The following is a 72,089-nucleotide window of genomic DNA, read 5'->3' as shown; positions in this document are numbered from 1 at the left end:
TTGTGTTAATTCACTTAAGATAATGCCCTCCAGCTGCATCCATGTTGCTGCAAAGGATATGATTCTATTCTTTTTTATGGCTGCATAGTATTCCATGGTATATATATACCACGTTTTCTTTATCCAATCCACTGTAGATGAGCATGTAGGTTGCTTCCATGCTTTTGCTATTCTGAATAGTGCTGTAATCAACATACAAGTTCATGTGTCTTTTCAGTAGAAAGATTTGTTTTCTTTTGAATATATACCCAGTAATGAGATTGATGAGTTGAATGGTAGTTCTGTTTTAAGTTCTTTGAGAAATATCCAAACTGCTGTCCACAGTGGCTGGACTAATTTACAATACCACTAACATCGTGTAAGTATTCCCTTTTCTCCACTGCCTCACTAGCATCTGTTGTTTTTTGACGTTTTCAATTATAGCCATTCTGACAGGTGTGAGACGGTATCTCATTGTGGTTTTGATTTGCATTTCCCTGCATGATTAGTGCTCTGGAGAATTTTTTTCATATGCTTGTTGGCTGCTTGTATGTTTTCTTTTGAGAAGTGTCTGTTCATGTCTTTTGTCCATTTTTAAATGGGGTTATTTGGTTTTTGTTTGTTCAATTATTTAAGTTCCTTTTAGAGTCTCAGTATTACACCTCTGTCAGCTGCATAGTTTGCATGTATTTTCTCTCACTCTGTAGGTTGTCTGTTTACTCTTTTGATAGTTTCATTTGTTATGCAGAAGATCTTTATTTTAATTAGATACCACTTGTCAATTTTTGTTTTTGTTGCAGTTGCTTTTGAGGACTTAGTCATAAATTATTTCCCAAGGTTGATGTCCAGAATGGTGTTTCCCAGGTTTTCTTCTAAGATTCCTATAGGCTCTTTTTGGGTTCCATATGAATTTTAAAATAGTTATTTTTAGTTCTGTGAAAAATGATAGTAGTTTGATAGGAATAGTGTTGAATCTGTATATTGCTTCACGTAGTATGGACATTTTAAGAATATTGATTCTTGAGCATAGATTGTTTTCCATTCGTTTGTGTCATCTATGATTTCTTTTAAAGTTTTATGTTTTAAAGTTTTTCTTCTAGAGATCTTTTACCTCCTTGGTTAGATGTATTCCTAGGTATTTTATTTTTTGTGCGCAGCTATTGTGAATGGGGTTATGCTCTTTATTTGGCTCTCAGGTTGGATGTTATTGGTGTATAGAAATGCTATAGATTTTTGTACATTGATTTTGTATCCTGCAACTTTACTAAAGATTTTATCAGTTCCAGGAGGCTTTTGGCAGAGTCTTTAGGGTTTTCTAGGTATAGAATCATATTGCAAGTGAAAAATAAATAGTTTGACTTATTCTTTTCCTATTTGAATGCCTTTTATTTCTTTCTCTTGCCTGATTGCTCTGGCTAGGACTTCCAGTACTATATTGAATAGAAGTGGTGAGAGTGGGCATGCTTGTCTTGTTCCAGTTCTGAAAGAAGATGTTTCCAGTTTTTGCATGTTCAGTATGATGTTGGTTCTGGGTTTGTCATAGGTGGTTCTTATCATTTCGAGGTATATGCCATCAATGCCTAGTTTCTTGAGGTGTTTTTTTTTTTTATCATGAAGGAATATTGGATTTTATCAAATATTTTTCTGCATCTATTGAGATGATAATGTGGGGTTTGTTTTTAATTCTGTTTATATGGTGAATAATATTTATTGATTTATTGATTTGCATATGTTGAACCAACCTTGCATCCCAGTAATAAAGCATACTGATCATGGTGAATTAGCTTTTTGATGTGCTGCTGGATTCAGTTTGCTAGTATTTTGTTGAGGCTTTTTGTATCTATTTTCATTAGGGACATGGCCTGTAGTTTTCTTTTTTCATTGTGTCCTGGTTTTGGTGTTCTTATGGGTTATTCTGCCATATCAAGTGATATGATTTGGCTGTGTCACCACCCAAATCTCATCTTGAATTACAGCTCCCATAATTCCCATATGTTGTGGGAGGGACCCAGTGGGAGATAATTGAATCGTGGAGGCAGCTTCTCCCATACTGTTCACTTGGTAGTAAGTCTCACGAGATCAGATCATTTTATAAGGGGAAATCCCTTGTGCTTGGCTCTCATTTACTCTCTTGCCCTCCACCATGTAAGATGTGCTGTGACTGTGAGGCCTCACCAGCCACATGGAACTGTGAGTTCATTAAACTTCTTTTTATTTATAAATTACCCACTCTCAGCTATGTCTTTATAAGCAGTGTGAAAATGGACTAATATGCCCAGTTAGCCTCGAGACAAAACACCTCCTTTGGTTTCTGCAACAACAAAGCCCCATATACCAGACACCCATGAGCTTAATAGAGTTTTCTTAGGGGGATGGTCCCAGAGAGGGAGATGCAGTCCTCACTGTCCCTTGTCATCTTGCCAGCTCGCTTTCTCCTTGCTAACCAGCCCTGCACCTCACTTTAACCGTGTAGGATTTCCCTGACAGGTCTACATTCTTCCTCATCAGTTATGCAGAGTGGCCCCTTCTGCCTCTAGAAGCTTGTTAGTGGGTATGGGAGAGGCTCACCTTCCATGCTAGGCGTGCATCACAGGAGGTGTCCCAAGGAAAACAATTCTCCCCCTAAGAAAGAGTCTGGTCCTGTTATTTACGTTGTCACATTTTAGTCTTCCCTGGCATATCATTAATATTTAATTTGTCAGAAGAGTTTTACATCTAAACACAGTTTGAAAGCCATTGCACTTACCAAGTTTTCCTGCGACTCTAACATGTTATGAATTTGGTTAATGCATTATCAGTAATTATTCAAGATAAACTGTTGCTTTCATCCAATTAAAGTATTCACCAGTATTGATTTTTTTTAATTGTAAAATATTTGAGACACATGGAAGTATGAACCAGTGGTTTTCAAACTGCAGGCAGCATTGTTAAAGAAAAACAAAATAAAATAGAATGAAAAATATCAGAGTGCTTCAGTTTAATAACTGTAAATATTTTTTCATGAAATTTGTTTTCATTCACTGTGCGTGTATGTGTATGTGTGCGTGTGTGTGTGTGTGCGCGCGCGCGCTTGGTGGCAATGTGAAATAGCTTCTTTCTGTGGATCACCGCACAGTTTGAAAAAAATTTGAAAGTTTAAAAAAAAAGTTTGAAAGTCACTGCACAGGCAATACAATAGTAAACATCTGAACATTCCAAACTCAATTATGTACCATCCAGTTCCACCTAGCTTGATACCCCTCAGTCCTATAACACCATGCTGTATTCAGGAGAAATGAATTTTTTGTTGTTGTTGCTGAGGTTTATTTTTTGTTTTTAAGTTAAAACATTACAGATAGAATTAAAACTGAGACATCATCATGTACCTGTTCTTGATTCTGTTCCCTTTCTTGTTACCCAGAGCTTGCATCAGAGTTTGGCGTCTCTCATTCCTATGCACATTTTTATGCTATTACCACCAGTTAAGCACATGGAATTATCCTGTTCCCTTCTTGCTGTTATTTATACTAGATGGATTCAAAGAATATCATTCTATAACTTTTAATTTTCTTTCAACATTATAATTTTGAGATTTCCCTTTATGTGTGTGGTTCAGTTCAGTTTTTTTCACTGCCATATAAATATAATTAAAATTATTTACTCATTTTATTATTGAGGGATATTTCATTTACTGTTATGAAATATATTGCAATGAACATTGTCGTATATTTTCTTGTCCATAAGTGACAAAACTGTTAGAAAAGTGTTTTATAAGCCAGAAAGGATGAAGGAGAATTAAAGGGAGAGCCACACCATATTCCTATTTACAATGTCAATTTTTCCAAATTAATAAATTAGATCCCTACCTCATATTTTTTTTTTTAAAATCAATTATAAGGTACATTAAAGGTCTAAGTGTGGGCCGGGCACAGTGGCTCATTTCTGTAACCCCAGCACTTTGGGAGGCTGAGGCAGGCGGATCACCTGAGGTCAGGAGTTCAAGACCAGCCTGGCCAACATGGTGAAACCCCATCTCTACTAAAAATACAAAAATTAGCTGGGCGTGGTAGTGTGCACCTGTAGTCTCAGCTACTCAGGAGGCTGAGGCAGGAGAATCGCTTGAACCTGGGAGGTAGAGGTTGCAGTAAGCCGAGATCATGCCACTGCACCTTAGCCTGGATGACAGAGTGAGACTCTATCTCCAAAAAAAAAAAAAAAAAAATCTAAGCATAGAAAATAAAATGTTAAAAATAAAATGCAGAACAATATTTTTATGATATTAAATTTCTTAATTAAGCTAAAGGAAAACACAAATAATAAATGAAAAATGAACACTTCCTACTGTATTAACAAATCATGACGTCCCTCCCCACAAAACTTCCTTTTTTTACTAGCCAAAAGCCCACTGTTAAGTACAATTTTCTTCCTTATCTCTTATTTGTTGGATGAGTACATCTACTCTTACACATTGACTGATGTTGGTCCCTTTTTGCAAAATGATCAAGTCCCACCGACATTTCCATTTGGAAATTTCATCTAACCCTTAAGGCTCAGATGAATCATGGCTTCTCCAGTTTCACATATGTGACTATGAAGACTTCCTTCCCTGGCTTTTTAAAGGAGCTTGTTTAACTTTTTCTTTTGAAGTATACCATTCAGCTTTTAAAAATAAATTCACACTTGTTTCAAAGGCTGAACATACAGTTGGAAGAAAAATATCTACCTTAGAGCTTGAGCGTGTTAGGTATTGTCCTCTAAAATTTCATGTCCACTCTGAACCTCAACATTTGAACTTATTTGTAAATAGGTTATTTGCAGATGTAATTGGTTTAAGATTGAGATGAGATCATACTGGACGAGGGCGGGCCCCAAATCCAATGACTGATGTTCTTAGAAGAGGAGGAGAGGACACACAGAGTCACTGAGAAGAGGGCTACGGGAAGATGGTGGCTGAGATTGGTGTGATGCAGTTATACAATCCGACAAATGCCAAGGGTCTCCAGGAGCCCCCAGAAACTAGGAAGAGGCCAGGTGTGGTGACTCACACCTGTAATCCCAGCACTTTGGGAGGCCGAGGGAAGAGGATGGTTTGAGCCCATGAGCTCAAGACCAGCCTGGGCAAGATGGTAAGTCCTTGTCTCTACAAAAATAAAAAAAAAATTAAAAAGTTAGCTAGGTGTGGTGGCTTGTGCCTGTAGCCCCAGTTACTCAGGAGGTTGAGGTGGGACGATCAGTTGAGCCCAGGAGTTAGAAGGTGCAGTGAGTTATGATCACATAAGTGCACTGAAGCCTGGGTGACAGAAAGAGACCCTGTCTCTAAAGAAGAAGAAGGAGAAGGAGAAGAAGGAGGAGGAGGAGGAGGAGGAGGAGGAGAAGGAGAAGGAGAAGAAGAAGAGGAAGAAGAAGAAGAAGAAGAAGAAGAAGAAGAAGAAGAAGAAGAAGAAGAAGAAGAAGAAGAAGAAGGAGGAGGAGGAGGAGGAGGAGGAGGAGGAGGAGGAGGAGGAGGAGGAGGAGGAGGAGGAGGAGGAGGAAGGAAGAGTCAAGAAAGAGTCTTTCTTCAGAGTCACTGGAGAGAGCATGGCCCTGTTGAGACCTTGATTTTGGACTTCCAGACCTCCAGCCCTGTAAGAGAATACATTTCTGTTGTTCTAATCCACAGTTTGTGGTAATTTGTTATCGTGGGTCATTTATTAAAAAGTAATATACAGTTATAGGTCTGTATGCTAGTCAGGCTATTATACTTTAGAGTACCTTCGGGTGACCGGAAGCACATCTTCATTTCATTTGTTACCGTGGCTTGTGTCATATGCCTTGATTGACACCTAGCCACAGCTGATTGTATCAAGGATCAGGGCATAGCTAAAAACAATGAAGAGGAGCATGAGGGAGGCCAACCACCTTTGAGGTGACTTGAGACCAATTTAGTCCAATGGGGGCACCCTATATTGGAAGGTGGCAGTACAGTGCAATCCAATCTTATTTCTTTAAAATGTCTAAATACTAGATAAACCCTGAAAAGTTTAATCACTTAGCTTTGATCATTATTCTAATAGTGCTGCAATACCTTGTTAGTTCTTATGCACCAAACACAGACACATTGGAACAGAGAATATTTGCGCAGTGATCGGGTGCACAAAAAATGTCCCCCGTCACTTCACCTCCCCATAGGTCCTATTAATAAAACTTCATCACTGGTGGACATTTTTTCTCATCTTTCTTTACATTTCCAAGAACATGAAGAATAATAACTCTTAATGTAATCTCTAAACAGTTTATCCTTGAAAGCTATATTACTTTCATGGATCACCTTCTCTGGAAAGCACTCTGAACCCCCTAGGCAATGTTAGTTTCTTCCTTAGGTATCCCTGTTACAGTACAAAGCATACTGTATAGACCATTTGGGTTCACATTTCTGTCACCCCAACAGACTATGAATCCCTTTGGAATAGTGTTAGACACTCCTTTGTCTGAGGACCACTGTACCCCTATATATCTGTTATCACAGTGATCACTTGCATTGGAACTACTTACTGATTAGCTTTCCTCTCTAATAATGAGTGAGCAGCTTCAGGAAAGTGGTTTTGTTTGTTTCATTCTTGTACCTCCAGCACTAGTATAGTATTTGGTAGACACACAATAGGTGATCAATTAATTGTATTCAATAAGAGCTCTAGAAGAGTTTAGTGGTAACAAATATTACCATTATGGAACATCTGCATGGCTAAGTACCTAAATCATAACATTTAATTCTCTCAATAACCCCATAATCCTACAGGTGAAGAAATGGAAACTCAGAGAAGTTGTGGTGCCTGTTCAAGATCACTCAGCTGGTAGGTTGGGAAGCAGGATTCATCTCCTTCCTAAGCCTGCTCTTCGTCTATGTCAATGTGCTGCTCTCTGGCCTGAGAATTCTTAACTTTCAGAAATCAAGCAACATTAACATATGGACATTACTACCATGATCTACTAACTCACTCACCTAAATTTTAGATTCGCATTTTAGGATTGCGATAAAACAGTGGTTCACACGTGGAAACAATTTTGCCTCCAGGCAATATTTAACAATATCTGGAAACATTTTTGGTGGTCACAATTTGGTGGGGGGAATGCTATTGGCTGGTAGAGAATAGGGATGCCGCTAAACATCTTAAAATGCACAGGACAGCTCCTTGCAACAAAGAATTGTCCAGCCCAAAATATCAACAGTCCTGAGGTTGAGTAAATATCCTCTTTACTATGTAAGGATAGAATGAGTACTTGTACTTTAAAATACTTCACTGTCTTGGTAAACATATTTTCCTTTTCCAATACAGGGAATGAGTATAAGTATCTCTGATTTATAAAGGAGAAGATGAAGAATAGAAACAGTGATTTGTTTACGACGGAGAAGAGAGTCTGCCATAAAGTCTTATTGGACCAGGATGGCCTACACCTTCTCTTCTGGCTTTGCCATCACTAAAACTGGCTTTTCTGGGATCGAGGTCTTTGTTCCTTAGTCTGAAATCCAAATACAGGAGGCAGAAAAAGTGAGAAAAGTGATTTAGGAAAGAGTGGTTCGTGGAGAGGGCCCCTAATTTTCTGGATAAAGGCAGTAGCTGTACTTAGAATCACAGAATTAAAACCAAGAGAGGCCTCAGAGACCATTTAGCCCCCACCATCCCACTCCTAATTGTACAATGGCAGGAAGTGAGGTCTGAGAACTGGAACTATGTGCTCAATATCACCTAGTGAGTGGCATCCTGGATGGAGCTGAGGGCTCCTGACTTTATCAGTTTAGTGCCTTTTTCTCCATCCCGCTTTGTCATTCGGCTACACTAGGATAACGGAAGACAGAGTTCTTGTAATTTCAGAGAAATCCTCAGCTTTTCCTTCTGCAAACCTGGGATGACACTCTCACAGGAAATGGAGAATAATTGTGCTCCAAACAAGACTGCTAGGATTTAGGTATCAAGGGTATTAGGTACTCAATCAGAATGGGATGCCCTCTTGGCCTGGGACTCACTTAAAAATAGAAGTCAGTGTTTCGACAGAGATCCTTGCTGCATTATGAACTGACAGAAAGAAAGGTCTTGATCCTAACACAGTGATACAGGGGAGGATTAGTAGAAGTGAATTCAATTGCAGCTAAGGGGTTGGTACAGCTCATGTCCCAGTTGCATTCTGTCTTACCAAGGAAGCTGAAGTGACAGATCCTAAGATTTGGCCAAGCCTTGTGATCTAATTGGAAGTGTGAGTAGAATTGGACAGATAAGAATGCGGCTGGCCAGGCATGGTGGCTCACGCCTGTAATCCCAGCGTGATTTGGGAGGCCGAGGCGGGTGGATCATTTAAGGTCAGGAGTTCGAGACCAGCCTAGCCAACATGGTGAAACCTCATCTCTACTAAAAATATAAAAAAATCAGCTGGGTGTGGTGGTGCGTGCCTGTAATCCCAGCTACTCAGGAGGCTGAGGCACAAGAGCCGCTTGAACCCAAGAGGCGGAGGTTGCAGTGAGCCGAGATCGTGCCAATGCACTCCAGACTGAGTGATAGAGCAATACTCAGTCTCAAAAAAAAAAAAAAAAAAGAAAGAAAGAAAGAAAGAAAAATAAAAAAAAAGAAACAACCAACCTGGAGACCACTTCCCCATGGGAAGCCGTTGTAGGCACAGACTTCCCCAGGGTAAGAATAATGGACTCTTTCTAATATCAGGCAATATGACCAAAAGCTAATTCTCAAAAACTCAATTTGTCAAAATTCAATTCATCAAATGACCAATTTATTAAACGTGTTACAGTTTAAAAGCTTCAATGTGACTGTTCTAAAAGCTTTGGCAGAAATGTTCATTTTTGGCTACTGATTACATAATAAGATTTTCTAATTATGAACTAATCTAAAATTGTTCTGCCCTTTGAGTGACTGGGAAGCAAATTTTAAAATTCTGAAAAGTGGACCAAAGAAAAATCGCTATAAAACATTTTCTTCACATAAAATACTATTTTTCTATAATTCAAACTTCTGTATTTCAGATGTAATAAGTACTTTGTTACTTCTGATTTCTTTCTGATGCTTTTGAATGCATTTTTCTATTTTCAAAAGCTTTCCAGGATTTTAGGTATGCTTTTGCAAATCCCTCAAATCAGCCTTGCGTATATTCCTAGCAATTAAAAATTTAAAGATAAACTAAACGAAAAAATGCTAAGGAAATCAGTATAAACTAAAAACATGTTGCTAAAATGTTGATTTTTTTCATTTTTAATGAGGAACAATTTGGTTGTGTTGACTTGTCAGTAGTTTGCTGAGGAATTAGACATAAAATATTAAAGCCATTCAAATGTGGAGAAAGGGAATAAGAATTCTCAAATAAGGCGGGCGGATCACGAGGTCAGGAGATCGAGACCATCCTGGCTAACATGGTGAAACCCCGTCTCTACTAAAAATGCAAAAAATTAGCCGGGCGAAGCGGCGGGCGCCTGTAGTCCCAGCTACTCCTACTCGGGAGGCTGAGGCAGGAGAATGGCGTGAACCCGGGAGGCGGAGCTTGCAGTGAGCCGAGATCGCGCCACTGCACTCCAGCCTGGGCGACTAAGGGAGACTCTGTCTCAAAAAAAAAAAAAAAAAAAAAGAATTCTCAAATAAAATACTGTGGTAAGTTATATGCTTGTACCTCAAATTTCACTATAAATATAAACATGTGAAGGAAGAATTAAAAATTCTAGAAATTCTAAAAGATTTGTGAAAACAACAAAAAGACATTAAAAGAGATTTCTGAGTAAAGTTAAAAAATGATATTAACTGAAAAATGTGTTTATAAAGTGATAAAATTTTGGTTTCTGATAATGAAATAATTAATATTTAGAAAGTTATATTTCATGATTGGTAATAAAAATAAAACATTCTTAAAGATGTTAAGTAATCATTTTTAAAGTGGTTCTAAGAGCACGTTTGATAAATAAGGAAGTAGGTAAATTTAGCAAATTATACGGTCAACTGTCTTCGTCAAATTGGTGAACCAGTGAATTGAATCTCAGTGCACTGGCTTTTGGCGAGTTGTGTCTAAGCTGGGTGCACACAAAAATAGATATTTGCAGTTGTGGGAACAGAAAATGGAAGCTGTGCCCTAGTGGCCTGGAATTTCTCTGTGCAGTAGGAAAGCAACGTCATCTGCTGTAAGAAAGGGCAGGTCAGTTGGTACAGGGCCCACGGAGCTGGGAAAGGTCTAGAGGGCTGTTGTGGAGTGTGGGCCACGCAGCTGACCAAGGACATATGGTAACATGGCTGAGTGGTGCTGAGGCCCAGCTGAGGTCTGTGAACACCAAACCATTGTGATGTGGATGCTGGTCAGTCCTCTCTTCTGACCCACTTTTTATCTTCCTTCAAGTTTCTGTCCAATTGCCATCCTGAGCACCCTGGATGAAACAGCATCTGTCATCTCTTCCCACTTCCTCATCCAGCTTGTTTTTTTTCTCTCTTTTTCTTTTTCACTGTGCGAATCTTATCTGTTTATTTGTTTGTCTCTCCTCACTAGAATGTAAGCTCCATGAAATCAAGAACTGTGTGTTTTTTCCTCTGCTGTATTCCCAGTGCCTAGAAGGGTGTAAGACACTGAGAATGTGTTCAATAAATATTTGTTGAGTGAATGAACACATGTGTGGGTAGCATAAAAGGAAGTCTGTGATAAGGTCCTGGCCCATCTCTTTCACCTACTCTGGTTTTCTTCTACTGGTTCCTGTTCTCCAGTTATACTGAAGTAGCCACTAATTGTTTCTTGAAAATAAATAAATAAATAAATAAAACCCTGTTATTTCTTACCTGCCACTTATTGTATGTGTGTGTGTTTTTTTTAGATGAGTTCTCACTCTGTCACCGAGACTGGAGTGCAGTGGCATGATGGCTCACTGCAGCTATGATCATTGAACTTCAGGGCTTAAGCAATCCTCCTACTTCAATTTCCCAAGAAGCTGGCACTACAAATGTGTGTCATCATGCCCAGTTTATTTTTAAATTTTTTTGTAGAGATGGAGTCTTACTCTGCTGCCCAGGCTGGTCTTGAAGTCCTGGGTTCAAGCCATCTTCCCACCTTAGCCTCCCAAAGTGTTGGGATTACAGGTGTGAACCACTGCGTCAGGTCCTTACCCTGTATTTTAAAGTTTACTGCTCCTCTGCCTAGAAACTCCTTCTTGCTTTGCTCATGCTGTTGATTGCTGCTTGTCACTGAATCACCCTCTGGAGCCTCTTCCCTGTCTCCAGGAATAGCTGATCACTGTGTGGCCACATTGCTTCATACATCTCTGGCTGGTGCTTCCATGATCACCCTGGAACGTAAGTATCTATTCACACAACTCTGTCTGCACTATGCTATGTGCTTTCTTACATCAAAATTGTACCTTGATCATCTTTATTTCCCCAGCACTGTCATAAGGCCTCAGTAAAGATGTGTTGAGTAAATGAGTCTATGACCAGGAGACAGGTTGAGTTTATTTGTCCATTGGGATATTCAGAAGCAGATACTCCGGAACTCAACCATCTGTAGCCCAGCCAGGCCCCAGGGATGACAGATTACACAGATGGCACATGATAACCACCTGGGGCTCACCTTGCTGAGGTGAACTGAGCTGAAACGCATGTGAGCCACACCTTCTCTTCTTGTACTAAGCCTAAACTATAGATAAGAAAAATGCCCTGTGAGCATTTCCTGGGGCTCGAGTCTTATCTTAATATTCACAAAGCTAGAGCAGGGACCCAAAGGAATGCGAGGACTGAATTCGGCCATGGTGTCATGATTCCATCTCTTTGAACTCCTCCTGAATCCTAATAGTGGGGTGGGGGTGCATTCCCAAGAGGAAGAAGGAAACAGATGTATGAGGCAATCAAACCAGGGAAGCCGTATAAAAATAGCGCTCACTATATGTAGCAGAGGTACATTAGAATGTCTTTATTCTTAGCTTCACCAACTACTAGTACCTGGAAAGGAGTGAATCCTTGGCCCTGGTTGGTTCTCTTCCACAGGGAAGGTGGGAATGGGAGGGAGGTAAAGCCTTGAGCTCCTCCTAAACGTGAGTTGCTGCTACTACCGTGGTCCTTGGTTCCTGGTTACCTTCTCCCAGGTAGGGACAGTAATACATAACCAGAGTGAGGACACAGAAGGTATGTCAGGATGTCTCAACCTCCTTTATAGACGGTGTTAAAATAACCTGTGCATTAAGGGGACGGGGGTGAGATTGATCTAATTAATAATCTGTTGGATGGAAGCAAAGGAAAGAATCAAGGGAAATGCAAATGTAGTTTCTGCCATTGCCTCAGTAACTTAGGAGATGAATCTATTTCTAAAGACAGAATTAGAAAAAACTCATTCTACATCCTCCCTTGGCTTTGGTCACTTCTCTTTTGAGAACTTGGATTCTATGAGTTTCTGGATATACAGCCTCTCTAATTTTCTTCTTGGGCTTCACCATCTGAGAGCAGGATGCTTCTGTGAAAATGCATGGAAATAATTACAGAAAAACGTCTCCAAGAGGCATTGGCCAAACAGAAAAAATGACAGGATGCCTTTGGGTGTAAATCTAGAAAGGACACATGTGAACTGTAAATGACACCTCCATACAGTTTATGGCTGTTTGACACTTTGGGAGCTTAGGTGGTCATCTCTGTAATTTTCATCAGATTGAATGCACTTTGAAATGGAACCAACATTGTTAGCGCAGTTTGGGAGCTGCTGTCTATTTTTTCCCCACTTGAACACCAGCCTCACCAAAGAAAGTTTAAATTTTAGATACATTCACTCCCTGAGCAAAACTCCCATGGAAAATGATGCTTGGGAGGACATGCAAATGTGCCAGTGACCTACATACAGAGCCTATAAGCCCATCAGATTGCTTCTGCCACTTGAAACCTGGGGAAAAATGGAAAAATAAAATTGCATTTTGTGTGGCGTGCTCCAAAAAGCACTAAGATTTTTTTCCAGGGTTGATTTAGAAAAGATGACTTATTAGGGGTATTTTCCTTTGTCTTTGTGACATTGCCAAATGACACATTTAAACTAGATGTGGTTATTCATGCAGTAATTAAACTGTGAAATTATTATATTTGATGCTTTATTTTAGGGTTTTAAAACTTCATGATTCTCTCACAACCCACAGCAGCAGTAGCTTATAAAAAACAAAACAAAACAAAACAAAACAAAATATAGGTTATGGGATTCCATAGCCAGGTAAATACGGCACATGCATAATGTACTACTGCCACTTTCCTTGTGGCTGGACATACAGAAGGTATTTGCAGAGGTTAGTTTGGGACTAATAAAATTCATTGGGCTAAGGGAGTTGTGGGGTGGGGTGGGAGCCTGTTTTCTGGAGGTCTGCACTGGGAGGAGGCACACTTTGGAAATGTGGGCTTCATTTCTCTGGCAGCACCGGTACTTGTCTTTCCTTGGCTGATTGTACCCTCATTCTTACATATTCAAGCATGCTTGGAAACTGTTCCTCAAAATAGAGATAGTACAATTGGATGTGGCCCCTGGACTGCATTTCTTGGATGTGTGAGTGTGTTTGATGTTTGTCAAGAGGCTCAAAGGAACCTAAAAGACTTGGAAGACTTCCAAGCACATCAGGGCTGGCAGAAAGTCCAAGCGATGGAGATTTTGTGCCATGAAGGAAATCAAGGCATAGAAAATGAGTGGTCTATGATCGCAGGCACAGAAAGAACAGGAATGAGCAAAGAGTTATTATGTGACACAGGACATTTTCAGATTCAAGCAATTAAAATGTACTTCATACTAGCTCAGGACAAAACGTAAGTGGGTGGTGGTAGTGGGAGAGAGGGTGTATTCAGAGGTATTTGGTAAGTACAGGGATAGGCCTGTGAAAACAAAGAGAGGGGCTCAAGAATCACTTTCATCTCCTCTTTCTCTGCTTTGTCTGACTTGTCTTTATTTTCAATTAGCTCTCTCCCTGTGGCTGAGAAAATGGTCAGCAGTCATATGTCTATACTCCTCGAATTCTCAATCCACCTGTAATAAGAAGAACTAGCCAATTGTTTCCCGCCAATTTCCTGGATTGGCTCATTCGGGGTTGTGTTGTTGCGGGGATGCCGTGCAAGATGTCTTCTCTTGGTCAGGTGTCCACTCTGTGCTGGGGAGGAGAGAGGAGGGCACTTGTTTGGCATCCCCACCAGAATTACTGGAAGTTCAAAGGGAATCCCCCAAGGGAAAACGATTCGGTGAGCAGAATACAGGATTGAGAAACCTACTGGGCAGACAGTAATAGAAGTCATCATTAGCCACCTGCCTTTGACCCTGGCTTCCTCAATCAGTTACCTTATAGCTCAGGTCAGCAATCTCTTCTACCATGGTGGCAGGATTATCTTTTGTCTCAGGGCTAAAGAAAGGCACGGCCAGGCTCTGGAACAACATCGGAGAGTAAAGAATTGTAGAGACAAATGCAGAACTCACTGTGTCCACTTCGCTGAAGAGAAGGCAAACCCAGAAAGTGACATTTATAAGGCTACCAAGCTAGCAGTAAGTTGCAGCACTGGAACTAGAACCTTTATGAATTTTACAGGAAAAGGTAACAGAAGAAAGCCATTTTCAAGAGAGGTTAGTGGGCTGTCATGGTGAGGCTTCACAGCATCGTCTTCCTGGTGGCAGGGTCTGGTCCTGTCTCCTTGATGTCTTAGACTGGACCAGCAGGAGTTTTGTGGGGATATGCCTCTGACCAGGTGCAGACTGGCTCCAGAATCTGACAAGGGGGATACCAGGTGGCAGGCTGAATCCCACTCAGGCACGTGGGGGGCAACCAGAGGGAAGTTTTGGCTTGGTGAAGTCCTAGTACCGGAAGCACGTGCCAGGGTCACGGGGACCTGGCTGGGTCAGATTCCTCTATGGGTGCCAGGTCAGATTCTCATTGGCTCAGAATTGGCTAGGGCTGAACTTCTACACTAGAGACAAACAGGTGGAAATGATGGAGGATCAAAAGGCCTCTGAGATAGTAGCATCAAGATAGGAACAGAGGACAAAAGAAGAAGGACAGAATCAAAGGGTGTCACCTTGCTGGGGGCTGCATCTATGCTTTTCTCTAATGCTGTGCCCTACGGAAGTTAGAATGCTGTGTCCTTCCTGCTTTGTCACTAGAGTACCTGCTTAAGGTCACCTGAAGCAGGCAATGACTAAGGTCTCCACATCTCAAGGGCTGGATTAGAACCCCTGGGTTGGCTTCCCAGGCCCCACAGAAACTTCCCTTTCCTGAAGCTGTGTTCAGAAGGCTTAACCTGCACGTTAAGTAGATTCGGCTATTTAAAACTCCCGTGACTGCTGTAGGCATGTATCTTATTCTTCAATTTCCTCTTGGAAGCTTTGTACTTCTGGAATCTAGCTTCTCTGCCTCCTTCCCACATTGTTTTGAGTCAACCACATTTCATTGTCCTTAATTAACCTGGAGGTATTAATGCTGAGGACACAGATGAGAAAAGCTGTTGTTTCTGAAATTAAATTTTACTTTCTTCTCCCCTTCTAGGAAAGGTTAGGGCAACCAAGAATATATAGGTCATGTTTCCAATTTTAAAACACCGATGATGCTATTTTTTCCTCCTGTACTAATAAAAATAGATATGAACAGGGGAAGCTGAGCTGTCTGTAGGAAGCCAGCAGTCCCCAACATGGCTGCTGCAATCACCAGTTGTTAACCACCAACAGGACTAGGTCACGTGGCATGACAGGGTATGCCAAGCAGCCAGGGAGGGTCTTTATGCAGCAGAGTCACTAGGTGGCACTATCAATAAGGAAGGATAAAAAGTGTTCCTTGCCACCAGATCTGTGCAAAGAAAGACAATTAAGGAGTTAATAGGTGTGAAAAATAAAACTTGTGGTCTTATCCCATAAAATAGAGCAATATCAGTGGTTCTGAGCTTTTGAATTCCTGGAGAGTAGATGCTTGAAGGTGGTCAAAATAAGGATGGGTATTGGAGGTGGAGGGAACAAAATTTGCAAAGACTTCTATGTAGAACAGTGCTTTATTTGTGAATCTTAAGCACCTGTAGTTCAATGTGCCGTGGCTTCAGCTTCCTATGCGACTGGAGGAACATGTGAGTTTGGAGATGGAGAGAGTGATATAAACAAGAGTAGTCTTGGAATATTCTCCTAAGAATTTTATCGAGAGAGATTGGGAGGTGGTTGATGCAGGAGAGTGACATCTACAGGTTAGGATGTTATAGCTGCAGGTGAGAAACGATCAGGGCTGAGCTAACACCCTAACACAGAAGATGAAATGGAGCGTTTGAGAGGTTTTAGACAGGAACATCTAATGGATAGGACCATCAGTGGAAAGGTGACTGTAAATGCCTCCCTCCCTGAAAACACCCTAAAAGCATCCTTAGTGTTCCTTTAACCCTCTAATATGCCACCAATAATCCAAGAATAGAACCTTCATGTGGAGGAGATTTTCAAGATGTTTGACCCAATGCAGTGACTCATTGACCCAATTTCTGCTGTAGAGAACATTTAGACTCTTGAAGCAAGTCAATGGATTGTGGAAGAGTGCAAATGGTAGGAATTATAACTTCCTCCCCAGTGCTAACAGTAGCTGATACTGTCAGCATCCTGTCTGTATCCCACCAGACCTTGCATCGTCAGGGCATGCCAGCTACTCCAGTGTGGCAGGCTGGAGTGCTAAGGAATTAACCACCTCCTGGACAGTCTTCAACTAATGGCCAATAGGAGTTACCACATAATACTCCCTCTGGAGACCCCTTCCCAAAGGAGGATAATATTGAAGCACCTGTTTCCCAGAATTCTCCAGCAATATTACTCTTTAGATACCTACAGTGTTAACTGGCTTCATAATATCCTTTGGCTTGGTTCCATCCCTTCCTTGTCACACTTTTCTACTCACCCATCAGGGTTTGGTGGGACCATCTCTCATTCTGCTTGCACTTTAATCCTTCTTTGTTTCAGGCATACCCAAAGTAAAATCTTATTTTATTAGTCCTAGCTCTAATTTCTAGGAAGCATGTACATGGAAAGATATTCCAGGCCAGCCTGTTTTGCTAGAAGCAGCAGCAGTATCACCAGGTGACTCACTAGAAATGCAAATTTTCAAGCCCACCCCCAGAGCAACCAATCAGAAACTATGAGGGTGGAGCCGGTGACCCACGATTTACCTGCTCTGGGTGATTCTGACTCAAGAACTCTGAGAATCACTACCCTAGGGAATTCTGGTTTAGAGAAGGTTAAGGGCACATTTCCAGAACTTTCAAATGTTCCTCATTCTTTTAGTTGCCTTCTTTTGGATGTATCCTAGTTCTCTAACACCAGTTTAATGGGCCCCATATGACCGATCTCCCTACGGGTCACTCCTCTGGTTTATAAGTCCAAGAGGAAACTCTGCTTTGGAGCCTCGTCCGAGGATCAAGTTCTCTCAGCTAAATTATTTCAAACCCTTCCAGAATTCATTTCCCTGAACTGTCTGGAGCAACTGGTGACAGCTGCAACAGTAAGAATGTGTGGCAGGACTCACCATTTACACATCTCATCTGTGTCATTCTGGAAGATCTTGTTAGAAGAAGCTAAATAGGGGTGATGGGCTGGTGTCATGGGGAATGATGCCTGGTTCTCAGGTGCATACCAATTATTTGCTCTTTAACTTAAGCAGATGCACCACAGACCTGTGAAAGGAAGCTGCAAATACCACCAGGCTTTTGCAACAATCACTTCACAATTTCCCCAAAGTCATTGCCAACTTTTATCCAATGGGGTACTATTACTGTCAATCTCTAGGTCCTTGGTTCTGTCACTTCCCTAGGTTTCTCTGCTGACTTTGGTCTTCCCTCAACAGATTTGAGATCCTTCTGTGTGCCACTCCACCAGCTCATGATGGCTTAGGTTGCTTCCAGTGTAAATGATCTACCTCATCTTTAGTCCTAGTAGAAACCCACTGGGTCCTACCCCCACCCTATATATCCTGGTATTTAGTTAGCATTTACTATCTAGGACACGAGCCAATGCCATCAGCAGAGTGGAGCTGATCCTGGGGCACATGACAGATGGTGCTGGCTTGGCAGGCAGCGTTTTTTCAGGAAACAGTCAGGATCCCATTTGTTTTTCAGCCATGGGGTGGGAGGGGGTAAGAGACAGTCTTGATTTCACGCTCTCTATGCCATCTTCTCACTCTCATCCCAGCTGCTCATTCTCACTTTTTGTCCATCTTCTCCTCTAGCCCAAGGACCTTATGGAGCCTACCAGGCAGGGTAGAACAAGGCGTTTAAAGAGGGAGGTACAGGCCAAAAGGGTGAGAAGAGAGGAGGAAAGCATAGAACTCTTAAATGAATTTAAGAGTAGAGATCTTTACCTTACCAAGTTCATACCAAGGGACTAAGGTTTCTGCAGAGTGGAAGCAGGGGGATTAGTTATCCTGCAACAATTTGGAAGTCAGTGGGAAACTAGTGCCAAAGAACCTGAAAATGGGAATCTGATGCTATCATCTCCCAACCAATGCATCACTGGATGATTTGTGGAAGAGGCTCACATCTGTATTTACCCATCATCAAGGATCCTCTACATCCCCTTTGCTCCAGGCCAAACTCACTGACAACTTTTAAGACACTCATGTGGGCCATGGCCATTGGCCTCCTAAAGATTCAGTGAAAAAAAATCACTGGCATGAAGTAAATTGGTTAATACGAGAAAAGGCATATACATTTATTTAACATGTATGCACAGGAGCCTTTAGAATGAAGACCCACCCACCAACAATAAGATACAGAAGCTTATATGCCATCCTGAGGCCACAGTAAAGAAAACAGACTCAGAGCATGGCCAGAAACAGGTTATGTTGGTAAGTCAGGTTTAGTGGCAAGACAAGTTGTGAGAGAGAGAAAGGAAAAAGCTTGCCTAGCCTTATTGCATAAATGAAGCCTCTCTCGATGAGAATAGATAGATGGTAAATGTTATTTTTTTCAGTTTATTTTTTATTTTTTTATTTTTATTTATTTATTTATTTATTTATTTTGAGAGGGAGTCTCACTCTGTTTTCAGGCTAGAGTGCAGTGGCACAATCTTGGGTCACTGCAATCTCTGCCTCACAGGTTCAAGCGATTCTCCTGCCTCAGTCTCCCAAGTAGCTGGGACTACAGGTGCATGCCACCACGCCCAGATAATTTTTGTATTTTTAGTAGAGACGGAGTTTCACCATGTTGACCAAGACAGTCTCGATCTCTTGACCTCATGATCTGCCTGCCTCAGCCTCCCAAAGTGCTGGGATTACAGGCGTGAGCCACCATGCCTGGCTTATTTTCAGATTTTTAAAGGTGTCAGACTTTCCATCTCTCCTGGATATAGGAAAGGGTCCTTGTTCCCTAACATCAGTCACAATGGGCCCCATATTATCGATCTCCCTACCAGTCACCCCACTGGTTTATAAATCCAAGAGGAAACACTGCTGTTGAGCCTCTGCTGAGGATCAAGCTCTCTCAGCTAAATTCTTTCAAGTCCTTCCAGAATTCATTTCCCTGCACTGTCTGGAGTGAATGGTGACAGCTGCAACAGTAAGAATCTGTGTCAGGAGGACTCACCACGTACACATAGGGGTTGTAATTTGGGGTGCATTAAAGGAGATTCTCTACAGATGCAATTTTCTCCCACAACAGACAGCTTTGCAAAGCCATTTCTGTTTGTTGGCCAGGCAGCAGCTACTTCATAATATGTCAAAGAAATATATATCTGAGGGTAGAATATTTTAAGTTTTCTCACACTCTTTGCATGACATGTGCCCAGATTCTCTCATCTGGTCACCTTCTTCTAGAGTCAATAGTTTATCATTCTGTGCTCTTAAAATATGGTCTATAGAATGGGGCAACTTGCTTCATTCTGATGCAGAAGACACAGAAGGAGATGCTGTCAAATAGCTCTAGCAATCACATCATACTTTCAACTCCTATTAATTTAAGCTTACATGTGGTTCCTTAGTTTTATCCTTCTCAATTGCAAAAAAATAAAATAAAATAAATAAAGATGGCCAGGAAATATGTACAACCTATTACTGATAACATCAACCATCTTTCCTCTTTATCATCATAACATGGACCTCCCCTTGAAACTCATCCTGACTGAGGAATGGATTAAGTATCTCCTACTTGCTCTCAATCTCTTGCTTTTATTGTTTTGTTTATCTTCTTATTGCAACTATGATTTTCCTTTTCTGGGCTTCTCCTTGCCACCAGACACAGGGAATTTTTATGTTTTATCCATAATACTTTAGACAGTGTGTGGCAGAGAGGTATAGCTTAATCAAAGTCAAGTAAGTGAAAAAATTTATTTTTAGAAATGTATCCCCATCTCCAATTACTTTTATTCGTTTCCTTTTAATGTCTAGGAAAATATTTTCTTATATTTTTTTACTTATGTGAACTTGACTTCACTCCCTCTAGCCTACTCCAGGGTTTGTATCCTCTTTCATGTGTTCTTTCCCAAGCACCATCAACCTTTCTGTTTTCATGAGTCAAAAAGGCTAGGCAGGGCGCCGTGGCTGACACCTGTAATCCCAGCACTTTGGGAGGCTGAGGCGGGTGGAAAACGAGATAAGGAGATCAAGACCATCCTGACTAACATGGTGAAACCCCGTCCCTAATAAAAATACAAAAAAAAATAGCCGGGCGTGGTGGCACACGCCTGTAGTCCCAGCTACTCAGGAGGCTGAGGCAGGAGAATCGCTTGAACCCAGGAGGCAGAGGTTGCAGTGAGCCGAGATCGCACTACTGTACTCCAGCCTGAGTGACAGAGTGGGACTCTGTCTAAAAACACAAAAACAAAAAAGTCCACAGATATCTACTATAGGGGTAGAGGGTTAAAAAGGATCTTGTTTGACTTGTTCTGTGCCTGGACCGACTTCCAGCATGCTTTCTTCTCTTCATAGCCAAGCTTTTCACAGAAATGAAAACCTCTAGGTTTTCCCTACCCACCTTCAACCTAGATCTCTTTCCCTTTCTTCTAGTAGCAGTAAACCCTGCCCATGAGGTCTCTGTGACCAAAAAGTATTAGGTGTTGGCTTGTCAAACACACGTGGGAGGATGGCTGAGATGACTCTAAAGACACTTTTTAACCCCCACGTTTAGGAGTCTGTTTTCCATTGCTCTATAGCTTGGTTACATGCCAGTTTTAATCTATTTCTTGCCCTCAGACTGAAAGATTGTGAGAATATAAATTGACCTAAGGCATTTATCACAAGGGTCTCAGTAACTCTTTGCATAATGATGCAAAGGTTTTCAATCAAAGTGATGCCCTCCCATTGCTAATAAAGTACCCTGCTCAGGTTTATAAAAAGAAGTCCAAGTTGTATTGCGGGACCTGGTCAAGTATTCATTCACACCACATGCCTGGCCCATCAAAGCACCCTTTATGATGCTCACTTTTTCTTTTTTCTTTTTTAAACTAACCTGTTCTTTTCCTCCATATCTGAGTAAATCAGTCAAAATATTGAAGAAAAAGGGAGTAGAGGAGAAGGGGTCTTGCAAAAGGTATTGGGAAAATGGCATGCCATTATTCTTACAAATAAGAGATGGGTAATTACTAAAATGTAGACATTTACACTAACTGGATGGCAAAGTACTGGAATATATTACAAAGTGTCTGTTTTAATATCTGTATCTTGGCGGTTGCTAGGTTACACTGGTACTTTTAATAACATAAAGGGAGCTAGAAATACTTGTAGATACTTTCTTCATTGAAAATATTACTGGCAAGAAAAGGGACATATTGCTGGCTAGTACAGTGGGATATTATAAGCTTTCTGTTGCTTATTAAAATGCATCTTAGATGTTTGTATTATTAGTGGTGTAGTTTAGAGGTTTTTTCAAAATAATTGAACCTTATGATAATAAGACTTGTGATTTGATGGATATGGATAGTGGATAACCCTATCTTCCTGAAACCTAACTAGATTTAATTCCATTCAATCTCACTCTATTCCATTCCATCTGATCCAAAAGACCTTTACTGAGCACCTACCAAATGTCAAGCACTATTGAGATACTAGGGATGTAGAGATTTTTAGTAAGACACTAATTGGACTTCTTATTGGCAGTCAGGAAAGCATATGGCTTTTTTCTTTTTGCTTGAAAACATGGCAAGTGATGTTTCTTTATTTCTGCTTAAGAATGAACATTTCCTTGTCATTTTGTATTTCAAAGATTGTGAAGCTTGAATTAGCCTGTGGTCCTTTGCAGAACAGGAAGACCACTCTTGGTTTGTGCTAGATAGAGCTGCATGAAGCAGTTAATTTAAGTACAATGCTATTATTGCTCTGAGTCTGGATAAGTCTCATGGGAGCACAAAGTCAGTGATTAATTTTAACTTGGAGGATAGGAAAAGGAAAAAACTCCAAAAACTTCAAAGAAGTGGTGATATTTGAGTTGGGATTTGAGAGAAGAGATGAAGATTTTGAGATGGGTAAGGTGGGAAAAGTATTTGCAGCAGCGAGATGAGGGTGTAAAATCTCAGAAATATGAACACTTGTTCTATAATCACTAATATTTATTGATCACATGTCTAGTGCTGTGGCTGTATTAACTCGTTTAATCCTAAAAATCAACCTTCTGAGGTAGATATCATTACCATCTAAAACTGGTTAACTAGATCAAAGTCACACAGTCAGTGTATGTGATGAACCTGAGGTTCCAACCCATGCAAAACAGCCTTTGGAGCTGGAACCCTTGTCCATTATTCCACCCCTCCCCATGGCAGGTAGTCTACTATGACTGGCATTAATGAGATGGGGAGGAGCTCAGGCTGGTAGGTAAGATTAGATTATGCTGAGTCCTAAATGACATGTTTAAGGTGTTCATACTTTATCTTTAATATATGATGGGGAACTGATGATATGTTCCAAGCACAGGAGTGATGGGTCCTGAACTCATATTTTAGAACAATGATTCTGGTGAGTGTATGTGGGATGGACTTAGGTGGGGGTTGTGACTGGAGATTTTAAAAATGAGTTAAGAGACCTCATTGTACCTCATTGTAAAGGTTCAAGTGAGAAAATTCAGCCTAAAAAACGCCTTTTGAGCACCTTCAGAATGGTGCACAGAAATTCAGATCCTTCCAAAATAATATTTTAATCACTGATATTTTTGTAAGAATGAAGCTTACCAAATTTGTTCAGAAGGCCACTATAAAAATTTGACCCCTTTGGGTCAGCTCTTTCATACTCTCATGTTCTTGCTTTTTCAGGCTTCCTTCCCTGACTTTTCATTATGGAATTTTCCAATATATACATCATAACTTCTGGAACCCCTGCCATTTTGGGGACATATTCTGAAATTCATACCTCCTCACCAATGCTGTCCATCTTTTGCCTTTTTAATTTATTTATTTGAGATGTCACTCAGGCTGGAGTGCAGTAGTGCTATCACAGCTCATGGTAGCCTTGAACTTCTGAGCTCAAGCAATCTTCCCGCCTCAGCCTCTTGAGTAGCTATGACTGCAGGCAGACATCACCATGTCTGTCTTGATTTTGTGTAGAAATGGGGTCTTGCTATGTTGACCAAGCTGGTCACAAACTCCTGGCCTCAAGCAATCTTCCTGCCTCAGCCTCCCAAAGTGTTGGAATTACAGGCATGAATCATTGCACCTGGCCATCTTTTGCCCTAACCAAAGCTTAGATCTATGCTAAGGATATTAATTTCTCAACCAATGTGCCCTCTCTAGTGAAGGATGATCTGCTTTTTATACTTAAAGAATAAGCTGGCTGGAGAGGACTTGCCTTGCCCTGCTGGTCTATCACTTCTTCCAAATTTTGAGCAAAAATCCATTTTCACATGAAGCTCACACCATTCCTTGGTGCCATTATTTACTAGCTATAAAAGTAATCCTAGACTATGTGACATGCACCCTGAACCCCATCATAACCCTGGGGAACCTCACTTTTTGAACACTCCATCACTAACACATTGGTTTTAGAGTTCTGTGACCTCCTCATTTCCAGTGACCTTCACCTCCTTCCTTAATAAACCATAGCTTGAGCTACCTCAGATCTTGCCATCATCCAGAATGATTCCATTTCTAAAATGTGGGTGGGGGATCCTCAAATAGAGCCGGGGTGTGCTGTGCCCACCCATTTGATTAACTCAAGCAGGAAAAAGTTATGAAAGGCAGCCGTATGAGTGGCAGACCCAGGGTCTGGATCATTTAGATCATTTCTAAAATGTTTCCAGCGTACTGTTTCAAGGATACTTCAAACTCACCTTGGCAATTTTGCCTGCATTTCTTCCTTCCCTTGTTTCCCTGCTTAGGAGTTGTGTTGCTTAACGATTTTCTGTGATCTTAGTGAGTCCTCTAGACCTGTCCATTTGGCCGTGGGATGTTTTGTAGTCTCCTGTAGTGTTTAAGACATATTCAGTTGTCTTATTCTTCCTGTAGCCAGTGGAATCTATGGATGCTGTTGTGAGCTGTGTGCTTTTGTGTTGGACTATGGGAAAGACACTTTGGCTCCCTGGCACTAAGGTGTTAGAAAAAGGAATTAGAATGCTGGTGTCAGGCAAATTGATTCATCAAGGACCAACAAGATCAGTGGTTGAGGCTTCTGAGGAATCACCTCCAATGTGGGGTATAGTTGGCATCGATTGTCTTGCCTTTCATCACCCTGCTGATAATGTCCTAAATGTCATAAAATGTAAGTTGTTGTTGAAATGGAAGGTTACTATGAGTATTGAGACTTTGTGAAGGGGAATCTAACCCCATTATCCTGAGAGCCTACTGCTGTCATTAGAATGTCGTGGGAAACTCAAAGAGTTCGAATCTTAAACTCCAGTGCTCCCCTGTCACCTCACTCTTTCCATTTCCACATACTTCACTCCCATTTTCATGCTAAAATTTCTAAAAGCCTGCTGTTTGGCCACATGCACACTAAAATAATTGCTCTTTCCACTTCTGCACCCCTGCTCCATGGTCACCTCACTCCTGGCTTCATTTTCTCTCCCATCTATCCTGAACCAAAGAGAACTTTCTCTAAGCCCTCTTACCTTCCAAGTCTTTGCTGCTTTTTGTCTTTCTATAGTGTCTATGCCGTATGATTCCGTCTTAAATTATTCCAATCACCCATCTTTTAATCTTTCACATGAGTGGGCAAGCAACTGCAGAGAAAAGTCACCAAAAACTACAGGTTTCTGTTTTGTAAACCTTGTCTGCAAATCTGGTCCCATCCTTCTCCCATCATGATCAGCAGCTACAGCAAACCCTCACCACTCTGTTCTAGATTTCCATCCGACACATGCATTCTCAGCAGATGGCTTCATCTTCCACTTAAGAGACAATCAGCATGATCACATTCAACCTCCTGTCTTTTCCTTCTGCATTTACCCTGGCCATCTATCTTAGCTACAAGAGCATCTTCTCTTTCTTTCTGTCTGTCTGTGATTTATATACATGCTACTTCTATTTTGCCAGGGACCTCATTCCCTCCCTTGTTTCTGACCTTTAATTTCTCCCTAGCTACTATCCTCTTCTCTGTGGCCTATGATCATGTACAAGTCTCTCTCATCCAAAAAGAAATGAAAAGAAAACAGCAATCACCTTTGGATGACCCTGGATCTGCCACTCATACAGCTGCATTTCACAATTTTTACCTATTTGAAAGTGTGGATCACACCCCCTCTTCATTTTCTCATTTCCAAATTTCTCATTTGTCTCTGAGTCCACTGAAATCTGTCTGCTCCCACCACCCACTAAAGCTATTACTGCCAAGGTTATCAATGTCATTACTGTGCTAAAGTCATGAGCAATTTCAGCCCTCTTGGCAGTATTTGGCTCGTGTGATTGCTCCCTACTTAAAACTCTATTTTTCTGTGGCTGTGACAACATTAAGGGGTGGTTGAAAGTGAGTGAGAGAGAGAGAGAAGTTTAATTTTTCACCAAGTCCACCCCTGTTCAAATGAGAGCATGTGTGTAAAATGGCTCTGCTTACTGTTGGACACAAATAAGGGATTATCATGACTGCCTAAGTTCTGTTCTAATTCATTCTAAAACTTTCCCCTACAGCCTATTAAGCCTGCCTGCTACACTACCTATTTTGTAGGAGAAGCAGTCGGGATCCGGAAAGGTTAAGTGATTTTCTTAGCGATATACAAGAGCCAGAACCAGGGCCAGGGTTCATTTCCACAGACTCTGAGTACAATTCCTCCTTCACTTTCCACGTGGCTTTTTAAAACTTTTATTAACAGTGTGACTTTTCTTCTTCTATTTTCCCATCTACGTCCCTCCCTTCTTTTCCTTCTTTCCTTCCTCCCTCCCTCTTTCCTTCCCTCCCTCTCTCCCTCTCCTTCCCTTCCTTCTTTTCTTCTTTCCATTTTTCTTCATTGTTCTGCTTCTTTCCTTTTAAGGACTGTTTAAATATTTACCTTTTCTTTGTTTACCCATTATCTTGAGTGAAAACCATTAGCTGTGTTTGTATTACTGTTGGGGTTGGGGTGCTTGCCTTGGAGTAATTAAGTATTAAAATTAAAGTAAGGTGCAGTTTCTAAATGTTCCACACAACCAGGGGATTCTCCTACCCATTAACAATCACTCCTGGTTCTTTGCAAGGGAGAAAAACCTGTTCCTAGAGTTGAAGAAATACCTGTGACTGCTTAGGCTGACCTCCTGGTCTTGGGTCTGTGATTCCTCAGCTCTGGACGCGTCACATATTTCTTCTGACCTTTACGCTGCAATAGCTTTCATGGAAGATTTAGGATGCATTCTTTACTTATACAAAATCTCTCCTCATTTCTCAAATCCATTTCATTGCTTCCAAATTCCCACCTCATTTAATAACTTCTTTGCAAAATCATCTCACTGATATCCACCTAAGATTTATGCCTGCCATATTGCAAACATACCAAGTGGGACGTCTTCGCTTGTCTACTCAACTCCCCGCAAACTGAATACCCTGCAGTCAATAAGACTTCCCATAATTCATTAGTCAGACTAATTCAGATTAGTTAGACTTTTTCAGCTGGATTTGTTCAAAATAGGGTGGTACAAATCAAACTCTTATTTGGACTTTGAGTTGAGGCCAGTAGTTTTTTGAAATAATAATTGTTGATGTTTTCTTGGTTCATAAATAGTAGACTTTTATAGAAAGAAAACTGGGAAATAACAGCACAAGAAATAAAATAAAACAGAATAAAATAAAAGAACCTATTTTAATTATATCTTCCAGAAATAATCATTGTGGCATGCATATATGGTTATTAGCATTTTATAAAAGTTGCAGCATTAAATATCCTTATATACAAAATTTTGTGAGTATGTATTTTAATTTTTTTTTTTTTTTTTTGAGACGGAGTCTTGTTCTGTAGCCCAGGCTGGAGTGCAGTGGCGTGATCTCGGCTCACGGCAAGGTCCGCCTCCCGGGTTCACGCCATTCTCCTGCCTCAGCCTCCGGAGTAGCTGGTACTACAGGCACCCGCCACCACACCCGACTAATGACTAATTTTTTTTGTATTTTTAGTAGAGACGGGGTTTCACCATATTAGCCAGGATGGTCTCGATCTCCTGACCTCGTGATCCACCCGCCTCGGCCTCCCACAGTGCTGGGATTACAGGTGTGAGTCACCGTGCCCGGCCAATTTCTTGTTCTTTATAAATTTTACATTAAGTTCTGGGATACATGTGCAGAAAGTGCAGGTTTGTTACATAGGTACACGTGTGCCTTGGTGGTTTGCTGTACCTATCAACCCATCATCTAGGTTTTAAGCCCGGCATGCATTAGGTGTTTGTCCGAATTCTCTGTCTCCCCTTGCCCCCCTACCTCCCCGACAGGCCCCAGTGTGTGTTTCCCTTTCTGTGTTCATGTGTTCTCATTATTCAACTCCCATTTATGAGTGAGAAAATGCAGTGTTTGGTTTTCTGTTCCTGTGTTAGTTTGCTGAGAATGATGGCTTCCAGCTTCATCCATATCTCTGCAAAGGACATGAACTCATTCTTTTTTATGGCTGCATAGTATTCCATGGTGTATATGTGCCACATTTTATATATAAAAATTAAATTTTTATACATTGAGTTTTTCGAAGTAGAATTGAGAGGTTAAATGATATTATTTTCTTTTTGGGTCTTGATCTATATTGCTAAAAAGGTAATGTAGGAATTACAATTTTCCAACATCCTTTCCAGCACTGGATAACATAATTTTTAAAAGTTTCTCATTTGATAGCTGAAAATGGTTATTATTGCTTTAATTTGCATTTATTTGAATGCTAGTAAAGTGAGACACAAAAATATTTTTGGCCTTTTTAATTGTATTATTTTGTGAATTATCAGTATGTGTCCTTTGTCAGTCTTTTCACCATAATTTTGGTATGCTCTAGCTGATGAGTTTTCCTCATATACTAAAGCTACTAACTTACAGTTACATAGCTCAAGTATTTGTTCCCAGTATTTTATTTACTTTTCAATTTGCTAATAATATATATTAACGAACAAGTTTGAGTTTGAATGGAATCAGATCTAAATAGCTTTTCCTTTTTGGTTTGCTCTGTGGTTTGTTTGCTTAGAATAATTTCTCTCATTCTGAGATCAGGTAAATATTTGCTTGTATTTTCTTGCTTTTTCATTTTCTTTTAATTTACTTATTCATTCATTCATTTACATTTTTCTCTGTATTTCATGGCGTGGATTTTATTTCAGTATAAGATTTAAGATAGGGAATCTAACTCTCCTCCCTCACCAAATATTTAGTCAGTTATCCAAGCACTATTTATTAGATCACCCATTTATACTTATCTTGTATTAAATTGTTAAATGTACTTGCAATGATTTCTAGGCCTTTTATTTGATTCTGTGGCTTTTTATTAGGTCAGCACAATATTGTTTTTAGTATGTTTTAATATACAGCAGTGCAAGTTTAAACTTTTTTAAACTTCTCCCACCCAAGAATATTGCCTATTTTAATGAGGTTTTCCTTTCAGATGAATTTTATAATCATTTTTCAAGGCTCTTTTTCTACCTCCTTGTAACAAACCCTGAAGAGGTATTTTGATTGGAAAAAAAATTGAAGTCATAAATGAATTATTCCTTGTCTACATTTCTTTGTCTTTCATCATACAATCTGGGATTTTATATCTGTTTTATGAATTTTAAATTAATATTTCTGTACTATATTTCTTTGCTTCAAGGATTTTTTTACATTTGTATGTAGTATTTAATTCTTTTTTTTTATTCTTCAAGAACAGCAAGAAGATACTTTGTAAAGTTACTTCTACTTCTTCTTAGAAATATTTTAAAAACTCATTCTCTTCCCTTTGACTTTGGCTTCTTCTTTTCATTCTATTGGGGAACATATTCATACACTTCATGATGCCTTTTCTTTAGTACTCAACCTTAAGTAGGGCAAGTCCTGGGATGTGGAAGTTTCAGTTTTAAAATTAGGAGAGTCTTAAGCAATCTAGGACCAGCTGGTCACCCATTAAGTGAAAAGAGATTGGTTCATCTAAATCAATTAGGCCCCTACTACTTCTGCTGCCATTTACAGAATGACATTTGGGTTCCATTGGGTGGATTGGGTTCTGGTCTTCATATTTAACTCCTACCCTCTAAAAAAAACCACAATAAAAACATAGAGTCAGATGTGGCCAAAATAGTTTCTTTTCCTGTCATCTGAATAGAGTTTCTTTTAGTTTCATGTTTCAGTGTTCTCCAGGTACTCAATAAACCAGCGCGGTGCCCTGCTTGTTGTTGCCCTGGCCTTTTGCATTTGCCATTTCCTCTGACTGGGATGAACTTCCTTCAAGTTAGCTGTTCACTCATATCATTTAGATCCTCGTCATGTCAACTCCTTGGAGAGGGCTTCATTGGCCTTTCCATCCAATCTTGCAGTTCCTCTTTACCTGCTTCACTGGTTTTGCATTACACTTGTTATCTGTCTCGCCACCATTCTGGGCTCCACAAGGGCAGGTCTTGGTCTCTTTCATTCTCAGCTGTATACAGTGTCTACTGCAGTGTCTGGCACAGGGTGGGCACTCAATGCAGTTTTGCTGAATCAGTGAGTAAACACACCTGCTGGTTTCTATCTCTATTATGTCTGTGTATGTTTTGCTAAGAAGCCTATTATTATAGTCCATCTGTGCTGCTATGATGGAAAGGAGGGTATTTTTCTCACTCTTTTTAGTGCAAATGGTAACTTTCAGATTTCATCTCTGAAAGCTACTTTTAAGAGTCACCTTGACTGGGCCATGGGTTGCCCAGATTAAACATTATTTCTGGTGTGTCTCAGAGGATGTTTCTGGATGCGATTAGCATTTGAATTGGTGGACTCAGTAAAGGGGATGGGACTCCCCTATGTGCGTTCTGACTACAACAAAAAGGCAGAGGAAGTAGAGATTCTCCCCTTTCTTTTCCTGCCTGTTTGCTTGAGCTAGAATAACTCATCTCATCCTCCGCAGCCCTTGGACTGAAATTTACCTGATCAGCTCCCTTGATTCTCTATCCACTGGACTTACACCAGTGGTTTTCCTGAGTTTTTCACTTGGACTTCTCAGCCTTCGTAATTGTGTAAGCTAATTCCTTATAATAAATCTCATTCTCAGTCTCTATACCTATATCTATCTATCTATCTATCTATCTATCTATCTATCCATCCATCCATCCATACACTATCTATCTATCTATCTATCTATCTATCTATCTATCTATCTATCTAAACACATTCTATCTATCTACACACATTCTTTCTCTCTCTCTCTCTCTCTCCACATACATTCTATCTATCTATCAAATCTGTTTTGTTTCTATTGGTTTTGTTTCTCTCTAGAATCCCGACTGATACAAGCTGAAAACGAATCCTCTTTCAGACAGAAGCCTCAACAGACCCACGAGTTTTGGATGACACCATTAAACATTTCAGAGGTATTTATGTTTAACTATTTCACTTTTAATGTCACGTGGCTTTGATTATATTTGGGATGTTATTTCCTTCTGGCTTGCAGGTTTGTCCTTCATATCTTCAGAGAAACAAGGATAAGGCAGCTTCTGCAGCCCCAGCTCCTTGTTTCACTGTCTCCACAGTGGAACTGAAGGGATCTTGTTCATTTCCTGGTCTGGTCTCTTTAACACACTGACAAAATCTCAGGTGAGATACCTGGGAAACAGATTAAAAACAAACATGCAAAAATACACCAGTTAAATTGGAAAGTAATCAGTTTAGGCTGACTTTCAGAACTTCCAACACAGCCAGTGGCAAAGAGGAAAATGTTCTTTGCCGTTAATCATTCGTCTTTCCTAGGGAAGAAAAGAACCCTGCAGCATTACTTGGAGCACGTTCCCTGGGGAATATGCTTTAGTTCTCATGGTGAAATTGATCTGTGTAAAAAACACCAAGAAACCTCGCTATAATCTCCCTGATGATGGTCCCAGTGACTGTTTCAAAGTGAAGGTGCATGTTGAGACTTATTCCTGGAAAACAATTTTCTCTATTTTCTTCTCTAGGTGGGTGGGAATGAAAGTTTAGAGGAAATGTTGAAAATTATCTGAAATGAGGCAGTTTGGCTTACTTTAAAGAGATGTTCCCTCACAAGCATTTATTGAAAAGCCATCAGTATTAATGTGTGTTTTTGTAGAGCTCTGAGATGTTCAGAGTACTTTTCAATTTTGTTTCTCAAACCTTATAGGCTCTCTCCTCCAGCTGTTGATTTGGAAACAGAAGTTCTCATTTATATCACAGAGTCATTTCATAAGCCTCACAAGGTTTCCTAACACATAAACTTAAATGAGGAGAGGCTGATTAAATACAAACCAAGGATTGATTCCCCTTCTGGATCCCTCTCACCTATGTGATCCAGTGGATGGCAGGCTTAGAACATCTTGGTAGGCATACAAGTCACTCATTTGTATAGGTGTGGAAACAGCTGTTGAAATCCCATTTTCAGGATCTGATAACTCTATTTAATGGGGCAGCTTCTCCTTATCTCGCTCTCTCTCCTTCTTTTTCTGTTTTTCTCTCTCCTCTCCCTCTCACTCATGAGCATGGGTTCTCCTAAGCTTTCTCATGTTTATCTCATCCAAGTATAATCCTGAAAATGGGTATCTATCTCAGAGAGCACTTCTTCAGCAGATGTGTAATGGCTTGCATTAAAATAGGAAATTGTCTTACTAAAACACAAAATCAGAGTGAAGGAGAAAAGAATGTGGACAGTTCTGTGCTGAGAGAGTGTGAACTTGACCCTGGTGTGATTTTACTCTGAACCTGAATTTCCCAGTTGCTCTTGCTGAGGGCCTTTATCATCTTTGCTAATGCACAAAGACTGCCATCGACAGCTGTCTGCAATGGGGAGAGGACTGTTTCCTTAATGTGATGTGGCTACAGCTATGGTTGTCTCAGGGAAGGAATAACAAAGGGAAGCTTCAGTTCCTCTATTTCCTTATCCCTTAGTCCCTTCTGCCCCATAAGATAGCATCACATTTTATTATGTGAATATACCAACAGATATTTATTTATTCTACTGTTGATAGGCATTTGGGATTTTATTTTTATTTAATTGCTGTTTTCAGATTTTGAATTTAATAGATGCATATATAAGAGAGTTCACTGTGGGTTTGGGGATGAGGTTGTCAAGTACGTATTTTTAAAATTATATTTTAGTATCCAGTTTTTAGGACTTTCCCAATTTATGTGGGAAAATCCACTTAAAACTGGATACTAAAATATAATTTAAAAAGTACATACAAGGTTCATCAAAAGACTATAAGAATGTTCGTAGCAGTACTTATAATAGCCCCAAGCTGGAAAGCACCCAGATGTCCATCAACAGTAGAGTGCATGGATTGGGCTATATTTGTGGAAGGAAATAAATACTATGCAGCAACAAAAATGAACAAACTGTAACTACATATCATGGAACAATATGGATGAATCTTACAAAAAATATTTTGAGCAAAAGAAGTTAGAAGAGAGTATTTACTGTATGATTCCATGTATGCATAGCTCTGTGTTGGGCATGATGATCTTTAGTGTTAGAGTTCAAGGCAGTGGTGGAGGTAGGAGGGTAACAGCAATTGAAAGGAGACATAAAGTGGCCTCAGAAGTGCTGGCCCTGCTCTCTTTTCTGGGTTGGGTTCTGGCTACATGAATAAATTTAGTTTGTGAAAGTGCATCAAGCTGTGCACTCACAGTTTGTATACTTTTCTGTAAGGAGGTGGTATTTCAATACAAGGTTCAAAAAGTGACTGTTTTCAAAGTCCAGAGCAAAAGGGAATATACTCCTTCTACAGCAGTCCCCTGGTGGGCACTTCTCCGTTCCTAATCTTGTCTTGCTGTCTTAGGCCTCCAATCCTCTAGGAGTGCTGCCTCCAAGAATCAGCTCCTCTTCTCCACTAAAATGGAGAGCACAACCATCCACATAACATTGCCTGGACCCGAGGAGTATTCATTTTAGGTCCTAGAGTGACACCCTAGGAGCCTTCGGCATGACTGTCCAGTCAGGCTTTAGTATTCTAGGTCTCATTGCCTTAGAAGTCTCTCTACCAGTGTGAAGTGAAGGTACATTCCCTCATGCTTCCCTCTCAAACCTACACTCCCACCACCCATGACAAACATAACTATATCGTCTAATTCCAGCTATAGTTTAATTTATATAAAGGACAAAAAAGCAAAAACACCTTTTTCCCCAAAGACAACATAATATACAAATATTTTAACTCTTTACAAGAGCTGTTTCACCCCATTTTCTACCCCCCATTTTTCTACATTTTCTACAGCTATTCAGAGTTCAGTCTCTGAAGCTTCCTATGTGTGTGACATATGGGAAACAGCCCTTAACTACTAGGGGCTCCTGTTTCCTCCTCTGTAAAGTTGGGGCAGACATTAGGGTGGACCTCCCTCAAAGGATGGATTAAAGAGGATTAAGCACTGTGCAGAAAGCCCGGCACATCACAAGCTCCTAAGTTTTTGCAGTGATTGTCATTACAGACCTTGTCTCACTGAAGGAATACAGACATCCGTCCTTGAAACTCCCCTTAGCTGCGCAGAGAACCAGCAGGAGCAGAGCAGCTTCTTGAGCAGAGCTTCTCTTCTAGCCATCTCTGGAGGAGAGAGAGGAGTCATAGGCACTTTTTTTCTTCTCTTGTCCACAGCAAAGCCCTGAAGTTTCTGTCCTCCAGTTCCATGTCTTTCTGATTTACTTTTAGTGCCTGCCTGTAGGCAGGCACAGGGCAGGGATTATTAAAGCTTGAAGAGTCCAAGAGCCTTTTGGACTAAATATTTCTACCACTAGGACTCATGTGGGTCTTGCCAGGGATGGACTTTCAGCAAGGGCTGCTCCATGCTGCTGGGTGGTTTGGGCGGCCTCACCTGGCCGCAGGCTTTGCTTCTGATCATGCCCATTCTTGAGCTTCCCATGCTGAGTCTCGGGCTCACCCAGGGCCACTGTGCTTTGCTCTGGGGCAGAAGGGGGTGATAGGTAACACAGCTTCCTTTGAGGGATGTTTAAAGGGATACACGATGTCTAGATAATTTGGCTTTATTGCTCTAATCCAACCATAAGGGCAGAGTGTTTTTTCTTTCATTGTGATAAAATACATACACTTAAAGTTTAAGATTTTAAGCATTCTAAAGTATATAATTTTGTGACATTTAGTACATCTCCAGTGCTGTGCAACCATAACCACTACCTAGTCCTAGAATATTTTCGTCGTCCCAAAAGGAAATCCCACACCCATTTAAGCAGTCACCCTGCACTTCCCCCTGCTTTCTTCCCCTGGCATCCACTCATCTGCCAGAGTATTTTTACTGCACCTAGAATTTGGTTTCAAAGAGAAAATGTCATGCGCTTCCCCCCGCCGCACCTCCCAGCTCCCATCCAGCTTCTTCGGGTCTCTTATTAAGTGTTCTATCTTAGGAATTTTTGAGTGTGGGTCCCTGCTAGATTTCCAAGAATCTCTGAATGCCATTAATATTCTCTGAATAATTTCTCAGGAGTTTAGCAGGAGACATAGCCAAAGGTTTCCAACTCACTCAGGCCCTGCTCACCCTGTCCCCAAATCCTATTTTTCGTTCCAGTCATCCTTCCTGCCACCCTGCTGCTTTTCCCCCCAGGCCATGGGTTAGAGGGCAGTGAGTGGAGCTCCAGATGATGCCGGGAAAGCCAGGCTGTCCTGAAAGGCGCTCCCAGAGCTAGGCCTTTCAGGGCCTCCTGAGCCCTCAATGTCACCTGGCCACCCTCTCCTAGATCTTAGGGGCCAAGGTGTAGTGGAGGCCTCCAAAAGATATGCTTACCCTGGAACCTGTGAATATCCCTTATTTGATAAGAGCTGTGATTAAATGAAAGATCTTGAAAGGAGGAGCTTATCCTGGATTGTCTGGGTAAGTCCTAAATGCAATTAATGCCTTATAAGAGAGACATGATTTAACATGTCTTAGAGTCAGACACACAAAGGAGAAGACACAAAGAAGAGGAGCAGGCAACATGACCACAGAAGCAGAGGTTGGAGTGATGCAACTGCAAGCCAAGGAATGCCAGGAGCCACCAGAAGCTGGAAGAACCAAGGATCAAATCATTTCCTAGATCATTTGAAGGGAGTGCGGCACTGCCAACACCTGGATTTCAGACTTTTGCCCTCCAGAATTGTGAGAAAATAAATTTTGGTTGTTTTGAGCCATTTAGTTTGTGGTAATTTGTTACAGCAGCCCTAAGAAACCAATACAAAAGGGCAAGGTGACTTTCTCAGCAGCCATAGGGCAGATTCCCATTGCCACCTTTGTTAGTTTCCCATTACTGCTGTAACACATTACCACTGATATAAAGGCTTAAAGCAATACAATTTTCTGCCGTATGGTTTTGGAGGTCAGAAGTCTGCCATGAATCTTACAGGGCTAAAATCAAATTGTTGGCAGGGGCAGTGTGCCTTCTGGAGGCTTCAAAGTAAAATCCATTTCATTGCCAGTTTCATCTTCTGGAAGCATCCAGCTCCTGGATGCATGGCCCTACATCTCCCTGACCTCTCCTCCTGTCCTCACATCTCCTTCTCCGACCCTCCTGTGTCCCTCTTACAAGAAGCCTTGTGATTGCATTAGGTACCCATGTGGCTAACCCAGGACAATGCCCACATTTTAAGATCTTTAATCACATCTGTAAAGTCCCTTTTACTGTGTAAGATAACACATTCATAGGTTCTGAGGATGAGGGCATGGGTGTCTTTGGGGACCATTATATGACCTACTATAGCATATTGCTTTGAGGCCTCAGGTGACCACATTTCACATGCCCTTTTGCTAATAGGAGACATTCCTAGCTCTTATATGAGTCAGGATTCAGTTACAGAAAGTAAATTTGACTCTAGCTAGTTTAAGCAGAAAGGGTTATATTTCTAGGTAGTAAATGGGTTACTGAAAATTGGAAGGGCTTAAGGAACAGACTCCAGACTAAGTGTTCAGGAGCAACTCCTAAAACCACACTGCAGGGTGGAGCTGTCCAGGAAGCTGCTGTCCTTGCTGTCACTGAAGGTTACCAGTGGACATCCTTCCCCAGGACCTTGCTGTGATAACTTGCATCCACAGAATGGATGTCCTCTGGTCCTCCTGCCCACTCACCCTACTTAACTTGTTTTCTTCGTCAGTTCTCACCCTAGTGTAGAACAGCTTGGGGGAACATAACGTGTGGAACCCTGGCTGCAAGGGCGTATGGGGATTGGTTTTAGCTTTTCAGACTTTGCAGTCCAGGAGACACACTAAAGAGGTTGGAATAAATGCGGAGCAAGCACAGCATCTCCCATGGGAGCCATCGGAAAACATGGTATTGGGTATTTAGGAGCCTTTTTAAATCTGCTAGTCCATGGGACAGCTTCATTGTAAGGGAACCCTGAGGCACCTGCCAGCCTTCTGGAACTTTTTGGGTCATAGAACAACTGTGCATTCATGGATTTTGGAACACCCCAGAAAGTTGGGCTCAGGCTGCCAACTTGTCCATAAATAAGACATACACTCTACCCGACTCAACGCCTTCAAAACCCAGATCCAGACCCCTGTTCTCCCCAGTCCCATCTGTTGTTTGGTTACCTCCTTGCCTTTGTGCTTCTCATCCACTCAGTTCTCACAACCCACTTTCTCAGGCACTGACCCTTTATGGCTCTGTTTTCACATGTGTATATTTGATGACTGCAGGTTCCTTAGAGTAAAACTCATACACTCTATTTCGTTGATTGCTTTCTTCTTTCTACCACCCGATATCATCTGGATATTCCAACCCAGTTGGAGGTTCATTGTTCCCCCCAACAAAACCTTGATTCTGCTGCATCTATGCCTTTGCTCTCCCATCCATCGCTGCTTCTTTCTGTGCTCAGCACAAACTCTACCTTCTCTAGGAAACATTGCCTCTCCTCCTGTCCAGGAGTTGTATTTGCTCCAAACACTCTGCACTTTATCTGTTCTCCACTTGTAGCATGCACAGCTTTTATTTTCATATTCTACTCAGGCCTGTAGTTCTCCAGGTGGGAAGTCCTGTGAAGGCAGGAACCACTTCTTGTCCATCTTTGCAAAGCTCCCAAAGTCAACCACAATGGCAAGTTCATAAAGTTCAATAAACGTTGAATCACTTCACCCCTTTGAGACCACTTAGTCATTTGGAAAATGAGAGAGTGGCAAAACAACAGTTAAAGATAGCAGAAATATTGGAGACACTGCTATGAATTTAAAAAATGTCTATAAGGAAGCAAGGTGTGTTATGAAAATGACTTTGCCATTTTATGTACTTTTTTGCTTACACAGCTGTTTGCAAGCCCCCCAAACCACATGCCTGGAAGGTTCACCATGCATGAAATGGCAGCATGGTTTGGGAAGATATAAATGGTGGCCAGGATGTGACTGGCCTGGGGTTTGTGTTCTTGACCTCTCTCCCAAATGCTGCACGGGAACTGTGAATTACCTTCTCTGTCCCTTTATTACTTCATTTGGGAAATTAGGTTTCAGATAATTGACTTCTGGTGCTTCTTAAAGCTGTCAGACAAAGGGTCACATGAGCAAATGGACATTGCTTTTTCTGGCTTAGCATATTCAGAAAAACCTCTCTTGCTGGCCAACTTGGCAGGTGTTCTGGAACAGAAGTCCTGGCTCCTAAGTTACAATAATAAAATGTTTAAGGGTACCGAATTGCCAATTGGCTCCTCTCCTGGTTGGTTCTCTATGGAAGGACGTCTGTCCTCTGGGGCAGGGCTCTGGCAGCAGCAACACTCGAGGGCAGAACTGAAATGCTAGAATAGTTCCTCCACAGCACCCCACTCACGCCTTCACTATTCCTTCCACTTGTATCTTTCCTGTCATTTGCTGCTTACCTTGAGTTCCCAGGGTTAATGGCTAAAGATGGACCTTTCCAATACAGTGGGTGTTGTAAATGTGTTACATTGGGATAGACGGCCCCTTACTATGCTTGTTGATATGACCTGTCCTGATCACGTGGGCCAGCTTCTCCATACTGCTCTCCATCGTCACCCTTGGTGGAACCAAAGATGACCCACAGGAAACTGCCACCTCATGCTGGAGTTATCTGAAGAATCATAGGTCACCCTGCAGGTTCTCCTTGCCCACTGTCTAGACACAGCTGATTTATCAACACAGGGGAATTGCAATAGAGAAAGACTTTAATTCACACAGGGCCAGCTGTACAGGAGACTGGAGTTTTATTATTACTCAAATCAGTCTCCAAGAGAACTCAGGGACTGGGGTGTTTAAGGCTAATTTGGTGGGTAAGGGATTGGAAAATGGGAAGTACTGATTGGTTGGGTGGAAGATGAAATCATAGGGAGTTGAAGCTGCCCTTTTGTACTGAGTTGGTTGCTGGGTGGGAGCCACAAGACCATATGAGCCAGTGTATTGATCTGGGTGGTGCCAACTGATTCATCGAGGACAGGGTCTGCAAAATATCTCAAGCACCGATCTTAGTTTTTATAATAGTGATGCTATCGCCAGGAGCAATTCAGGGAGGTTCAGAATCTTGCAGCCTCCGGTTGCATGACTCCAAAGCCATAATTTCTTCCTTTTTTTTTTTTGGAGTCTTGCTCTGTCGGCAGGCTGGAGGGTGGTGGCGCGATCTCGGCTCACTGCAACCTCCGACTACTCCCTGGTTCAAGGGATTCTCCTGCTTCAGCCTCCCGAGTAGCTTGGATTACAGGCACGTGCCATCACTGCCAGCTAATTTTTGTATTTTTAGTGGAGACGGGGCTTCACCATATTGGCCAGGATGATCTCTATCTCCTGACTTCATGATCTGTTCGCCTCAGCCTCCCAAAGTGCTGGGATTATAGGCATGAGCCACTGCTCCCGGCCTCTAATTTCTAATCTTGTGGTTAATTTGTTATCCCTTCAAAGGCAGCCTAGTCCTCAGGCACAAAATAGATTTGTTTTGGGAAAGGGCTGTTAATCATCTTTGTTTCAAAGTTACACTATAATCTAAGTTACTCCCAAAGTTAGTTCAGCCTACGCCCAGGAATGAACAAGGACAGCTTGAAGGTTAGAAGCAAGATGGAGTCAGTTAGGTCAGATCTCTTTCTCTGGCATCATTTTCTCAGTTTTAAATTTTGCAAAGGTGGTTTCACAAGCAGGTGAATCAACCCTCCTCCACTTCAGTTAGTCAAAGGGACTGGTGCACATGAAGCTCTCTCATGGTCCCTGTGGTAAGCAGAATAATGTCTCCCAAAGAGATCTACATCCTAATTCCTGGAATCTGTGAATATGTTTACCTTATATTGCAAAAAGGACTTTGCATATGTGATTGAGATTATAAATATTGAGATGGAGAGATTATCCTGGATTATCTGGGAGTGCCCAGATCACAAAGATCCTTAAAAGTGCAAGGCAGAAGTAAGAGAGTCTGAGATGTGATATCAGGAGCAGAGGTCAGAATGATGTGGGTCACTGTAATCCCAGCACTTTGGGAGGCCAGGGCTGGAGGATCAGTTGAAGCCAGGAGTTTGAGACTAGCCTGGGCAACACAGCGAGACTCTATCATTACAAAAAAATTTTTAAATGTGAAGAATGATGTGGGTCAGGAACAAAGGGATGTGGGCAACCTCTAGATGCTGGAAAAAGCAAGAAAGCAGATTGTCTCCTAGACCCTAGATCTTCTAGAACATGGGTCCCCAACCCCTGGGCCATGGGCCAGTATGTTAGAAATGGATGGCACAAGCAGGAGGTGAGAGGCGGGCGAGTGAGGGAAGCTTCATCTGTATTTATAGCACCTCTCATTATCACCTGAGCTTCATCTCCTGTCAGATCAGCAGTGACATTAGATTCTCGTAGGAGCATGAGCCCTATGTGAACTGTGCATGTGAGGGATCTAGGTGGGCACTCCTTACGAGAATCTAATGCCTGATGATCTGTCACTGTCTCCCATCACCCCCAGACCAGACCATCTTGTAGGAAAACAAGCTCAGGGTTCTCACTGATTCTACAATATGCTGAGTTGTATAATTATTTCATTATATATTACAATGCAATAATAATAGAAATAAAGTGCATAATAAATATAATGTGTTTGAATACTCCTAAAACCATCCCCCCACCCTGGTCTGTGGAAAAATTGTCTTCCATGAAACAGGTACCTGTTGCCAAAAAGGTTGGGGGCTGCTGCTCTAGAAGGAAGGCAGCACTGCTGACACTTTGATTTTGGCCCAGGGAGAGTCGTTTTAGACTTTTGACCCCTGGAACTATAAGACAATAAGTTTGTGTCACTCTGAGCCAGAAGTCCCCAACCTTTTTGGCAACAGGGACCGGTTTTTCCACGGATGAGTGTGGGGGGATCATCAGGCATTAGATTTTCATAAGGAGCGCATAACCTAGACCCCTCGCACGCACAGTTCACAATAGGGTTCCTGCTCCAATGAGAATCTAATGCCACCACTGATCTGCCAGGAGATGGAGCTCAGGTGGTTGTTCATTTGTTATTAAAGAACTAAAAAGGCCAAAAGAAAATACGAATGTATTAAGAAGTAGCAACTGGAAGAAGCAACTGCCATCCCAAAGGCTGGGGGAACAGGAGGAAGCAGTTGAAACCATCTCCGAGTTGAAGCTCAGACTTCTGTGAAGGGGGCACTGATCGGCTGGGGACAGTGTGTCTGAACTTGGAGGAGGATCCTTGATGCTGGGACCCAGACTTCTGAGGAGGGGGCACTAACTAGCTGGTGCTGGCATTGCTGAGGGTGGGAAATGAGGCTGAGTCTGGAGGCATTGCATACAATGCACACTGGACACAGTTGCTTCTTCTAGAATAGACTGTGGCTGCTAGGGTGAAGAAGTGTGTCTGGGGTGCCATTGTCAGGAACAGGAAGTACAACATATCTTCTCTTTTTTAAGGTTGCCAGATACAGCAAATAAAAATATAGGATGCTTAGTTAAATTTAAACTTCAGATCAACAACAGATTAATTTTTCAGTTAAATATGTTCCATGCAATATTTGGGACATATTTATACTAAAGATATATCTGTTGGAGCATGTGGAAGGGGCCAGACGAGCACAGATACAGGCGAGGAAGCGTTAGGACTCTTCATGAAACGGCATCCAAGTCTCTGCTTTGATTTCCTATCTTGAAAAAGATACGGTTCTTTTGTTTCTCTCTGTCACAGAATGAATAATATACTATGAACAAGCACCAGCAAACAGAAACCTAACTTATGTGGTTGATTTCATGGATTTTGACAGTTCTGTTGCGTTTCCAGCAGCGACACTAGCTGCCTGGGAACATGGCTGGGGCATGGTCAGGACGGTGGGTCAGCTGGCCCATGCTTCTTTCCACTCCTTCTCTTTTCTCCTTTTCAAGGTCTTTCTTTTTGTACTCTGGTGTTCAAGGACTGCCCAATCTGGCATCCACCCATGTGGCACTCTCATTTCAATTGTAGTCCCTCCTCAGTACTGGTCCAAAAGGAAAATGTGTTCTTACCCGAACATGATATGCTTGTTTATTGAGAAAAGCGTGCTTAGAGGATTATTATCTTCCCTTAATAACAGATGAACGTGAATGGACATAAGCCCATAAATGACCGAGATAATTCTCATCTGAGATATTATCAATGTGCTTTTTATTTACCAAAATGGAAATAGTTCTGCTGTTTCTGATTTTGAAATACATGTTTATTGTATAAAGTTCAGGAAACAGAATACAGAGTAAAATTAAAATCATGAATATCCATCAGCCAGAGAAAGTCGCCACCTACAACCTGGAATATAATTTTCCAGATATTGTACTAAGAAAACAGAAACATACACACGTGTGTGTATTCACACACCACATTTGTTGTGATTTTATTTAATAAAATAGCACATTGCTTATGTTAACTAAGTTTTACTGCAGCAATACATTAACTCTGGATTCTCAGTGGCTTAATAAAACAAAGATTTATTCCTGTTCATGATGCTTTTCCAACACAGGTTGGCAGGGTCTCTGCTCTACATGGCTTTTCAGTGAGCCAGGCTAGCACAGACTCCACTGTCTTGTGACTGCACCATCTGGACCATGGATGAGGGTTCTTGGTTACTGAGAAGAGAAAGAAAGACTGGAGTATTGGACATTGGCTTTTTGCTTCCTCAACCCAGAAATCACACCAGTCACTCTGCACACATCCCATCGACGAGAGCTAGTTCTGTGATTCCATCGAGTTTCAATGAAACTGAAAAGGGAGGCTTGCTGCTTGCCCAAAAAAGAAGGAAGACTGCATGTGGAAATACTAGTAATATCTCCCACACATGGATTCATACTATCCATATTAACTTAGAGTCTACTGTTTTCAGCTAACAATTTGTCATGAGCATCTCTCCATCGGTATCATTGTTGTTTTCAGTGGCTGCACCATATTCTGTTCTAAGGTTGCATCATATTTTATTGAAATAATCCCTTATTCATGGTTGAGGATTAGATGGGCTTATTTATTTATTTATTTATTTATTTATTTATTTATTTATTTTTGGAGACGGAGTCTTGCTCTGTCACCCAGGCTGGAGTGCAGTGGCGTGATCTCGGCTCATTGCAATCTCCACCTCGCAGGTTGAAGTGATTCTTCTGCCTTAGCTTCCCAAGTAGCTGGGATTACAGGTGCCCACCACCATGCTTGGCTAATTTTTGTATTTTTAATAGAGACAGGGTTTCACCATGTTGGCCAGGCTGGTCTTTTGAAAACAATGTTATGAAGAACATTCTTAAACACAGTCCTTGCACTTGCTGAATTTTTTTTCCTACTGTGAGTTTTCATTACCTACAATGTACAGTTGTCATTGCCAAATGCCTGCTAGATGAGAAGTCAGTAAAAGAAATCATGGGATGCCACAATATCAATGATGATATTAATTAATGTGATTTTAAAAATTTTGTGTAATGAAATATACCAACATTCTGAAGACCTGCATAATTTGCTGAACCAATATTTTCCAAATTACCAATGTGGAACATTATAAAATAATGGATAAAAAACTTATTTAAAGAATAAGATAGACCAGTACATTTTACTGCAATACAGTACAAAAATTTCCTTGATATAATTTCAGATGACACATTGCAAGCAACCTTTAAGAAACTATCATTTGTCGAGTATTGGTTTAACATCAGAGAAGAGTATCCACAATTGCCTGAGAAGGCTATTAAAAGACTCCTCCCTTTTCCAACTACTTGTATGCGTGAGGTCAGATTTTCTTTATATACTTTAGCTAAAACAACATAGGCCAATAATTGGATGCCGAATCAGATGTAAAAAATCAAGCAGTCTTCTATCAAACCAGATAGTGAAGAGATTTTCAAAAATGTAGAAAACAAACAAACAAAAAACAACAAAAAACCCTGTCCTTACCAATATTTTGTTTTGAAAAATGTAGCTTTTTAAAAATAAAAATCATGTAATTTATGTTAACATGTAATGGTTACATTGTGTTTATTTATTTATTTATTTTTCCTAAACACAGGCCAGATATTGTGTTTATTTTACATGCCTTAGCAAACCAATATTTTAACTATCTCTCAGTTTATTTCCAATAGGTATATATCAATAGATATAATACTCAGAAAGAAAATGTCTTTGAAGTTCTTGGTCCTGTTCAATAAAAGAGTATTTGTTTTTTCAACATTGTTTGCACTTCTCAGTCAGTGCAATGGGATAACTTACCTTGTAAGATAAGATACTTTAGTGGCTTTATCATTTCTGGCTTGAAAAGCTGTAAAACACTATGTCTGCCTTTCAAAGAGTTCATCATGCTTACACTTAAATATTCAATTCCATTGTCTTGAAACACTGAATAGTTAGACTCAAAAGGATGCAGATACTTAACAGGCACCATAATCCTATTTGAAAATATTTGGTTACGCATGCACAATAAGGTAAATTACTAACATTTCTAAAGCCAAGAGAATAACAATGTTTGTCATATTTCTGTTTCTTATTTATAGTTTTTCCAGTTTCTTTGGCATAGATTCCTCCTTTTCATGAGTCAGTGAATTCTCTGATACATCTGTTTCATCTGTCTTTAGCATCTTTAGACTTAGATGGTGCACCTCTAGGTTGAGAAAGCAAATCTTCCAATCTTCTTGAAGTCAATAAGCAATAAATACGAGACAAATAATTTATAAGTGTTTGTTTCTTTTATTTTGAATAAAATATGTAATTCTAAAATAAGTTTTAGGTAATATAATTCAGAAACATTTTCAAAAATCTTTTAAGTATTATTGCAAAATTTGACAAGTTGCATTATTCCTTGTTGGTTTTTGCATAGCCACAAAGAAAACTTTGAGATTTTAAAGTAACGATTTATAGGATGATAAATGTCATTATAGAGGAATAGTAAATAAGAAATAGTGAGACCACAGCAAAACACAGTAAAAGCACAGAGAATGAACAGTTAATCCTCAAAATGCATATATTTATTCTCTAACCTTACTACATTTGAATATTAAAAAACGTGAATATACAAGCTCATCTTCTAATAACTGTCAAATGATTATTTAATTACATGTTGTATGGCTTTAGAAAACTCCATTCTTGTGAAAGAATCAAAGTGAAAATGGCCAACAGACCTTATTAATATAAAAATAATTTTGGACTGGCAGACTCTTGGAAAGGATGTTGGGGACATTCAGGGGTATCAGAACAGATTTTAAAATAATCAGGGCTCCAGATGACCTTTAGAATTACATGTATCAAATTAAAAAAGTTAATACCATATGGAGTTTGGTTGGGATGACCTTAATGGTGCAGTTTCATTTGCAAAGAATTGATATCTTAAATTTCTTTTTTGGCCTTTAGCAAAGTGGCATAATTTTTTATATGATACTTTCCCAGGTATTTCATATTTTTATTGAATCCCAAGCCTCCTCTATACTTTTAATTTTTAAAATAGCACCTCCTTTGGTGAGCTTATTCACTCCAACAGCTTCAATTAAAAAAATATATTTGTATTACTCCAAAATCTGTATCTCCAAACCAAATCATTTCCTGAACTTTCCACACATATATACAACTCTGTTTAATGTTGTCATTATAATTAAGAAATCCAATATTACAGAATAGAACATATTAATCTCAGGTAAACCAGAAGACTTCCTTTAGAAGAAAAAAAAAAAAAATCCATTGGTTTCCATGACAACTTGACCACCAGTAAGTGCCCCAGGTGAAATTCTCCACTTCCTGCAGGATAAAGTGAAGACCCTCATATGGCACTAGTAAGCCTCTTCTCCAGTTCCTCACCCAGATAGCCAAAGTCCCAGCATGTCAGACTGCTAGGATCCTGGGAGCAGGCCAGTGTGTCCTTCCATGTTATTTTTCCTTCTACTCAAATGTCATTCACTCCTCAAATCTTTCCTTCACTTCCCCCAAACCCCACACAAAGTTAGGTGTCATTGTTTTGGAGGTGCCATGTCACTTTGAACACACCTCTGTTCTAACACATATTTCATTGCATTATTCTTAGTTTATATTAGGTTGGTGCAAAATACAACCAATACATCTGTCCATATCCTTAGGGTGCAAGCTCTTTGAGGTCATATTGAGTGATGTTTTCTCTAATGATCCTTACTTCCTGGCACAGGACCTGGAACATCCCTAGGCCTGTAACAGATGCTTGTTGAAGTGAATTAACAACCAACAGAATTTTGAATGCTGAGCTTGCAAACTTAACCTATAAAGTGACAGAAAATATCACAAACATTAATGTAAAAAATGGTCTTTGGTGTCCCGGGGAATTTGGATTAATTGCAACTTTGGAAAACCTGGAACCAAGGTAGGCTTCAGGAAAACACAGCCCATAATGAATGCAGCTAATGGGTAATTGGGTCACGTCTGGGCAGCCCTGTCCTCAGCCTGGCCTGCCGCAAAAGCTGCCAATGGAGCAGCCCACCTATCATGTTTGCCTTTTCAAACTATCAACAAGGGACCTCCAAGCAATCATATTTTAAACACCAATTAATCTCTCTGGATGATGTTTGTGGAGCACTTAGTGAGTTCCCATAAATTAGCTCCCCATGGCCTGACTTGCGGTAGTGGTTGGAAAGTGCCTACAGGCTGGAAGCCTGGACGTACTGTCTGCAGGATGGTCAGAGGACCTTGGGGCTCTCCCATCTGGGGCCTGCAGTCTCACAACAAGAAGTTATTTAAAAATTCAGCAGACACTATGAAGCAATCTGTGGATTAAAGCCCCTCAAAATGGCCAAACCTTGTCCCAGACTTCGTTGTTGACTTTCCGCTAGGATCAGGCCCTTTATGTGCCAAGAGGAAACCCCACACCTTCCCTCCTCCAACAGAAATACAGCCTGGAGTTTGAGTACATGAGTGCTGAGGTCGCCTAGCTCCACATTTGAGTCCAAGCTTTGCCATTTAGTAACCATATGACACTTAGCTTCCTAATCTGCAAAATGGGGAAAAAAATAGTTCTTACCCCATAGAGTTGCTGTGACAATTAAGTGAGTTAATTTGGCAAAGAACTAAGCTCAGTGCTGATGCATAATAAATATTCAATTAAATGTTAGTCATTATCAATAATGATGAGCAGGCAGCCCAGTGGGTCAGGGAGAGACCAGCCAGCCACTCTGACCCATAAGGGCAAGTCCCTCTTTACTCCAGTAGCATCTGCCACAATCTATTGCAGCTGGTGAATGGTCTGGGTTTGGAATCCTCTTTGGGTGAAAAGCAAAGTGCAAAAGGACACAATGTGTCCTCACGTAGGAACTTTCCTTGAAGTGCGGGCACGTGGGGAATGGGGACAAACCCACGGAGTTTCCCACAGAGCACTTCCTATGCATGGAATGTGTGTCCTGCTATGCTGGGCACTGAGAAGGTAAATGCTGTCTACTCTGCACTGCAGCTGGGTTTCTAAGTGCCTAAAACAGGACAATAAGGGACAAATCTTGATCTCTCCTTCCCTTCCTAGGTAGAGAGCTCCTTGAGGGCAGGCATTCTTTTTTTGGTGATTTTTTTTTTTTTTTTTTTTTTTTTAGGCGGAGTCTAGCTCTGTTGCCTCGCTGGAGTGCAGTGGTACAATCTTGGCTCACTGTAACCTCCACATCTCAGGTTCAAGTGATTCTCCTGCCTCAGCCTCCCGAGTAGCTGGGACTACAGGCGTACACCACCACGGTCAGCAAATTTTTGTATTTTTAGTAGCAACGGGGTTTCACCATGTTGGCCAGGATGGTCCCCATCTCTTGACCTCATGATCCACCCGCCTCAGCCTCCCAAAGTGCTGGGATTACAGGCATGAGTCACAGCACCCAGCCTGGAGTAAGCTTTTTATTGTTAGGTAACATACGTAGAGAACAGTGGACAGATCATAAGCGTGTGCAGCCTTATGAATTTTCACAAAGCGAACACACCTGTGTAATCAGTGCCCAGATCGTGAGAAAGACCATTATCAGCTGCCTCAGAGGACTGCCACCCCATGTCGTGTCCTACTCATTAACTTCCCCAAAAGGTAATCTCCATCATATTTTATCTATCTTTTAAAAACTTTGAATTGAGTGTAGCATTGGCAGTGAATAAAGGATACTCAGTGAAAGTGTGTGCCTGGAAGGAAGGGTGGGGCAGAGATGTACAGGGGCTCAGCTCAGTTCTGCTCCTCATGCAGCCTCACCTCCATCTGCGCCATGTGTTAAAGGAAGCTGCAATGGCCCCGTCGTTCCTGGCCCCAGTTTTGAAGTGTCTCTTTCCCTGTTCCCTACACATGGATCTGTCCTGATTTCACCCTCTCAATAGTGAATCTTCTATTCCTATTCTCTTCTTGCCTCTGTCTTGGTGCTCTTGGAATGCTCTAAGTCTTTCTCTACAATATATGCTAGATTTTCTCATGCCTGTGAACTGGAATTAGAAAATGTAATTCATTTCAATATTTTGGGCATTCAGCAGTTTGCCCACTATGGCTCTAGGAAGATGACATATTCATTAGCAACATTGCCTGTTTTCAAGGAGTTTGTACCATAATTGGGAAGAAAACACAGACAATTAAATAGTGCAGGGAGGATGGGAAGAGGGAGAGGAGCAGAAAAGATAACTATTGGGTACTGGGCTTAATACCTGGGAGATTAAACAATCTGTTCAACAAACCTCCATGATATGTGTTTACCTATGTAACGAACCTTCACATGTACCCTGAGACCTAAAATAAAAGTTAAAAATAAAATTAAATAGCAATATGGTACAAGTGAAAAGTATACTACATACATGACTAGAAGGTAAGAGAGAGTTAGAAGACAGTGATCTGTCAATGATACAAACACCACAAAGAAGTGTATCACATCTTTTTTCACTAATCTATAATATTCAAAGCAAGAACAACCATTTGATATGGTTTTGAGTTGAAGACAGAAATACTGAAATCAAGAGGACTCACCTCATTTCCAGCAAAAAGAGAACAATAACAACAACAAAATCTTCACCCAGGAGCAAGACTGGGAAATTTAACAATATCATGTATTGAAAAAAGTTTCAAAAATGTTCAGGAGTCGGCATGAGTCACTTGCAAAAACAAAAATAAGAATTAAATAATATTTTCCACAAAAGAAAACCTAGTACATGGAACTAGGTTCTCAATGTTTTGAGGAAAATTGATTTGGACTTTAAATTTTATACCCACTGAAACTATCAGCCAAGAAAGGAGGTAAAATAAAAACAATCTCAGGTATTCAAATAGTGGGAAATGTTATCTCCTGTGCACTATTTCTGAAGAAGTTATTTAAGACTGTCTTCCAGCAAAATGAGCAAAAAGCCAAAGAAAAGGGTGATGTGAGATACAAGAAATAATATAAAGCAACCTGTGAATGTGAAGAAAATAAATCCCAGGATAATGGTTGTACTGCAGGCTGAGGAAACAATTTTTTTCTAGTTAGAATTAAGTGGGCTACAGAACAATGCCTCCAAAAAAGAGAATAGAAAAGAATTCAATCAATATATAGGAAAAAAATACTGTTAGAAAAAACACAGATATCTTTTTTTAAGAAGGAAAAAATTCTATTTTCAGGAAAAACAAAATATACAAGACATTTGTGGTCTTACCACAAAGCAATTCCTTGAGGACCCCTGTAAAATATACCTAGAATTTTACCTCTTACCACTTACCCAGTTAGGGCTCTGGTTTAAATAACCACTATTTCTTACTTGGAATGCTGGCATTGGCTCTTCTCCAGGTTTTTCTGCTTCTCCCCTTGCCCATCACAGCTTCACACAGCAGTCACATTGACTGTGCTCAAAACCAACCAATAGTTCTCATCTCAAGCAGTGTAAATGCTGGTCTTACAATGTTGACAAGTCCCCATTTGAGCTGGCCTCTCACTCCCTTTCTGACATCTTCTCCTACTTCTCTTCTTCTACTTTACATTGCTCCAGCCAGAATGGCCACCTCACTTCAGAATCTGCTGCAACAACTTAGCCAAGGTCATGCTTCCACTTGGCAGCCTTTAGGCAACAATGGAACATGGCATGGGGACTCAGGCCTGGTCATTTCCGCCCCATACAGGGCTCCTATGGGCAATCTTCTGCAGAGCTCCCCATTGGGTGGGCAGAGGTTTTGTGTGCCCTGCGTGGCACTGGGAGGCTTTCTGTCTCCAGCCCTGCTTCTTTCACTGGTCTTACTCCTCCTCCACCCCCCAATAAATATCTGCTTCTTGGTGGAACTGAAACGACACAGCCCAGCCATACATGGATGCCCTATTTTAGGTATAAACCATCATGAGCCCATGTGGTGCACTCACATCACCATTTGTCATTGAAAATATTTGGTCAGTGCTGGTTGGACATTCATGAAGTAGCTCTACCTCTGTGTCACCTTGGGGGAAAGTAGTATTTCAATGGGGAAAGGAAGGATGGTTTTGGGCAACAGTGCATCACCTTTGGGAAGAAACAATAAAAGAGTTATTATGAGAACAGGAAAGGTCTCCATTCTTTTCTTAGTTATTATCTTTAATCTGTTAACTTAAAGAGAAGCAGGGGTCATCTATTATGTATGTACAACACATCCTGGTTTACAAACTATGTCCACATCTACATCTTCCTGATTCCCTGATCAACCCCATGATTTTAACCCACATTTCACTGACAAGAAAACTGAAGTTCACACAGGTATGTAATCTGCAAAAATTCCAGAGTTAGTGAGGGTGGAAGCAGGGCTTGCAGATTCATTATTTCATCTGGGTCTCACAGAGACTTGAATGCAATTAAAGTACTTTTTTTTAAGAAAAAAAATTTTAAGGAGTTATAAGTTCATGGCAAAATTGAGAAAGGCATGAGATATTCTATATGCTCTATCCCTCCATGCACAACCTCTCTCATTAACAACATCCCCCACCAGAGTGGAACATCTGTTACAACTGATGAACCCACATTGACGCATCCTAATCATTCAAAGTTCATAGTTTATATTAGAGTTCACTTTTGGTGATGTAAATTCTATTGGTTTGGATAAACGTGTAATGACATATATTCATTATTGCATTATACAGAGTAGTCTCACTGCCCTAAAACTCCTCTGTGCTCCACCTAGTCATCCCTCCTCTGCCCCAACCATGGCAATCGTTGATCTTTCTTTTTTATTTTTTGAGACATAGTCTCACTCTGTCTCTCAGGTTGGAGTACAGTGGCACAATCTCTGCTCATTGCAATGTCTGCCTTCCGGGTTCAAGCGCTTCTCTTGCCTCAGCCTCCTGAGCAGCTGGGACTATAGGTGTGTGCCATCACACCCAGCTAATTTTTGGGTTTTTAGTACAGACAGGATTTCACTATGTTGGCCAGACTGGCCTCAGGTGATCTGCCCACCTCAGCCTCCCAAAGTGCTGGGATTATAGGCGTGAGCCATGGCATCTGGCCTGATCTTTTTATTGTCTCCATAGTTTTGCCTTTTTCAGAATGTCAGCTAGTTGGAAACTTACAGTTTGCAGCCTTTTCAGACTGGCTTCTTTCACTTAGTAATATGCCTTTAAATTTCCTCCATGTGTCTTTTTCATGGCTTTTCATGGCTTGGTAGCTCATTTCTTTTTAACACTGAGTAATAATCCATTGTCTGGATATAGCAAAGTGTATTTATCCATTCACCTACAAAGGACATCATGGTTGCTTCTAAGTTTTGGTAGTTATTAATAAAGCTGCTGTAGATATCCATATGCAGTCTTTGTGTGGCCCTAAGCTTTCCAGTTAGGGTATTTTTAATCACCCATGCTTCATAAAGGAGAGCAGGTGGCTCAGAGATGTTCAGGTGGCATAGCTCAGACTCCCCCCGAAGACCTAGTGTCTATTCTGGTATAGGGTCCTGCCACTCAGATAGTGATGCTGTCAGTTCTTGCACTAACAAATAGTAATTAATTAGCAATAATCAGAGTGAGGGGCTGATAGTTTGGAGAAAAACAGAAACCATTAAAGAGTAGATTCAGCACAGTTGCTGACTTTGTTTCGTAATGTTTATTTTCCATTCATATGGCACTCAGCATGCCTCATATATTTTTAATGAGAACATTCTATTAATGCCAATGGAATTGATTTTTAAGGAAGCATTATGACCGGCAAAACGTGCCTCCCGTGCAGTATTGACTAAGATCCATTATCCTATCACATTCATTCTGACCTTATCATTAGCTGACAAAGAGAAATAGGACATTAGTGTGTTTATAAAAACCTGTATCTGAGAATGGGCAAAGGCTGGAGCCCACTGTGACTATGAGCATGTGCCCCACCTGAATGGCCTTGCATAAAGAGTTGGCCACAGACTCGGTCTGTGCATGGTCAGAGTGAGGCATTTGAGGAGCTGCTTGGCCTCCACATGCTCCTCCCCTGTACTCTCTAGGCTCAGCATCTTACCAGCTGCAAGTCATCAATAGCCCTCACAGCCCAAAGCAGAGTGCTATGAACAGGCTCCAGCTCCAGACACTCTTTGTGCCTCAATTTCCTCCCCTGTGAAATGGGGATCATTATCATACTTAACTCATATAGTTTTGGGGAGAACTAAATGAGTTAATACATGTGAAACGTTTAGAGTGGCACCTGGCACATAATTTGAGCTACAGAAGTGTTAGCTTTTATTACTATGGTTGTTGTTTTTACATCTACAAGAAGGAAAGCATCATTAAATCTATCAGAAGCAAGGTACAGATTCTCCATGTGGTTCCTTAGATGACGATGAAGAGATTATACACAGATTATCTTCAGGAATAGCAGCTTATGATAAGATAGAGAAAATTTCCTCACCAGGAGTCTGTGGACTGCCTCTGTTTGTTCAGGAGTATGACTGATAACTTTAGGTTGTAAAGGGTGTGACCCAAGGGTCAATAACTTTAAGTCTCAAAATGCTGTTGCTGACTACCTTTTATGTTTGCTGGGTCTTTTACCTGTGGGGACTATCAAGCCTTTGAGCCTTTATGGGTTTGGGTGTATAAGTCTTGGACAGAGCTAAGTTGTCTTGGATATGAAAGCATGAGGAATTTGAGGTTCTGATAATAGTCAGATGTCAGCAAGTTTGATGGTAGGCTGAGGTGAAAGACAGATACCAAAGTAATCACCACTAAACACAGACAGTGATAAAGCCAAGGAAGGATGTGACAGAACACTTAATGTGGGATTCTGAGTGGCTTGGAGCAGGACTCAGGACATCTGTTCCTTCCTCTGTCCTTCCCAAGAGCTCTTCAGGTAAACTGCAAAATTCATGGAGAGTTAAATATTTGTCTTAAAGAGCAATTAAAGAGATGCAAGTGAAAAGAATAACAAACAGTACTATATTATTAAAACAGTAAAAATAATGGCATCATTGTGATAAAATAATTTCTCCAATATTGCTCATGTCAGGGTTATCTGGGGCAATCCTCTTGGTAAATAATTGACAATCTACATTAAGGTTATAAAGCATGTATATCCTTGAATGTTAAACCTTCTTTTGGGAATTTATCCCAAGGAAATAGTTTAGAAGAGAAAAAATTATCAGTTATGGAAGATGTTAAATGTTGATTGCAGAATTAACTTCAATGGTAAATAAAGGAATAGACCAAATATTGGAAAAATGGTCACATAAAGAATTTTATACCCACTCTATGGAGACCTAGGTGGTTGTTAACATGGTAATTTTTAAAGCAAAATGGAAAATGCCTATGATATAAAATTAACTATGAAAAAACAGGACAAATAACGATATTTACAGATGGTCCCTGAATTACAGTGGTTCAACTTTATCACTTTTTGACTTTAGGATGGCGTGAAAATGATACTCCTTCAGTAGAAATATATTATACTTCTTTCATGATGATGGGCAGTGGCAGCAAGCTGTAGCTCCCAGATAGCTATGCAATTTTCATTTATGATATTTTTCAACATATGAGGGTTCATCACAATACAACCCACTGAAAGTCGAAGAGTGTCTATATACCTTAATAAGCATGTAAGCTATGCTTGCATATAGACAGGGATTAGATAAGAATACAAATAAATGAAGCAAGCTGATGGAAGGATGAAATTGTGTTTCTGAATACTTCAATTTTTCAAATCATTTATTCTTGTTAAAGTACCACAGATATTCTATCTTCCTTCCTCAGCAAGGAGATGGGGCAAGGTAGGAGGCCCAGGCACTGTGGGGTTCTTGGCTAGGAGGGAGAATAGGCAAAAATTCCTGGAGGTTGAATGAGAGGCATCTGGGATCTGCAGGGTGGGTCAGTTTGGTTGCAAGGAGAGGGTAACTCTGCAGGGCAAGTTTAGGAATCTAGACAAGATGGAACACAACTGATAAGATTCTGAAAAGAAGAGAGATGGTTGGGGTCTTTTAGAGGGCACCCATCTTTGGGGAGAGAACCAAGCAGGATAAAAAGTCAGAGAGGACTACACAGTGGTAAGTTCTGGGATTATCCCAATTGGCTTTTCAGGAGGCTGGTAACCTGTTTAGCGGCTTTATCAAGGTGGAAGTTGAATTCCCCTAATAACTCTTTTGTTTGAGTCCTTCCCAGCTGTATAGATACTAGAGTTGCCCATGGCATTGCTAAGAGCCAGGAATCCCTCTACCATATACTCTGATTCCTAGTTCTGGGCTGCTACAGCAGATCACCAGAAAAAGTGGATGGTACATTGTCCATGCAAAGGGCAGGATGTAAACATGCGGACTATCTGGCAGACGCAACTGGAGTCAAAGGTTACTGGGCTCATGATGTCCACGACACACCAAGAGTATTTGGGAAAAGTCACAAAAGGATTTAAGAGGAGTAATGGGATGCAGGGGCTCATATCTCTTCTGATTCTTGTTCACATGTTCAGAGGAGAGCAGTTGCCATGTTGCCCAAATAACTTGACCCTTCCTTCCTTCCCTCTTTCCATCTCTTATCTGGAGTAGTGCTTGCCTTTAAAGCAGTGGTTCTCAATTAGGAGTAATTTACCCCCCAGGGACATTTGGCAATGTCTGGAGACATTTTTTGGTTGTCACGAGCAGGAGAGGGTGCCATAGGCATTATCTAGTGGGTAGAGACCAGGGATGCTGCTAAACATCCTACTATGCATAGGACAGGACTGCACAACAAAGAATTATTTGGCCCAGAATGTCAATAGTGCCCAGGTTGAGAAATCTTGCTTTAGATCCAAACTTCTTACTAGAATGCTCTACACCATGGCCAAGAGGAAATAAGGATAACGATGATGATGATGAATATGATGATGATGAAGATGATGACGATGATGATGATGGTGGTGGTGGTGGTAGTGGTGGTGGTGGTGTCCCATACTTATAAAGCATTCACAATTATTTATGCACTTTGGCATACATTAATTCACCAGCTCCTTTCAATCCATTGCGGTGGGTAGGAATTATGATTGCTATTACTTCTCTTTTTGAAGTAAAGAAGTCTGCATTGGGAGAGGGCAGTAATTTGTCCAAGGTCACACAGCTAGCATTAGGCAGAGATGAGGTTAGAAGCATTTGTGTATCATGACCTCTAACTGTATGCTTTCTCCCACGGCACTCTGTTGAACTCTGTGGACAGAAAGAGAGAAAGGCTAAATAATGCTCTCAGACTCTGAATCTGTCCAGGGCTTTATAATTTGTGGTGGAGCCAGAATTCCTCATTCTGAAACTAACAGAAACAAACACACCTAAGAAGGAATGACAGGGTATGTGGTATTGTAACTGAGGTCATTGTGATGTTAAGGATTTAGCTGCGTATCTAATTCTTCCAGGCATTTTAGATCAAGTAGAAATCCATGAGCAAAGGGCAACACTCATTAACTTTTTATCTCCAGCAGTAGATGCTTCACTGTAACTATTGATAGCTGAAAGTTTTATAGATTTTTCCCCTGGGGCCAAGTATGAAGTAAGTGTAAACTTGTTTGGTATTTTCATTATTTCCCCCACAAAAAAACCCCAGAAAATAAAAAGCCTCAATTGCATCCCAAGTATGTAGGGCGGAACTGATATTCACTAGTTTTCATGAAACCCCATATCCCCAATTTTTCCCCCAAAACACCGAGCATGACACTAGCAGCTCCCTTAACCAAGAACAATGTTGTCCCTTTCTTTAAGAGTATCACAGATAAAGGTTGGAAACCCAACTGATTAATCATCAACTGGAATATAAAGTTGGCATTGTAAAATTTGCAGCTGTAAAATAATCAAGAATGGCACTTAAATGGCTGCCCAAATGGCCAAATTAAACCATCTGACATTTAGAGATATAGCATAGAGGAATCCAAGTGAGAAGTGAGAGGCGGGGCTTGGAGAGGGCTGGCTCAGAGACACTGTTAGAGAATGACCTGTGGCCCCCTGGGTGAGTAACGTTCCTCTGAGCACTGTAGATTTGTGTATTCAATCAGGGTTGGGTCGTGCTATGAGTAACAGATGTTTTAATAGGGACACTTTCACCTGGAAGACATCAAAATGCTGCATCTTGTATTACTGTGAATGGGTACTAGACTTCCATAAAAGGTGAGGTCCAGGATGAGAGAAAGTTCTGGGGCTCCACCCATGTCAGGAACACCTAGAAGTAGAGACTCAAAGGCTGCTGGGAACACTCTTGAGGTTTGTCCCCTCTGCTTGGCTTCGTTCCATCAGAACTATAGCCAGAAACTCCTGCACTTCACATCTCAGAACTTTGCCACCAGAGAGGGGCTGATTCTCCTTAACCAGATCCACTGAGAAAAACCCAAGGGGTAGACCCTAATTAATCACATGAGTCCCATGTCCACCCTCTGGGCAAAGTGCTATAGCCGAGGAGGTACTAGGATAGGCTGTTCTCTCCAGAAGAACAAAAACCAAACTTACAGCAGTTACTGTTCCAAGTACTCATATTAACTGACTGAATCCTCATCACATGAGGTACTCCATGAGGTTGGCCCTCTTACAATCAGTTCTATTCTAGGGATGAGAAAACTGAGGCACAGAAAGATAAAGGGACTTGTCCAAAAGCACATAGCTAGTAAATTGTGGAGCTGAGATTAGGGAGGATCAGCCCCACTGGGGGCAAAGTTCTGAGATGTGAGATGCAGGAGACTCTGGCTGTGTGGGCCAAGTGGTTCTGAGAGAACAAAGCCATCCAACATTACAGAGAGATAACACAGAGGAATCTGAGTGAGAAGTGGGAGGCAGGGCCTGGAGAGGGCTGGCTCAGTGACACTGTTAGGGAATGACCTATGGTGCCCTGGGTGAGTAGGATTCCTCTGAGCACTGTGGATGAGGGTATTCTATCAGGGTTGGGTCATGCTATGAGTAACATATTTTAAAAGGGCTTTTTCACCTGGACAAAATCCAGATTTTTGATCCAAAGTTGTGCTTTTAGCCATGATTCCACATCACCTCTCACTGCGTGTTAGAGGGGGCATGAAGAAAGGCTGCCCCCAAAAAGGGGATATTGTTCCCAGAAGAAAGGAGGAGTAGGTAAGCAGAGAAAGCAAGAGATCCACTACTTATTCCTCAGTCTTATTATGTGTAGAATGGGGATGGCATGGGCTCCACATCCTTGTGATGCAGGTGAAATGAGCAAAGACGCAGGAGAGGCAGAGTGTCTGAGGGCAGCATGCACCAAAACCCATATATCCATCCTTATCCTAGCACACTCAACCTTGCACCAGTGTCAGCACCTCACGCTGAGTGGTTACTGCATGATCAGTGTTTATTTTTGTTTTACTCTCTCTGAGTGTTTGAAGAGTCCCTTTGAAAATTCTAGGAGCCTGCGCTAAAGGGAAAGGAGAGAGGGCTGTGTCCGGGCAAAACAGGGGAAACCATGTTCTTCTGGGGCCCATTTGAAGGTGGCAGCAGGAATGGGGAAGCAGAGACCCCTAGGGAGGAGATGAGATGCAGGAGGGGCATTTGGGCCTTGGCGCTGGTTCACTGCTCTTATGCAAAAGCCCACCTTTGAATGCTGCAACCTTGGGGGCCCTGTGTTTTGTCATAATGAGGAAGCTGGGAGCCCTCAGAAGGGCATAAAGGATTTCTCATGGCTCTACGGTTTACACTGCCTCAGTACCTGCCCTGCACTGTAGCAGGCCCCAAGGTCAGATGTGAATAGGTTTGTTTGAAGGTGAACAAGTGAAAGTGAAAAAGTGAAAGCCTGGGGTTAGGCCACACCTCATCTCCCAGCTTCTGGGGAGAAGGGAGATTTGAACAGCTTGGAGCCCACAGGCGTCCTGGAGGAGCTCCCATGGCTTTTCTGATAATTGACACTGTGAGCAACTTCTGCTTATTCAGGCCCAGAGGCCTGGGAGGGTGGGAGTAGAGAGTGGGGTAAGGGTGGTGGGTGGAAGGAAACTTAGTGGGAAGCAGGTGTATTACTGGTGGAGGGTGTCCAGGTTCTTGGCATCTTGAACAAAGAATTGGACACAATGCACATTCAAAGCAAGGAAAGAATGAAGTAACAAAAGCAGAGAATTATTGACAACGAAAAGCACACTTCACTGGGTGGGATCCGCGGGATTATAGGGGCTCAAGAGCCAGACTACACAATTTTTGGGGGTTTAAAGACTTCCCATTGGTTACTTGGTGTACTTCTATGTAAATGAAGTATTGGGCCACAATCAGAGGCTGAAATGAAGTTACAAAAGTTATACCCTATCCAAGCTCTGACCGGTTGCAGAAAGCAACCAATTAGACGTAGTTTCAACTTTCCATCTTCCGTGCAGAAGCGGGCGGGGTCTTTTGCTAGTTAGGTGTGGAAAGTTGAAGTTTTCCTTTTGTTTTAGTTCTAGGAAGTCAGAGTGAATCAGCCTTAGGTTCCCTGCCTCCAGTCCCTATTCTCTTGCCTCAGGTGGACTTGTGGAGCAGGGCCGCTGAAGCTCCGATTAGGCCTCTGCTTCCTCTTCCCAGTGGTTTCTTCTCTTTCTGACCAGTAGGTCCATCCTGACTTTGTCCTCTCTGGGCTTCCCATCCACAGCACATTTGTAAAGAGGAGTAAGAGTTTTAAGTAGAGTTCTACAGACATGGCTGCTTACTGTAAGCAATACTAATTTATAGACTGCTTCCAAAACCCATATATCCATCCTTACCCAAGCATACTGAACCTTGCACCAACATCAGACTGCATTTCTGTGCAGACTTCACCCTACACGGGAGGCTCCAGACCCTGCATACCAGAGGGATGAAAGGTATTTTTGATTCAAGTTGTGGAAAGGAAGAAGGGAGAGAAGTTTAACATTCCTGCCAGAATTCTCTGTAAGATCAAAATCCTGCTAAAAAAAAAAAAAAAAAAAAAGAGTGGGACTCACTCCAGCTAAACAATAAATCATGAAATGGCCATGTTAATTGTTGTTGAAAAGGAGGCACTAAAATTCGCTTTGATGTGAAGTTAATAGAATGCATTCTTATGTATATTTCCTTTCTGTAGATTAAAGGGAACCACCAGCCTTAGCCTCTCCTGACATTTGCATGTCTTAGGCATTGTTCTTTTCATACGAGAATCAGATATCCATTTCCTCAGGATATTTTAGGTAGAATTAAAGAGATATTAGGGGAATTGGCTTTTTTACATTTTTAAGAGTGTCATGAGTGATTGAAGAAAAGCACTTCCTTTGTTCACATATTCCAAACAGTCGGGTGAAGCCTTATAATTACTGTGGAGGAAGCTGGGAAGATGGTAACTCACCTAATCCCTGATTATATTAAACGATGCCACCCTCCTCTCCTTACAAGCTTAAGTACACTGGCCTTTGCTGCCAGGTTCAGGTAAGAAAGAGTGCGGCTCTCCCCACGGAGAAGCAAGGCTTTGATTTGTGATAGGCTTTCCTTTATGTAGTCCTGCTAACTATAAACATCAATTAAGCAGCTACTGTGTGATAGGAACTGTGTGAGGTATAGGGAGAGTGAAGATGAATTAGTCTCCATCCCTTCCCTCAAGGAATTCTCAGTCTTGAGTCCCAAATAACTAGCCGGTTAATTACAATGCAGCTTTACAGATGCTTAATTAATCATATTTGTGCAAAGTTCTAGAGGAGCACGGATTCTGCCTTGAAGATCAGAGAAGCTGTGTCTTGAAGGCTGAGTACATGTTCTAAGATCAGAGAAATGGAGAGGGGACTCAGGCACAGCTGAGAGGGCTTATGAGGCAAGAGGTCTGAGATGGTGAAGGACATTTGGAGGAACAGAGAGCTGTTATATGGCCATGGCCATGGGTAAGGCACATTGGGCAGGGGTAGGGGAGGCAGCTGGTGGGTTTAGCATATAGGAAGGGGAGGAAAGAGAGGATTCTAAAGCCCTTGCAAGTCCTGACAAGGGGTTAGGTTCCTTTTTTTTTTTTTCATAAGAGTAGGGACCTATCCAAGGATCTGAGAAGGGAATGCTTGAAGTACATGATACTGTGTGCATTTTTTAAAAAAATAGTCATGGTATTAGTACAGAGATCAGCTTAGAAATCAGTGGGACTATTTAGAGGTGATAGTCTAGACATTGAGTTGAAAGAACTTCCAAATGATAACAGAACCAAGAATGGAGATAAACAATCTGATTCCAGAAATATCTTGAAGTTGTTTGGGAGAAGCAGAGGTTTGTTAGTGATAAAGTAAAACCTCAGCCTAATTACATTTAAAGGGGTTTAATTGAGCAATGAACGATTCTCCAGTCAGGGAGCCCCCAGAATCACAGTAGATTCACAGAGACTCCAAGGGTGACTCATGGTCAGAACAAATTTATAGAAAAAAAAAAGGTAAAGTGACACGCAGGAATTGGAAGTGAGGAACAGAACGCAGTTTGAACACTCAGCAGTCTATGAGTGGTTGAAGTATGGCCACTGGGACTGGCCAACACTCAGCTATTGTTATGGGTGTACACTATTAAGTTAGGTCTTCGATTTTGTCTGACTATTAAGCCCGGTTACAGTTCATCCACAAGGACTCAAATATAGAAGTACAGAGTCCTTCTCAGGCCATATTTAGTTTGCTTCAACATTAGAAAATCTGAGTTTAATCATTAGGTTTACCACTTACTGGCTGATTGATAGTGGGAAAGACAGTCTCTCTAAGATTAAGTTTTCTTGAGCTCTAAAATATGGATAATAATAACAACACTCATTTCATACACTGAGGATTGTGTGGGGGCCATAAGAAGACACTGCATAAATCAACAAGTATAGGTGCTTTAAAGGCCAAGGATCATTGCTGTTTTTGTGCCCAGGACTTACCAGCTCCTCTAGTCAGTGACTGAGCTGGGCAGGGATATTAAGGCATGCCCATTAACGGGACACTCAGAATTCCTTTAACATCTGACTTTGGCTTCCAGACTCTCCACAGGCCTTGGCAAACCTGTTTTAGACTCTCTGGTGCACAGGACGATTCCACCCAACCTTCTCTTCCTCTTCCCTTCACTGGGGGAGACTTAGCTCATGTTCTTCCCACCTTATCTAGCTCCTGGTCCCATTTTCTTTCACAGGTGGCTTTCCTAAAAAAAAATCCTTGCACTTTAATTGTTTCAGCATCTGCCTCAAAAAGGACCTGGACACACCCAGACTGAGACAGTGATTTGTTAAACTTAAACTTTATTTATAGTGATCCAAATATCCTTCCACATATCCATGTACCCAAATATCCATGCATTGATAAACAAAATATAATATATCTATTACCTGGAATATTATTGAGCCCTAGACACAGAATGAAGTACTGACATATGATGTAACATGGGTGAACCTTGAAAACATGAGTAGGTCTTATGTGAAGTGAAAGAAATCAGCCCAAAGGACCACATCTTGTATTATTCTGTTTTTAGGAAATGTGCAGAATAGGCAAATCCATAGAGAAAGAAATGAGATTACTGATTGCCAGGGGCTGGGGGATAGGCAGGGTGGTGGAAATAGGGAATGACTCTTTATGGGTATAAAGTTTACTTTGTGGGACTGGACATTTATTGGGATGTTCATTTTAGTTCCAGACCTGCACAGTGGTGATGGCTGGGCAACACCATACGTGTACTTTACTCACTGATGTGTATACATTAAGATGGCTAAAATAGTAAATTTTATGTTCATGTATGTTACTACAACAACAACAAAAAACTTTATAAGGGTACTGGGCATATTATTACTACAAATACAGTTATTTACCAGCTATGCATGCTCACCTCCCAGTTGTTCCTCAACCCTCTCTTACCTCCTTTCTTTTCCCTGCTGATCCATGGAAACTCTTTTGCTAAATCGCCAAATCCACCAGACACTCCTCAGTACTTACCTTACCTAACTTCTCCACTGCTTTTGACACTGTTAACTCCTCCCTGTTTCTTGAAATCCTCTCTTCTCCTGTTTTCTGTGTGGCACCCTTTGCTCCTGTTTTCCTCCTTTTTCTATGCATCCTTAGGAGTCCCTGGGGGTTTTGTCCATGGTCGTCTTCTTTCTCAATCTGTTTTTGAGAAACTTGCAAAAGTACAACTCAGCCTACCTTGCCTGTCCAAGTTCCAGACCTGAAGAGCTCCAGCCTCCTCTTGATCCCTTTATCTCAACATGTCTGGAACAGAACTCACGTGGGTCTCTTTCTGGGCTTCTTATCTCAATAAATGTCACCACCAAATATCCAGTTCTGAAGCAAGAAGCACTGGGCTTCACTTTTCACTCCTCTCTCCCTCTCAATGCCCAAATCTCATGGGTCTAAAGTCCCATCAATGTTATCACTTGCATATTTTTGAAATCCACAACATTGCAACCCATTTCCAAAGCAGATTACTGATTGCCAAGGGCTGGGGGCTAGGCGGGGCAAGGGATGTAGGGAAATGCTTACATATTCATTCTCACCAATGCTCCCCTGGACCACTGCAAAGCCTTCTGACTGGTCTTCATGCTCTCCTTACCTCCTCTCTCCAAAATATCCTGCTTATCATTGCTAAAATAATTTGTCTGAAATGGAAATTTGACTGTATTACTCCCTAGCTTAAAATATTTTGGGGTTCCCCATTGCCTACTCCATAGCATGGCCATAAAGTCCTGCAAGAATCACATGCTTTGGCCTTTGTCCTCCTCCAGTTTGCAGGTGGTCCCTTCTGGTCCAGTGGGTCTCCATCCTGGCATGTCTCCATACCTGTGGATGATGCTTGAGCCCTCCTCTCAAGAGATTCTGGTCTAGAAAGGGCCCTAAACATTGTTGTTGCTGTTTTAAGTTCCCAGAGCTACTAATGTGCCTCCAGGGGTAGGCACAACTGTGAATCTAGCCCTACATGTGAAGGGTTTGCAAGTCCAGGTCCCAAACCTATTGAGTAGAAGGAAACAAAGTAAGGAGGCTTGCCTCCGTCCTTTCCCACCCTCTTATGATATTTTAAGGAAAGGGTTTTTCACTCAGCTATTCCTGGAAACCTTGCCTGGGGCATAAGGAAACAGGGCTCTTGTATTGCCTAGCTCCCTTCCTTTTGCCTGCTAGAGGAGAGATAGGGTAGAGGCTTTCACTGCCTAAGTTGAGCAGATAGCTGTATGCTCCTTATGAGCAATTGAGTGAGCATGGGAGCGGATGGAGGATGATCATCAAGAATGGTCTGTCTCCCTTCCATTGCTTGAATTCCTATCTACCTGATGGTTTGCTACGGCTGCAGTAACAGTAACAAAAAACACAAACCAAGTGGTTTCAACAACAAACCCTTAGTGTCTTACAGGTCTGGAGACTGGAAGCCTGAGATCAAGGGCTGATTCTTTCTGAGGGCTGTGAGAAAGAATCTGTTCTGTCTGTTTCCTAGTTTCTGGTGGTTTGCTGGCACAGTCTTTGGTGTTCCTGAGCTAGATGAATTACCACGATCTCTGCCTTTTTGTTCACAAGGTGTTTTCCCTGTGTGTGTTGGTATCCAAATTTCCCCTTTTTAAAAGGATACCGATCTTACTGGATTGGGGCCCAATCTATTCCAGTATGACCTCATCTTAACTAATTCCATTTGCAATGCCCTGATTTCCAGGTACTGGAAGTTAAGACTTCAACATAGGAATTCTGGGGGGAAACAGTTCAGCTCGTAACACTAACAAGACGGTGGCAGGACAGAGATTTACCAGACTGATACCTAAAAAGGGCAGCTACACATTCAAAACAGAGAGTGAGTCATCCCTCTTCTCTTGTCCATCCAAAACAATTCAAACCAAAGAGGAGAAATTAGAAAGAGACCACCTTTGTAGATAAACCCCAAATCCCTAACCCATACAGTCTGAAGTCATCTTAATTTCCTTTTAATCCCCCAAATCCTGTTGACACCTCAGATTCCAGCCATGCTTCTATTCAATGTGTTATATACCTAGTTTTTGGGCAGATGCATATTCTCATTTGATAATAACTAGCTAAACCCAAAATGCCTTTTATGGATGTGATATTTCATCATTCAAATCTGATTAATAAGACCAGCTCAAAAAAATTGCGGGAACTGATGGTTTAGCGAAGGTTTAAAAAGAAAATAACATTTGGAATAGTGACACTGAAATTAAGTGACATTAAGAACAAATATCTAAGTTTCTCTCTCCACACCGTGGAAGCCAGCCCCTCTTTCTTTTTTCTCATTTTCACGGGATATGAAGAACTTTTACTTACATCATCCTGGTGCAGCGTTTTTCACCCTTGAACTATTGACATTTCAGGCTGAATGATTGTTTGTTGTGGAGGCTGTCCTGTGCATTGGAGGATGTTTAGCAGCACCCTGGCCTCTACCCGCTAGATGCCAAGAGTGTCTCCAGACATTGCCAAATGTTTCCTGGAGGGTAAAATCATCCCCAGATGACAACCACTGTCTTAGAATATACAAAAGCAACTTTGTCACTCTAAAATACTATGCAGATGTATGGAACTACCTCATTTATTACTTCCATCAGCCGAGTTGTTTGTGTAGACGAGAAGATGCAGAGAGTTGTTTAAATGACCTGCTTCAGATCCCACTGCACATCTTAGTCCGATGCTCATGCGATGACACTGCAATCACCACAAGCTTCTATTCTAAAGGGTTTTAACCGTTCTTTCAGATAGGAAAGGGTGTTGTCCCCAACTCACCACCAGAGGACGTCTCTGAGAGTTAGCCGTGATATTCCTGGGCTTGATAGGACATGGAGCCCATGCTGGCTTTTCATCTAAATGCTGCTAGCACTGAGCTCACATATTTGCATACAGTTCGTACAGGACAATGCAGCCATGCGCTTGCTTGCAGAGGAGATGTGTAGATCTTTCCTAATGTTTATTTTGGGTTAAGTTCTCTTTGCAGGGGTATGCATAACTACTGAGAATTAGATCCTTATGTTTAGATGGCATAAAATGCAATGTGTGAATGAGGTACCTCCCCCCGCCCACCCCCCACCCCCCTCAAAAAAAAAATACATAGCTTTTCATGGTCACAAGGGCTAATCTGATTCTGGCTGCCACTGTGGAAGGCTTCGTTAATCTAATTAAATGAAGCTAGTGTCTCCTGATTTCCTAGTCCTGCTCTCCCTTCTCCATCAAGGAATGGCTTTAATGGCCCAATAAAGGGCTCAGCCTGGTGCACCATGAATTTGAGATAATGTCCCGCATTGGGTTAACTGAACTCTCCTGCCAGCAGAGCTGATGCCATCTGCCTATTTATTGACAGCCTTGTCAGCAAAAATCTGGAGTCTGAGGGTTGGCAGGTAGCCAACTTGCTTTCCACTGTCTCTCCAGTGTCTCAGTAACAGATGTTGTGCCTCATGCCTGGAGCTGCTGTTGGCAAATCGCTGCATGCTCATGTTATTTATCAGGGCGTGGAGGGAGGGCAGGAAGGGATACATGTTTTCCAGGAAGGAATTTGTATTCCTTTCCAGGTTCTTGGTTTGCAGATTCAAAAAAAAAAAAAAAAAAAGCATTTGAAACTGACTTTAAAAATGTGAAATAATCAGCTATTGTTCAACACTGAAAAAGAAAAGAAAAAAATCCTTCCAAACCATGTAACTATTTCGGGTGCCAAATCACAAGTGACGGAGGTTATGTGGACTTGAACGCTTGCCACAATTCCTTCCCCTTAGGAGCTCCCTGGCCTTGGAGGATGCCTTTTAATTATATTGTCATACAAAAGAAACTGAGTTGGGAACATTTTTTTTTTCTCAAATAATACCTCACTCGTAGTGAGTTCTTACCCTTAATCAATGGAAGTTAATCAGGGTGTTTATTGAATGAATAAAGAGTGAAGTGTGATTCAGAGAAGGCACAATGTGTATGTCCTTGATACAGGAAAATTTTCTGGCAGTACCTTCATTTTTAAAGGAGGAAACAGGAAATAAGCGAGAATTTTAAAGAAATGAATTGCAGCCTCTATATGGAGCTTTGTCCATAGGTCCCAACCAGCCATTCTACATTGAAAATCTCTATTTGGAAATTCTTGTCAAAGCAGTTTTATGAAAGGATTTTTTTTCCCCTTAGGTGTAAGGCACCCAACCATTGGTTCACGTGTGCTCCGTGTTTGTCCATTCAGCCATAACAAAGGGAATCTTGGATCAGGACAGAAAAATAGCACAGAGGGAATTATGCCACACTGACCCCCAGAAAGGGGAATTATTTACCTGGAGAGGTGGGGAGAAGACAGGTGGTGCTGGTGGGGGATTGGGGGCGGGGGAGGGAAGGGGGAATTTGCAGCTTCCTGAGCCAGGGACCTGCACATTTAAGGTGTTTCCCTGTCGATTACTCCTCTTTGTGCACTCCTCTCCACTTTGAAAAGGCAAAACTCCTGAGAGGGAATCAGAGAATTTGTCAGTGAAAAAGTCCAGAAGAGGACCTCTCAGCACAGGGAACAGGGTCTGTCCAAAGCTATCCAGGAAATGGTTTGGCACCTGGGAGGCACCAGAAGCCTCCTACCACTCCCAGATGTTCAAAGGCAAGCAGGTCAAGCAGCAAAACTGTGCAAGCTGCTCTCTTGCGGATGATGCTCTCTGTGTTGCTCGAAGACAAATGTCACTGTCTTTTAATGAGCTGGTCTCAAGCATAAATAAGACAATAAAAGCCTGATGCAAATGACTGCAAACCACTATGATTGCAAGCCCCCAAACTTACTGGAGAACGCATAATTTACATTTTCAGTTCTAAGTACTGATGCAGTAGTATTATGGATCGCCACTTCTGGCATTTGTATTGTGCTTTACAGTTTAAACGTTTCTTTCATACACACTTTCTTACCCATTGGAAGGCTTTCTTCCTGGCTGGTGTCCAGGCTACACTGTCCATTCTGGCACTTCGGGTTAAGACAGTGGAATGGGTCTGTGCCCTCTCATGCTAATAAGACCCAGAAACATGCTAGCTGCTGGATGCAAGTGACGCTGCGACAGAAGATTGAACTGTATGTCAGTGCTTGTGATCTGGGGGAGATGAGGTTCTGAGAGGTGCACTGAGGAGTAGTCAGAGATGGCAGGAAATTGCAGGTGGGGTGCCCCTTTTACTTGACAAATGAGGACTTGGACTCTGGGCCAAAGTGGCTGCAGGACAATGTGGCTCTGTGCCTAAACCCAAACTGGGGCCCCTAGGGCACCTGAGGGTTAGGCCATGGGGGGATGAACAGAAGGAGATCATTAACTCTAATGACACCAGCAGCACTGCGGGGGATGATGGGACTGCTGTTTTTGCAGAACAAGGGGGTGGGCATCTTGGTCAGGCAAGAAGTCACACAGCCCCTGCTCATATCCTTTTAATCTGCCTCCCAGACATCCACGGGGACCAAATAAGTGGTGAAATCTAAGAGGGCACATTTGCTGCTGGTGGTAGAGTGAGAAGATTGTGGTGGGGCCATGGTAGCTTCCTCTGGCCATCGCATCATGAGCTTTGGGAAAGGGCTTCCAGGATGACAGGCGATGCACCGTCCAGACCTGGGCCTCTTCCTTACCTTTCCCTCCCTGGAAGCTGAGCAGTGTGGTTTCTGCTGCCTCCACCAACTGGAGCTTCTTCTTCCGCCTCTGCCTCCACTCCTGAGTTCCCGGCAGCTGGTGGGACGCCCATTTCTCTCTCTGCACTGGCACAGGCTTCGAGGACCGAGACAAAGGCCATTTGAAGCACGTAAGCATACGAGAGCCAAGAACAGAGGCTGCCATTTTATCAATGCCCCCTCGATGCCAGTCAGCCTCCCCTCCGGGGAGCTTGGCCCGGCACTGCCAGTGCAAGATGCTGAGAGGCCGGCGGGCTCAAGGATATTCAGTTGTGCAAAGCTGCCTGTCCCCCGCCTGGTGCCAAAGATGCCGAGTGCACCGAGCCAGGGCAGCCTTCTTCTCCACTCTACCTCGGCCGGCTCTTTCGGACCTCGGCGTTTCTAGCTGATGCGGGGACCTCGGCGTTTCTAGCTGATGCGGGGAGCCGTTGCTAAGAGGCTACTTGGCTGGAAAAGAATGGCCAGCAGGTGTGGGGGTCGCAGCATGCTCTCCCTGCCCTGGCTGCTGGCAAGCTAAGAACTGCAGGCGCGGAATCACCAGCAGTTCTTTCTTTGTTCAGCACCCCCAGCCAACTTAGGCTGCAGCAGCTCATTTTTCTACACCCTAATACCTGCTCTGAGAAGCAGGAGTCTCCTGGCAGGCAGCCAACGCCCCTACTTCTCCTCCCTTTCCTCTCCTGCTTCCCCCGCCTTTGCAGGAAGGGTCTGGGGCCGTGACAGCACTTTATTGCTGGAGGAAGGGACTCCTCTGCCTGTGGGTGCAGAAACTACACTTAATTCTTGTTGTTGAGTTGCCAAGTAGTTCCCTGAAAGCGACATTGTCCCACATGTATGCCAAACCCACAATCTCTGGGGACCTGGCATTTAAAGCTAATGAGTGAAACAGGCTGGGCACGGTGGCTCCCACCTGTAATCCCAGCACTTTGTGAGGCCAAGGTGGGCAGATCACTTGAGGTCAGGAGTTTGAGACCAGCCTGGCCAACATGGTGAAACCCCATCTCTACTAAAAATACAAAGAAAAAATTGGCTGGTGTAGTGGTGCATACCTGTGATTCCAGCTACTCGGGAGGCTGAGATGGGAGAATTGCTTGAATCTGGGAGGCAGAGGTTGCAGTGAGCTGAGATTGTGCCACTGCACTCCAACCTGGGTGACAGAGCAAGACTCCATCTCAAAAACAAAACAAACAACCCCCTCCCCGCAAAACAAACAAACAAACAAAACCACTAATGAGTGAAACAGTCCAAGTGCAAGACAATTTGGAGCCATGGGGACTGCCTTGACTGTCTCATTGGAAGACGGATGGAAAGGGGCATGACGGCTCAGGCCCCATGGGCCTAGTGTTGTCTGTCTTCCAAATTGTCAGGAAAAGCCAGCCATTCCAATTTTTTTATACAATTAAAAAAAATTACATATTGACAGCAAATTCCATTTTTTGAAGCATTATGTTGGTGAAGGAAACCACCTCTGCAAGGTGTGTGGGACCCAAGGGCTGTCAGTATGTAATCTCCATCCTAAATTTGTGAGTATACAGCCATAAACCCCATTTTTCATCTGTCTGGGTTCAATCCCAGCTGGGTGTAGTGATTCTCTTCTGTGAATTCCTTCTCAAAAGTTCTGAGTTCATTTAGGAGTTCCATTTTGGTTTGTGTCCTTGGTGGTGGTGGTGGTGGGCTGAGGTGAGGGATACTGAGGTCTCCCAACAGAGCAATAACCAGAGGGAATTGAGTTGTTAATACAGAAATTTTTCTAGGTCCAGCATTGCCAGGATCCAACATTTGATCTAAGTGTATTAGTGTTCTATGCTTTGTAAGAAATTAGCACCTCTTGGAGGCTTAGTTCGACCCAAATTTATTGTTGCACAGTTTCTGTGGGTCAGGATTATGGCATAGGTGAGCCTGGTCTGGTACTCAGGGTCTCAGCAGGTCCTGACCAGGGCCATACTATTTTCTGAGGCTAGGGGGGCTCTTTCAAGCTTATGCAGGTTGTTGGCAGAATTCAGTTCCTTGTGGCTATAGGACTGAGGTCTTCAGCTCCTCAGAGAAGGCCTGCTATCCTCTGCCATGTGGTCCTGTCTGCAGCAGGGCAGGGTGTTTCTTTAAGACCAGTAGAGGATCACTCTTGTGATCTCTCACTTCTTTTAAAGGCCCACCTGATTAGATCAGACCTACCCAGCATAACCTCCCTTTTGAGTAATTCATTAGGAACTTTCCTTAGTTACATCTGAAAAAAATCCTTCACCTTTTCCATATAATATAACCTAACCATAACAGTGAAATTCATCATATTCACAGTCCCACCCACATTCAAGGGTAGAAGCTTACAAAGTGTGTGTACACTGTGGGTGGGAATCTTGGGGAGTGTGTGCCAGAATTCTGCCTACCACTCTAAGAAAAACTCCTTTTGTTGCTGATTTTTAGTTAACCATTAAATAAGGCTATGCTAGGTGATTTCTTATGTCAACTTTTTAGATCTAAAAATGCTACAAAATTAATCTCAAATGCGACACCTTGATCTCAAAGGGTAGCTTGGATTGTAATAACTATTATAGTTTCCACTGGAAGAGCCACAAAGATGAGATAGGGCCATCAAGTTAAATCTGGAACAAAGCTGATGTTTCATTCAGTAATTTACTTTTTTTTTTAGTTTCTGCGCAGATGATGTATTAGGCTGTTCTCACATTGCTATAAAGAAATATCCAAGATTGAGTGATTTATAAAGAAAATAGGTTTAATTGACTCATGGTTTTGCAGATCATACAGGAAACATAGTGGCATCTGCTTCCTGGGAGACCTCAGGAAACTTAAATCATGTCAGAATGCCAAGGGGAAGCAGGGATCTCACATGGCAAAAGCAGGAGCAAGAGAAAGAGGAAGAAGGCACCACACACTTTCAGACCGCCAGATATCATGGGAACTCACTATCGTGAGAACACCATTCACGAGAAATCCACCCCCATGATCCAATCAGATCCCACCAGGCTCCACCTACAACATTGGGGATTACATTTCAACTGAGATTTGGGTAGGGATGGATTCAAACTGGATCAGAGGGAGTTTAAGCAACATAACAAGTTCACAGATATCCAGGCATTAGAACATACTCCTTGGTTGTATGGACCCATATCATTAAAATTTCCTTTTTCACTAACAGAGATTAGGCTAGATCATACACTTGACTGCTTCTGGGGCAGTGCAGGGAAAGCTTCAAGAGAATGCTAGGATGCTGTCCTAAAAGTTGAGGTTCTCTCCTAGTGCATCTTGCCTTCTGGGAAGTAGAGATAAAGGCTGCAGACACCAGGAGGATCACTTGTCCTGGCCCTGCTTTTTGCTATTAGTTCTTTCCCCTTGCTTTCCTTCTCTCTCAGGTTACTCAGAAGGAGATTCACACTTTCACTCCAGCAAAAGCTTTTCTCTTGACTGTTTCTGAGATCTTCAGGTTACAGGAACATTCAGTCAGGAGGGTGAAGGGGGTACCATCTGTCTCTAGCAAAGAAAGAGCACACCAGTGTCGGTATCTTCAGAAAGATGTTCTCCTAGGTCCATGGGCTCACATGCACTAAAGAACAGTCACTATCAGCAGCCAAGTTTCTCCCCTCAAAACACAGAAGCTCATTTCTTAAGAATTAAGCAAGTCTGGGACTGCTGCTCTCTGCTGTTTAATAGCAGAAGAAGCAAAATACTTGCTTAAGTTTTTTACCAATTTGTAAGGAATATTGATCTTTCAATACTCCTGTTTCTAAAAGGAAGTGCTAAGATCTTAGAAAAGCCTGTCACTCTAAAATCTCCAGATTGGCATGAAGACATTTAATAGAAGAAAAAAAAAAAGTTTGGGAATCTTTGAGAAGTGCTTGATAACTGCATAAGAAAAAACACCATTCTGGAAATCTTCAAAAATATATAACTGGCTGTTCTTTACCTCCACTAAAACACACAAACAGTCTGTGACTCCTCCTGAGTTTGTTGGGAATTACATGTCTTTTTTACAGGGCAAGTTACATGATGAGCTGTTTCATGTTGATCAGGAAAATGTCCCGGATTGAAAACAAACAAATGAAATTGAAAGCATAAAGCAAAAACAACCACAAGTACAATAAAATTCCTTGTTTCCTCCCAAACTCTCAGCCCATCTTCTGTCCTGAGGGGCCTTAGACCAAGTCCATTGATTACAAATGGCAGCAAATCTTTGCCAAGATGCTTTTGACATGGATGAAATTAGAGGATTTGAATAAGTGGACTGAATCTACTCCTGGCACAAGCTAATTAATAGTTTCACTGTGTTCCTTATAAGTTTTACATAAAGCCTAAAAATTTTAAGTGTATAAAATATCTATTTAATCCATTGAAGCATTATTATTTAGGGGAGAGGTACTATTTCCTGGTGGATTGATCACTGGGCAACAGGTTAGAAAAATTGCGTTCTGGTTCTAGGTATACCATCAACTTGCTGTGATGAGGCAGGCTTCACCCTGAAC

The sequence above is a fragment of the Theropithecus gelada genome, chromosome 7a (genome assembly GCF_003255815.1).
Source record: "Theropithecus gelada isolate Dixy chromosome 7a, Tgel_1.0, whole genome shotgun sequence".
Classification (NCBI taxonomy): domain Eukaryota; kingdom Metazoa; phylum Chordata; class Mammalia; order Primates; family Cercopithecidae; genus Theropithecus; species Theropithecus gelada.
Note: the sequence above shows the minus strand (reverse complement) of the source record.